The sequence below is a fragment of the Cheilinus undulatus genome, linkage group 2 (genome assembly GCF_018320785.1).
Source record: "Cheilinus undulatus linkage group 2, ASM1832078v1, whole genome shotgun sequence".
In the NCBI taxonomy this organism is placed as follows: Eukaryota; Metazoa; Chordata; class Actinopteri; order Labriformes; family Labridae; genus Cheilinus; species Cheilinus undulatus.
The window spans coordinates 51,472,636-51,544,198 of NC_054866.1; the positions used below are offsets into that span (position 1 = coordinate 51,472,636).

Sequence of the window (71,563 nt, forward strand, 5' to 3'; positions counted from 1 at the left end):
TGAGATCTGACTTTAAACCATAGCAGGGTTCAGAGACGCATGCAGGAACCAGAATTCAGCCTGACAGCACGGGGAAAATCGCACAGCAGATGCTTAAAACACCTCAGATGTGGGGCTTTTTGCTGTGTCTGGATTCCCTTTAAGAGAAATCCCTGTGTTGAGTAATGCTGTTTTATTTGCCAAGGGCAGTTTTTATAGTTTCAATGTCTTAAAAATCCCCTCTGAAGATGAATCCGCTCAGTAGAAATACACAAAAATCTATTTGAAAGATTGAATCTGATGGATTCATGCTGAATATTTCTCCAAAAAGCGACCCAGTTTAAGGCCACAGATTTATATGCTTATACACATTTTAGATGTGTAGGAAATGCAAACAGAGACATGGATAGGGTCATGGAGAGTCCAGTGAAACAGCCATTTTATTGTTTATCTAAAAGACAGGATAATGTCAGTCAGAATCCTGACAGCTCTGTGGTTCTGGTTTAAAGTGATTTTAGAGTCAGCTAACGTTCACAACCAGGAGATGGGGGATCCTGATCTTTACTGAGATTCAGGAAATCAAACAAACGGGTCACCTCAGCTCTCATACAAGTTCTTTTTTATATCATGATATTTTTTAGTTTAAGTTTAGCTTTTATTAGCTTTATAAATGAATTTTCCCCAGGATTAACGAAGTATATCTCTACGGTTTATTCAGAAAGAATTCAGACCCCCTTCATTTCTTTCAGTTTTTCCAGTTGCAGCCGACTAGTACAGTCATTTAAATTAATTTTTATTCTCATTAATCTACACTTAGTTCCCAATCGTGACAAAGTAAAGACATAATGTTAGAAATTTTTGTGAATTTATTAAAAATAAAACTCTGAAATATCACATTGACACAAGTATTTAGACTCTTTGCGCCAACACTTGACATTCAGCTCAGGTTCCTCCCATTTCTTCCAATCTTTGCTGACCTTGATTGGAGTCCACCTGTGGTAAATTAATCTGATTGGACATGATTTGGAAAGAGACACACCTTTCTATAGAAGACCTCACAGCTGACAGTGTTATCAGCACAAAAACCAAGCAATGAGGTCAAAGGAACTGCCTGCAGAGCTCAGAGAGGCACAGATCTTGGCACAACCAGGCCTCTTCCCAGAGCCGGCCAATCTGAGCCATCGGGAGAAGGACCTTTTACTGTACTGGGGGCGAATTCTTTTGTACCATGAATATCTTGAATATATTTAGGAAAAACCTCACTGCGCACTGATTGGTGCATCCTATTTGATTGACAGATAGCTCGACTGGCAGAAGCTACCTCCAGAGGGCTAGCTTTAGTGCTAGCTTAGCTGACAGGAAGTCGAGCTTAGTGGGGTCTTGTCTGTCGTTAGGTTGATCCAAAGTTCAGTTGAGAGAGCAATTTCAATATGGAGGCCACCACTGATTGGCTTCAAAAGCCGTTTTAAGGTCACACAGGCTTTGTCCAATTCTTTATACAGTCTATGTGCAAAATGCATGAAATCCAGTCTGGTGTTTGCAAGGCCATAATAGCCATATTTAACAGAAAACTGAGGTTTTCTTTTCAGTCAACATTTCTCACAATGAGGGAGGAATGGATTTAAACATACACTTCCATGTTCATGCTGGTGGGGATGCACATCCATGAATCACAGTGAACATGTGGGACTGCTTCTACCATGAGGACGAAGCACTTTTTTCAGTGCATTTCTCCCTCATTATGAGAAATTTGGGAATGAAAACACATTGCCTTTCTTTTTAGAAAATTCTCTTAATGAGGTGCCGTTTTTATGGAAGAGAGTACTCAGTTAGAAACCAGAGGTAAACAGTGGAGTTGGGCGGCAATTATTTATTCAAGACCCTGTACAGAGAAATCCAACATTTTTGCCTTAACACTCTAAATATGTAACATCCCACCTCATGAAGGCCCTGGAGCGGCTGGTCCTTGACCACCTGTGCCCCCTGGTGAGCTTGTCCATGGACATGCTGCAGTTCGCGTACCAGCCTGGCATCGGGGTGGACGACGCCATCATCTTCCTCTTCCATCAAGCTCTTTATGAGGTTTGGCGGCAGCCAGCGCTGAAAATAGACCTGCAGCATATCTGAAACGAAGCGGAGCGAAGTGTTGGCCCAGGTAGGAGGCGCTGCCGGTCTGGAGCGCCGGCTATGGAAATGCTCTGATAGACTAGAGAGGGAGTAAAGTGCGCCGCAGTACGATTCGCCGGCGTTCCGCGGCATGCATGCAGTATATGGAAATTGGGTGTCAGCTTACCACACCTGGTCCTAATCAAGACCAATCAGCCACACACACCTGACTCTGCACTGAGTTAATTCCTTCACCTGCCTCTGAGCAGTGAGAGTGAGTACCCTCACATGCAGTCTCCATTTACAGACATCAGTGATCCTAAATGGGTCGTTCAGAAGAGCTCAGTGACTTCATGTGTGGTACTGTGATGAAGGCCACCTCTGCAATAAGACAGCCGGTGAAATTTCATCCCTGTTGCCACAGTCAGCTGTAAGTGATATTGTTAGAAAGTGGAAGTGTTTAGGAACAACAGCAACTCAGCCACTGAGAGAAAGACCATGGAGGATCACAGAGCAATTCAGTGATTAAATTTAAAAATCAAAACAAATTAAAAACAGTTAAATTTTAAAATCCCAAGTATACAAACAACAATGAGGAGCTTCTGTATTTCAATACAAGGAGTAAAAATATGTAACAGACTAAGTGATGATCTAAAACAGAGCTGAAACTTAATTCAGTTTTAAAAGAAATATAATAAAGCTATTTTGGAGAAGTACAGGAATGTGGAGGGGATGCACTGATTCTGGAAAATGTATTAAGTTAAAGCGCCTAAATAATAGTGGTTTAAATAGAAAAAAAGGAATATATGAACTGTTTATTATTATAGATGATCACTTTGTACTTGAGTATTATGTGTGTTAGTGTGTGTGTATGTATATGGACATATTTATGTGTATGTATGGACATGTGAATATGTGTATACCTGTGTATGATTAGAATGTGTGTATTTCTGGGGGCGTTCTTGCTTTGGGGCCGTTCTTCGCACCTGCCTGGAACCTTTGCACAGTGCTCTATATTTGTGATATAATTCTTAAATTCATAAATACAATTTTAATGACAAGCTGATAGTCTGAGATAAAATTGTACTAGAGAATAGAGGGTAGGATCAGAAAAGTTTGACTTCCTCCTACTCCTTTTCGATCATGTAAACTATGATGGACGATGCAATTTTATTATCTTTTCTCCTCTTTTGTTCTTTTCCTCCTTTGTCTTTTTTCTTTTTTTAAATTTATTTTGTTTTGTCTTTTTTAATGCTTTATACTTTGGTTGTTAGCAATCTTTTTTTTTCTTATGTTTTTATTTCAAACATGTTAAGGTATATAGTGTGCAAAAGTTCTTAACTTCCACTAATGTAAGCATAAAAACTGTGCAGCAGGAGCTTCATGATGGTTCCATGGCTGAGCAGCTTCATGCTAGCCTCACATCACCAAGTCCAAGTGGAGTGCTGTAAGGCACACAGACACTGGACGGTGGAGCGGTGGATATTTGCTCTTCTTCTCTGTTTAGCAGTCAGATAGATGAGTCTGGGTTTGGTGGATGTCAGGAGAACTCTACCTGCCTGACTTCACATGCTAATTGTGAAGTTTGGTAGAGGAGGGATAGTAATTTGGGGCTGTTTTTCAGGGTTTAGGCTAGGCCCCTTATCTCCAGCGAAGGCTATTCTTAATGCTTCAGCATACCAACAGTTTGATGAAGGCCGTTTTCTATTCCAACATGACTGTACCCAGTGCACAAAGGAGGACTACAAAGACATGGTTTGATGAGTTCAGTGTGGAAGAAGTTGACTAACCTGACCTCAACCCCACTGAGCACCTTTGTGATGAACTGGGATGGAGATTGGGAGCCAGGCCTTCTCATCCAGTGTCCAAACATTAACTCATAAATGTGGTGCAGACTGAATGGGCACAACTTCCCACATAAACACTCCACAATCTTTTGGAAGTCTTTCCAAGAAGAGTGGAAGCTGTTTTAGCTGCAAAAGGGGCCACCTCTACATTAAAGTACATTTATTTGAATTAAATGTCATTACAGTCCCTGTTAGAATAGCAAGGCGGCTGAAAACTTTTGTCCATATAGTGTATAGCTCTGCTGCATAATTTCCACTCTCCTACTTGTTTGTGTTTCAGATTTAGTTTTCATTATGGCTTTATCCTCCCATCTTTCAGTTTGTCTCCTTTTTTCCAGGGATGTAAAATGTTAAATGGCTTTTTACCGCGTTAGATTTGCTGCATCTTTAAGAAACAATTACCTGTTGTTTTTTATGTGTGTATGCATTTTATCTCCCCTCTTTTTACTCATGCATAAAAAATGTAAATGTTCTTTTAATGCCCTCTCTTTTTCACCACATTTTTATAAAGCATGGGCGGTATTTCAATGTCGAGTAATCTCTCCTGTCTTCACGTTAATGCACTTTTAATGGTTTCCGCGTTTTTTAAATACCTGTAATGTTTTCCATCTTGCTCAAGCTGCTTTCCCATCTTCTGCCCGTCTCCTCCCTTCTTTAATCATCTCCACTCTTCCTCTCCAGTTCTTTACCTTTACTCACCTCATCCCTCCTTGACTCTCATTCATCACCTTCCCCTCAACCTTCAGCCCTCCTCTCTCTTGTCTTATTATCCTCTCCACCTTCCCTCCACATGTAGATTTTTACAGTCTTGTTAATTTCCTCCACTTCCTCTAATCCCTGCGTTCCCTTCCTTCTTTTCCTTCCTTCCTTATCACTCCTCCTACCATCCTTTCTCATCTTCCTTTTCATTGTCTGCATCTTAAACAGAAATAGAGAAGCTGCTGCTGGTTCGATTTCCATTAGAGAGCGTCAGGGTTGCCGTCTCACTTTTTTTGGATCCTCTCTCGCTCTGTGAATCGTTCTGTCCTCTTCCCACTCTTTACATTTTATCCACAGTTAATTGATTGTCACTAATCCAGCTCAGTGTGACCCTTCCCACCTCTTCTTCTGTGGTTCTTTTCCTCCTACAGACACCAGCTGGTCTGTCTCTGCCAGCTCACAGGATGTAGAGAGAAAGAGGAGAAGACTAGACTTCAGCATCCACCTGTAAAAACAAACAAGAACCAGGAGACTTTTGTCTCAAAAATGTTAAAAAATAACATTTACAAACATTAGTTTTTTTTCTGTCAGAGAAGAAGCAAACTTTCATTTTCCTGTGTCAGGGGAGTAAAAATAAATATTGGCTTATATCGAAGGAGGTTAGGGAAGTTGTTGCACCATGACATTTTTCTTTCTTAGCATTTGCTTCCCTGTGTGATATGAGATTGTGCAAGGTTGCTCCTCCTAGCATGATTATTTATGATTCTGTTGTGTCTGATGCACATTATTACCTCCACCAATGAGGTTATGTGATCAGGTGGGTTTGTTCGTTTGTTTGTTTGTTTGTTTGTTAGCAACATAACTCAAAAAGTCATGGACGGATTTTCAGGAACTGTTCAGGAAGTGTCAAAAATGGCATAAAGAAGAACTGATTAGATTTTGGGACTGATCCGGATCACTGTCTGGATCCAGGAATTGGATTCTGTACTATTGGGAGATAGGACTAATGGCGGAGGTCTGCGCTGTTACCACTTTACACCAGAAGATGGCGGACATGAGTAACTTATTCAAAGTTTTGGAGTTTATAGACTTTGAAAGACGCACGCTCGGTTGGAGCGTAATAGCGAGAAAGACAGCGAATTGTAGCGAGAATACTCACAAGGCTGGGAGGAATAGAGGAATATTCACCCTCTGCCATGACTTCCATTAGCAAAGCCAATGCTTTGCCTCACCATGTCTCCACCCCACCAGGGAGGGGGTAATCGGTGAATTAAATTTTGATCCGTATCACTGTCTGGATCTGGGAATGTTTTTAAAGGATTCTTAATATTGGGAGATAGGGCTAATGGTGGAGGTCTGTGCTCTCTGAGTGCTTTTCTAGTTGCACATGTTTTGGATGCATGGTTGACATAACCTTGCAAAGCAGATGGATATGCCTGTTTCTGTGTTTCTCACTGGTGAATCCATCTTGCAAAGCTCCCATCTGAACTGTTTGGACCCCATGAGAAAGTGACAGGACCAATCAGCAACGAGGGGCAATACTTTTGGGCATGGCAGAGTTGTGACGTAAACAAGAAGCAACAAGAGACAGGTGCATTATGGCGGGAGAGATTAGCGTGGATGCTGCTAAAGTGCCAGTTGTATCAGAACTTGACGATGCTTTCTTTGTGGAAAGACGAACAGAGAACAGCAGTGAGTTGTTTTCTTTTCAAAAATGACAAAAGTCGTGTACTGACATGTCTACAGTCGCCATGGTTCGCAGAGTGTACTCCTTCGGTAGGGGCTCAGCTACGTCACGTGTTTTGTTGCTCTGATTGATGTTACAGACAGAAAATTCATCCAATCACCCTCCCAGTTTTTTTCCACGACTCTACCCTTTCCCAAACACTGTATATGAGTTGTTTTCCAGATGTGCCAGGTTAACCTTTTTCTGAAAATGTTAGCAATGTGAATGGACACACTGACTAAAGCGTATGGAAAGTTTGTAAAGAAAACATGATGTGGACAAATATTAGGATGTCAGAGAATGAAGTAGAAGGAAATAAAATAACCTTCAAGGTGAAAAAAAAGTATCTGCAAAATTAGACAAAAAATTACATTGAAAAAAATGATTAAAGTGGTGTAAACTGGCAGAAAAATGGGATAAAGAAGTGGTTATAGAGTGGCAAAAATGGGATAAAAGTGTCATCAAAGGATTAAGAGAAGCAAAAAGCGTCAGATATGTGCAGGGAGATTGTGAGAAGTGGCACAAGGGTGGATGAAACATAGGTGATTAAAAAATAGTGAAAACAGCTGATCAGAACTGCTATGGCGGAAGAACACGTAACTGGTAGACGAAGCTTTGCAAAATAGTACCAAACACAGAGATCTGGGTGAAAAAGAAGGCTTCAAAATCTTGGTATAGCATACAAGTGAGCCAGGAATGTTTTTAGGCCCATTTTACCTTAAAACTCACTAAATTCTGCAGAGCAACCGAACCTTTCTGTCGTACTGCTTGGCCTTTTGCTTCACTAATTGTGTCATTCCTAAAGGCGTGATAATCACTGGAAGATAATGTCTCTACAACCTTGTACCATATAAAACCCATGCAGTTGTCTATGGAGTTAACTCCTTCGGTAGCGGCTACGTCATGTGTTTTGTTGCTCTGATTGGCCCGTAAAGATGTGACAGACAGAATGTTCATCCAATCACCCTTCCAGTTTTTTGTTTGTTTGTTTGTTTTCAAAAGCCCTTTCCCAACAGATTTGGCAAATTTTTCATGGGCACAACCCACATACTCAGCTCTGTTGCTCATCCCACAAATACGTGTTCCTTACAAATGTGGCACCATTTTAAAGGGAAATAAACAGGCTTTCCAATGGTATAAGATTTATTGCCAAGAAGCATTGTTACAACAAAGAAATAATCTAACAAACAAAAATTTCCTTGCTTTTTGTGCTAAGTTTGCTTTCTCCGTCTACACCCAGTACACCATAATGACAAAGTGAAAGTTGTTAAAAATAAAAAAACTGAAATATGCCTGACACAAGTATTCAGAACTTTAATGTAGCTCAGGTTCCTCCCATTTCTCTGGATTTTTGCTGAGATGTTTCTACACCTTGATTGGAGTCCATCTGTGGTAAATTAAGTTGATTAAACAGGATTTGGAAAGGCACACACCTCTCTATGGAAGACCTCACAGCTGACAATGAAATCAGAGCAAAAATCAAGCTCAGATCTGGTGAAGGCCACAACAGCGTTCTGCTGCACTGAAGGTTCCCAAGAGCTCAGTGGGCTCCATGATTCTCATATGGAAGAAGTTTGGCACAACCGGGACCCCCCCCCCAAGAGCTGGTCACCAAACTGAGCAAGCGGGGGAGAAGGGCCTTAGTAATAGCGGTGACCAAGAACCTGATGGTCACTCTGACTGAGCTCCAGAGATCCTGATGAGATGGGACAAAGTTCCAGAAGGACGACCATCACTGGCTTTATGGAAGAGTGGCTAATCAGAAACCTTGGAAGCATGGATTGCTGTACATCCTAGCATCTCTGGCAGTACTCCAAACTTGTCTCTCTTAGGGGGATGACGCTCACTGAAATCAGGGGAGGCTAGTGCCACTACTGTAACCAAGTACCTCATACGACCCATCTAAAAAATACCGAAATATCCCTTTAAAGAATACACCAGGCTTTAGTGGAGGAATACATAAACTAACATCTCTAATGGAGAGCAAAAGATAATGGACAGATGTGAGTCTTTAATGAGGCCTTGATGTGTGGCTCTTTTCTCTCTCCCTGTAATAATGATAATGAGGTTTGTGACCATTAAACCAGGCCAGTGTGGCCCTTTATCAAATATAAAAACAGCCTGAAACATCTGCAGGACTGTCTTGTATTAAGAATATAGGATGCTCCTTGTATCTTTAAACAATCATTCGATAAATGATGAAATGAAACAGACAATAGAAGTCCATGAAACGAAGTAAAGAGGCAGCTCATCAGATACACCAACATGAGAGCAGCTTAATGACTTCTTCGTGAATTTTTCACTTTGTTGAAGAGCATCAAAGAAAACTGAAAGGCAGCCTTTATCAGATAATCTGCATGGATGAAAAGAAATTATGCAAAGTCTTTTGTGTTCTTAAATGTGCTCAGTGATGGATAATAATATGATCACAGTTTGAGCTGATTAATTAGTAACTTATAATCTATCAAGGAAAGTTTTCAGTGCTTCTGTTTTTTTTAAATAAATTTGCAAACTTTTAAGTTGATTAAGGGGAACATTACCTCTGACCTGCACTTTGACGAATTAGACACAAGTGCCCACTTTGGTAGCCTCTAAGTGGACAAATTTGACAAAAGTGCCCAATTTGGTCCTCTCTAAGTGGGCAAATGTGGCAAAAGTGCCCTCTTTGATGCCCTCTTAGTGGACAAATTTGACAAAAGTGCCCTCTTTGATGCCCTCTTAGTGGACAAATTTGATAAAAGTGCCCTCTTTGATGCCCTCTTAGTGGACAAATTTGATAAAAGTACCCTCTTTGATGCCCTCTTAGTGGAAAAAATTTGACAAAAGTGCCCTTTTTGGTAAACTCCAAGTGGGCAAGTCAGGCAAAACTGCCCTCTTTGTGCCCTCTTAGTGGACAAATTGGACAAAAGTGCCCTCTTTGGTACACTCCAAGTAGGCAGGTGTGGCAAAAGTGCCGTCTTTGGTGCCCTTTAAGTGGGCAAATGTGGCAAAAGTGCCCTCTTTGGTAAACTCCAAGAACACAAATGTGGCAAAAAAGTCCTCTTAGGTGTCCTCTAAGTGGACCAACTTGACAAAAATGCCCTCTTTGTTGTCCTCTAAGTGGACAAATGTGACAGCAGTGCCCTCTTTGTTACCATGACATTCCAAACATTGGACTGTCAGAAAAAAACAAATGTGACTGTTGAGCAAGGTTGTTTCATGTTGATCAAACTGGTGATCCGTCATGATGAAATCCATGGTAGTTACAACGTATATTTATGTATATTTGTGATGTGTATGGATTGTGTTAACTTCTGTTGCACACTATATTGGCCCTGGTGGAAACTAAAGACTCATCTAAACATCAGTTATTTTTTTTGTGGATGGGCTAATGAGCACTCAGAGGGTGACCACCAGCCAGTGCTGATGTTAGAGCGATGCATTGGTACATCATTAACCTTTACCTAACATCTATGCTGAACTGGGCCACTGGACCCTGACTGTCTAATGATTCAGGTCCTATGGGTTTTCTCTCAACTTCTGCTTCCAGGCTTTTTACTCACTACTGTGGAATCATTTACAACATGATGACGGACATGGGGTCTGGCCTATCAGTCAGCTTTGCAAAGCTGCAAAGCTACCTACTGCCTGAACTACAAATGAAAGGTCATTAAAGTACAGAGTAACCCATCTAACTATAGTGTTATCATGACAAATAAATGTATTTGATCTAAAAACAGTAATATTGCTAACAATAGTATTAAAAATAATATCAAAAAAGATTTTAATGTCCATGATTGGTTGTTAAAATCAGTAAAGGGTAAAACATCTAAGGGGATGGATACTTTTTGTAGGGACTGTATAATGAAGTGGTTTGGTCCAACCATCATACCTGAAGAACTGAGTAGACTGAAGCATTGTGTGATTCATTGAACATCCGTACAGAGCCAGACTGTGTGTGGGAGACAAATTGTGTCACTCCTGATGTGAATAGAAAGGCATGCGAAAATTAACCTCTGAATATTTGCATTTTTGTGTTGTTTCTTCATGTCACCCTTGGCGTGCAAAGGCCTTAGATTGCTATTTCCTGGCTGAAGCGTTGATGTCGTGTGACTCGTCACTTGGCTTACTAAATTTTTCAGCTAGCTTTATAACCTTGCATTGGGACACATCTTAAGTGTGACTGGGATTCTGCTGGTAGTACTGGGAGTGTTGGTAGCACAGTCCATGACCATCTGTCATCTCCTCCTACGAGTCTTACACATATTTAAAGTAATTAGTGTGGAATTAGCACCTTTAATAACCAATCACACCAAGCCTGTGAACATATTCCTCTCCCAACGTGATCACCTCCTTTATGCATGAATGTGTTGATCGGTTCGAGCCCACACAACGCCTCTGCCTGTGTGTCGAGGCAGGTAATGGGAAGCTAAGCTGCCATTAATTATTCAACTGCAGAAAGAAAGAAGGAAACAAGGACACAAGCCAAGGCCAACTCCTGCTCCTCTCCCTCTGCTCCGCTGCATCCATCTTTCTTTCACCTGCATGGCTTGTTTTTTTCCTCATTCATTTTTCATCTTTCATTCTTGTCTTCACTTCCTCCACACACATCAACTGCTCCTTTTCCAGTTGCTTCTTTGCATGCCAACATTTTTCTTCCTCCTCCTTTGTTACTGTATCCGAGCCCAATCCTCCTCCTCTCTTTCCATTGTTTTATTTGAACTGTTTTCATTTACACTAGAAAGGCCAGAAACCTACTTCTACTAGATTACAAACTCTGCTATGTCTGATAAAACAGAAATAGTTATTGTGCTGGGATATCTTTTTTCTATTTCATATGAAAACACCTGTATTTGGAAAACATCCAACATGATTTGATGATGAAACAGTTGGTTTTGAACCCTTTTTATGGCTGAATTATTTTTGCCGTGATCACTAGAAAGTTTGGCCATGACTTTTCCGATAAATACTAGGTTAACATAAGGGATAAGTACCACCAAATTACCAGAGTTTTAAAACGCATCTTGAGCAGATTTAGTCTGGACCAAAATCTGATTAAGATGCTGTGGTTTGACCTTAAACTGGTCAGTCATGCTTGAAAACCCTCCAAAAGAATTCTTGGCCAAAATTCCTCCACAGTGATGTGAAACCCTCATTGACAGTTATTGCAAATGCTCGTTTGAAGTTTGTTTCCGTCAAGGGTGGAACAGCCACTTATTAGGTTTAGGGGGAAGTGGATGGAAGCCGATTTCTGCCACTTAAAAAAGAAATATGTGAAAGTAAGGCATTTATGAAAAAATAATCTTAAGTCATATTTATGAGATAAAAAGTCAGGATAATAAGATAAAAAAAATATTCATTATTATGACATTTTACTCATAATTTGTCTTATTTATTCCATAATTTCAACTTTTTATGTTATGATATTGACTAGTTCATAATTAAAACTCTGTCAACAGCCGTTGTCTCCCTGCAAGGCGGCGGTAAGACGTGTCACCACTGTCCCGCTGGAGCTACCTGCTGCTCAGGGTCTGCCTCCATGAAACCAGCCGTAAGGTTCTGTGGCTTGCCTGGCAGCCTGTTTCTGACTCGTGGAATTACTAGCTGGGTGTTTGGTGATCGTCCATCCCAATGGGTGCCTACCTGCCCACTGAAAGTGGGGACAGGTTGGTGAATAGTTCACCAGCTGCTGACTGTGACGTATGAGACGTGTGAGATGTAGCAAGCGCGTGGAAATAGACCGCAAAGACACTAGTATTTTAGAGGCAAGATGGACAAAAATAAGATGTGGAAAGAATGTGGAAATGATACCAAAAAACACTGGAACAAACCGTGACTCAGCCGACAATGGCACTTGAAAAATTCAGATCTTATCGGAGCAGGTGCACCCTGGACTACGCAAGTGAATGGTGACATTAATGACCAATCTGCCTCATTGGCGCCTCCTACCACCTGAGAATCGAGGTTAATCCTGGTAGCGACAGCCAATCACCTTGCCCTCAGCTACCACAAATCTACCAAGATTTGACCAATGAAATGCCACCCTGCTACCAAGAATTGAGAGAACCAATCGCCTTTCACAGTGCCCCCCACGATTTGACCAATCAGCATGATGAGAGCTACCAAGATTCAGAAGAAGGCCGCACCCCCTTTAATTAGAAAAAATACAGATCCTATTGAAGCAGGTGCACCCTGAACAACGCCAGTAAATGTTGGAGTTCAAGACCAACATGCCTCGTTGGCGCAGTAGGCAGCGCGTCAGTCTCATAATCTGAAGGCCGTGAGTTCGAACCTCACACGAGGCAGGTGTTTTATGGACAAAAGCACCAACAAGACAATAGACTCAACAAGTTCAAAAGACTGCGACAACACTGGAATCAACTAATGTAAATCAGCTGAGAAAGGAAGTTGGAACAACAATTGATGCAGTTGCAACTGTGGTGACTGGTGCACGCTATGAGTACCGTGATAAGCATATCTTGTTGGACTCTGAGAATTCTCAGTCTCATAATCTTCAGGTTGTGACTTCAAATCTCACATAGGGCAGGAATTGTAGAGGCAAGACGACCAAAAATAAGATGTGGAAAGAATGTGGAAATGACCACAAAGACACATGGACAAACCATGATTCAGGAGACAATGGCACTTGGAAAAAAATACAGATCCTATCCAAGCAGGTGAACCCTGAACTATGCAACTAAATGTTGGAGTTGGAGACCAACATGCCTCGTTGGCGCACTAGACAGCGCGTCAGTCTCATAATCTGAAGGCCGTGAGTTCGAACCTCACACGAGGCAGGTGTTTTACGGACAAAAGCGCCAACGAAACAATGGACTCAACAAGTTCAAAAGACTACTACAACACTGGAAACAACAATATCTAAATCAGCTGAGAAAAGAAGTTGGAAAAACAATTGATGCAGTTGCAACTGTGATGACTGGTGCACACACTATGAATACCAAGATCAGCCGATCTTGTTGGACTCTGAGAAGTCTCAGTCTCATAATCTTAAGGTTGTGACTTCAAATCTCACGTAGGGCAGGAAATGTAGAGGCAAGACGACCAAAAATAAGATGCAGAAAGAATGTGGAAATGACCACAAAGACACATGGACAAACCATGATTCAGGAGACAATGGCACTTGGAAAAAATACAGATCCTATCGAAGCAGGTGCACCCTGGACTACGCGAGTAAATGTTGGAACTCAAGGAAAACATGCCTCGTTGGCGCAGTACGCAGCGCGTCAGTCTCATAATCTGAAGGCCGTGAGTTCGAACCTCACACGAGGCAGGTGTTTTACAGACAAAAGCGCCAACAATACAATAGACTCAACAAGTTCAAAAGACTGCGACAACACTGGAAACAACAATATGTAAATCAGCTGAGAAAGGAAGTTGGAAAAACAATTGATGCAGTTGCAACTGTGACGACTGGTGTGCACTATGAATGCCGTGATAAGCATATCATGTTGACTCTGAGAAGTCTCAGTCTCATAATCTTCAGGTTGTGACTTCAAATCTCACATATGGCAGGAATTTGAGAGGCAAGACGACCAAAAATAAGATGCAGAAAGAATGTGGAAATGATGCCAAAAGACGCTGGTACACACCATGATTCAGGAGACAATGGCACTTGAAAAACAGACAGATCCAATCCAAGCAGGTGCACCCTGGACTACGCGAGTAAATGTTGGAGTTCAATGACAACATGCCTCGTTGGCGCAGTAGGCAGCGCGTCAGTCTCATAATCTGAAGGCCGTGAGTTCGAACCTCACACGAGGCAGGTGTTTTATGGGCAAAAGCGCCTGATTCAAAAAGTTCAAAAGACTGCAACAACACTGGAAAAAAACAATGTGTAAATCAGCTGAGAAAGGAAGTTAAAAAAACAATTGATGCAGTTGCAACTGTGACGACTGGTGTGCACTATGAATGCCGTGATAAGCATATCTTGTTGGACTCTGAGAAGTCTCAGTCTCATAGGTTTTGACTTCAAATCTCACATATGGCAGGTATTTGAGAGGCATGATGACTAAAAATAAGATGTGGAAAGAATGTGGAAATGATGCCAAAAGACGCTGGTACACACCATGATTCAGGAGACAATGGCACTTGAAAAACATACAGATCCAATCCAAGCAGGTGCACCCTGGACTACACAAATAAATGTTGGAGTTCAATGAAAACATGCCTCGTTGGCGCTCCCTGTCACCCGTCAGTCGAGCTCCATAAATCATCTAAGAGCCAATCCAGTTGCTTGATGCTACCAAGAATTCTACCAAGATTTGACCAATGAAATGCCACCCTGTTACCAAGAATTGAGAGAACCAATCACCTTTCACAGCGCTCTCCACGGTTTGACCAATCAGAATGACGAGTGCTACCAAGATTTAGAAGAAGGCCGCGCCCCCTTTGGTCGCCTTCGACAACTTTTCCGAAAGCGGTAAGTACGGGTATCCCTCAGTTATTACGAAGTTTTACTTTTAATACTTAAAATCAAATGATTAAAATTACATATTGCAGATAGCGTGATTCAACCGACATTTTAGCACGCAGTTGAACATTTAATTACGTTGCTTTTCGAGTATATCTGAAATAATTTCTTGAAATCGCCCGGGAGAGTAACAAATCTCCACTCATTCTTATCCATATTTTGAATTTGGCTCACTTTTGGCGGAGAATTATACACGAATTTGATAGCTAGCTAAAAGCACGAAACACTTTTAACTCGTTCATTTGAAACCCGTTTGCAAGTTGCTGTAACACTTTCCACTATGTACTAGTCGGCCATTGTACAAACGATTCTTCATTCATTCTTTTTTTTTTTTTACTGTGAAACATGCATACCCCTCTTCACTACGCTTTTTCAGAATGAAAATCAATGAAACTACATTCTTACGTCCAGTAGCGAACTATTCTCCATTCTCCATTTATTCATTTCTGTTAGACTGTTGCCAGGCTACGCAGAGTCAATGATTAGCCAAAATATTGACTTAGATGCATTCTAAGTTTTTGTGTAGCATCTGATTGAAAATGTACGATCCTTTCGAGTCATTAAGGACAAAAACGTCCACTTCCAAAAATGGCAATACTTTAGCTAATCATTGACATGTCCACGCTGGATTTAGAAATAATGCCCCAGCCATCCAACATTTGGTTTGAGGAAGATAACACATTTTTTGCTTTTATTATTATTATCATTATTTTTTTTCATTTATTTCTTTTTCATAAAAATCAACATTGACATTAAGTAACCAAACTGGCTTTTAAAGGGTTAAAATCCTCAAAATGATTGAATACTTGGTAGTTTTAAGCACAGCTGAAGTTGTTCTAGAGATTTATGTCAAAAGAAAAAAAAAGCAGAAAAAAAAAATAAATCTGTTAAGTTTTTATAGCAGTTTTTTGGAAGTGGACATTTTTGTCCTTAATGGCTTTTATGGGTATTAAATTAAAGTGAGGTCTGAGGGTTAATTGCATTTTGTAATATTTTATTGTGTACATATTATTCTGTTGATTGTATTTTGTAATATTTTATCGTGTACATATTATTCTGCTGATTGTATTTTATAATATTTTATCGTGTACATATTATTCTGCTGATTGTATTTTGTAATATTATATTCTGTATATATTATTCTTTATATAATAAGGTATATTCTGTATATAACTGTACATAATTGTGTATAATACACAAATATCCAAGCTGTGTTCATCTTTCTGTTTTGTAATAAATTGCCATTGTGTTGACTCAATGCAAAAAAAGCTCTTTTATTCAGTTATTTATGTGTGTATTTGTTTATATATATATATATATATTTGTGTGTGTGTGTGTAGATATAGATAAGGATATTTTATTGTCTTATCTAAATGCAACAAGTAATACTAATTTTTACTTAGAAGTGTAAGTACACATTATACCGTTTACATTATTGGTGACAATGTTGCAAATGGCTGTAGTCTACGTGTTTATATCGGTTCTATTGCCTTGCTTGAACGTAGGAAGTCTGGTCATTGATCAATACTGGCATACGGAAATTACGTAGCAGCCTTGTATACGTGGGTTACAGGGTATTCCTACAAATTTGATATCTATCTGACCTCTATTCACCCGTTTTCGGCCCCTACATATGTTTTCATATTGTGAAATAAATTGCCTAACTTGATACAGCCAAAGTGTTGGAAGCGTGGGTGGAAGATGACGGGATTCAAAACCGCATTCCAAGGAGAAAATGCGCTACTTTGTATCCTATTTATAGTATCTATAGCTCGACAAATGAGCTATTCCCTTGGCGCAGTAGGCAGCGCGTCAGTCTCATAATCTGAAGGCCGTGAGTTCGAACCTCACACGAGGCAGGTGTTTTATGGGCAAAAGCGCCTGATTCAAAAAGTTCAAAAGACTGCAACAACACTGGAAAAAAACAATGTGTAAATCAGCTGAGAAAAGAAGTTAAAAAAACAATTGATGCAGTTGCAACTGTGACGACTGGTGTGCACTATGAATGCCGTGATAAGCATATCTTGTTGACTCTGAGAAGTCTCAGTCTCATAGGTTTTGACTTCAAATCTCACATATGGCAGGAATTTGAGAGGCATGATGACCAAAAATAAGATGCAGAAAGAATGTGGAAATGACCACAAAGACACATGGACAAACCATGATTCAGGAGACAATGGCACTTGAAAAACAGACAGATCCAATCCAAGCAGGTGCACCCTGGACTACACGAGTAAATGTTGGAGTTCAATGAAAACATGCCTCGTTGGCGCAGTAGGCAGCGCGTCAGTCTCATAATCTGAAGGCCGTGAGTTCGAACCTCACATGAGGCAGGTGTTTTACGGACAAAAGGGCCAACAAACAACGGACTCAACAAGTTCAAAAGACTACTACAACACTGGAAAAAACAATGTGTACATCAGCTGAGAAAGGAAGTTGGAAAAACAATTGATGCAGTTGCAACTGTGACGACTGGTGTGCACTATGAATACCATGACCAGCGTATCTTGTTGCACTCTGCGAAGAATCAGTCTCATAATCTTCAGGTTGTGACTTCAAATCTCACACAGGGCAGGCATTGTAGAGGCAAGACGACCAAAAATAAGATGTGGAAAGAATGTGGAAATGATGCCAAAAGACACTGGTACACACCATGATTCAGGAGACAATGGCACTTGGAAAAACATACAGATCCTATCCAAGCAGGTGCACCCTGTACTACGCGAGTAAACGTTGAAGCTCAAGACCAACATGTCTCGTTGGCGCAGTAGGCAGCGCGTCAGTCTCATAATCTGAAGGCCGTGAGTTCGAACCTCACACGAGGCAGGTGTTTTACGGACAAAAGAGCCAACAAACAACGAACTCAACAAGTTCAAAAGACTACTACAACACTGGAAAAAACAATGTGTAAATCAGCTGAGAAAAGAAGTTGGAAAAACAATTGATGCAGTTGCAACTGTGACGACTGATGTGCACTATGAATACCGTGACCAGCGTATCTTGATGCACTCTGCGAAGAATCAGTCTCATAATCTTCAGGTTGTGACTTCAAATCTCACACAGGGCAGGCATTGTAGAGGCAAGACGACCAAAAATAAGATGCAGAAAGAATGTGGAAATGATGCCAAAAGACGCTGGTACACACCATGATTTAGGAGACAATGGCACTGGAAAAACAGACAGATCCAATCCAAGCAGGTGCACCCTGGACTACGCGAGTAAATGTTGGAGTTCAATGAAATCATGCCTCGTTGGCGCAGTAGGCAGCGCGTCAGTCTCATAATCTGAAGGCCGTGAGCTCGAACCTCACACGAGGCAGGTGTTTTATGGGCAAAAGCGCCTGATTCAAAAAGTTCAAAAGACTGCAACAACACTGGAAAAAAACAATGTGTAAATCAGCTGAGAAAAGAAGTTAAAAAAACAATTGATGCAGTTGCAACTGTGACGACTGGTGTGCACTATGAATGCCGTGATAAGCATATCTTGTTGACTCTGAGAAGTCTCAGTCTCATAGGTTTTGACTTCAAATCTCACATATGGCAGGAATTTGAGAGGCATGATGACCAAAAATAAGATGCAGAAAGAATGTGGAAATGACCACAAAGACACATGGACAAACCATGATTCAGGAGACAATGGCACTTGAAAAACAGACAGATCCAATCCAAGCAGGTGCACCCTGGACTACACGAGTAAATGTTGGAGTTCAATCAAAACATGCCTCGTTGGCGCTTGGCGCAGTAGGCAGTGCGTCAGTCTCATAATCTGAAGGCCGTGAGTTCGAACCTCACATGAGGCAGGTGTTTTACGGACAAAAGAGCCAACAAAACAATGGACTCAACAAGTTCAAAAGACTACTACAACACTGGAAAAAACAATGTGTACATCAGCTGAGAAAGGAAGTTGGAAAAACAATTGATGCAGTTGCAACTGTGATGACTGGTGCGCGCTATGAATACCGTGACCAGCGTATCTTGTTGCACTCTGCGAAGAATCAGTCTCATAATCTTCAGATTGTGACTTCAAATCTCACATAGGGCAGGAATTGTAGAGGCAAGACGACCAAAAATAAGATGCAGAAAGAATGTGGAAATGACCACAAAGACACATGGACAAACCATGATTCAGGAGACAATGGCACTTGAAAAACAGACAGATCCAATCCAAGCAGTTGCACCCTGGACTACGCGAGTAAATGTTGGAGTTCAATGAAAACATGCCTCGTTGGCGCAGTAGGCAGCGTGACAGTCTCATAATCTGAAGGCCGTGAGTTCGAACCTCACATGAGGCAGGTGTTTTACGGACAAAAGCGCCAACAAAACAATGGACTCAACAAGTTCAAAAGACTACTACAACACTGGAAAAAACAATGTGTACATCAGCTGAGAAAGGAAGTTGGAAAAACAATTGATGCAGTTGCAACTGTGACGACTGGTGTGCACTATGAATACCGTGACCAGCGTATCTTGTTGCACTCTGCGAAGAATCAGTCTCATAATCTTCAGGTTGTGACTTCAAATCTCACACAGGGCAGGCATTGTAGAGGCAAGACGACCAAAAATAAGATGTGGAAAGAATGTGGAAATGATGCCAAAAGACACTGGTACACACCATGATTCAGGAGACAATGGCACTTGGAAAAAATACAGATCCTATCCAAGCAGGTGCACCCTGGACTACGCGAGTAAACGTTGAAGCTCAAGACCAACATGTCTCGTTGGCGCAGTAGGCAGCGCGTCAGTTTCATAATCTGAAGGCCGTGAGTTCGAACCTCACATGAGGCAGGTGTTTTACGGACAAAAGAGCCAACAAAACAATGGACTCAACAAGTTCAAAAGACTACTACAACACTGGAAAAAACAATGTGTACATCAGCTGAGAAAGGAAGTTGGAAAAACAATTGATGCAGTTGCAACTGTGACGACTGGTGTGCACTTTGAATACCATGACCAGCGTATCTTGTTGCACTCTGCGAAGAATCAGTCTCATAGGTTGTGACCTCAAATCTCACATAGGGCAGGAATTGTAGAGGCAAGACGACCAAAAATAAGATGCAGAAAGAATGTGGAAATGATGCCAAAAGACGCTGGTACACACCATGATTCAGGAGACAATGGCACTTGAAAAACAGACAGATCCAATCCAAGCAGGTGCACCCTGGACTACGCGAGTAAATGTTGGAGTGCAAGGAAACATGCCTCGTTGGCGCAGTAGGCAGCGTGTCAGTCTCATAATCTGAAGGCCGTGAGTTCGAACTTCACACGAGGCAGGTTTTTTATGGGCAAAAGCGCCTGATTCAAAAAGTTCAAAAGACTGCAACAACACTGGAAAAAAACAATGTGTAAATCAGCTGAGAAAGGAAGTTAAAAAAACAATTGATGCAGTTGCAACTGTGACGACTGGTGTGCACTATGAATGCCGTGATAAGCATATCTTGTTGGACTCTGAGAAGTCTCAGTCTCATAGGTTTTGACTTCAAATCTCACATATGGCAGGAATTTGAGAGGCATGATGACCAAAAATAAGATGCAGAAAGAATGTGGAAATGACCACAAAGACACATGGACAAACCATGATTCAGGAGACAATGGCACTCGGAAAAAATACAGATCCTATCCAAGCAGGTGCACCCTGAACTACGCCAGTAGATGTTGGAGTTCAAGACCAACATGCCTCGTAGGCGCAGTAGGCAGCGCGTCAGTCTCATAATCTGAAGGCCGTGAATTCGAACCTCACACGAGGCAGGTGTTTTACGGACAAAAGCGCCAACAAAACAATGGACTCAACAAGTTCAAAAGACTACACTGTAAAAAATGTCCGTAGAAAATACGGCAAAAGACTGTCAAATAGCAACAGTAAAAGACCGTAAAACAAATAAACATATATTACTGTATAAAATACACAGAATTGCTGTAAATCAAGCAACAGTATGAAACATAAATTTTTACAATTAAAGTACGTAATAATTACAAAATTGTACCGTTTAAACGAAAGAAGATTGTGAAAATAAAGGAAAAATACTGTAATCTTCAAGACGGGCAATTACTCTAAAAATTACAGTAGTATTTTGTTAAAATTACAGACTTTTCTCTCATGTACATTTAAATTCACAGTAAAAATCTGTGAAAAAAATTGCAATCACATACCGTAATTTTAGCAGGGACAAGAGGTTAAAAATACTGCACGATCAGGAAAGTTCTGTAGAAAATACAGTAAAAACCTGTCAACCTGCAAAACCTGTGAACAAGCACCAATTTGTTGTTATGTTCACATTTGTTTCTCAGTGCTACACCACATGATGCTGCCTTGTGAAATAAAGCGGACAGTTACAGTTAATATGAAAACCTTACTGAAACCAAGAATGGTACCAAAAATCATTTTGTTTGTTCTTAATTTGATGGATGAAAGTGGTCAATTATTTTAGTTTAACTGATTTATTGGAAAAGAATGATGTTAATTGCTCTCACAAAGAATGCCATTGCATTTGTAAAGCCATTCCACTTCCTTTAATGCATCTAACACAAAATACATTGATGTACTTTAATGTTTCAGTCAATCTTTCAGAACTGAAATTGGATGACACATATTACCGATAGGAAATATAACAAGGTAATTGGAAAGAACTATTTTATATATACATAAAGAGAGAGAGAGAGAGAGATACATACTGTATATATAATATGTATATAACACAGTTGAATATATAGTATATACATTATATAAATACAATAGTTATTTTTACTGGTTAAATAACTTAAACATGAATGCAAATAGAATGACAAGAAACCCTCCATAATCAGTTTTAAAAATGAATGGGAACTGTACATATAGTCTATCAAATTGATTTCTAAGGGAAAAAAAATTCTTAAAAAAAAACCAATATGAAACCATGGTTTAGTTTCTGAAATTTTAATTTACTTCTCATACCTTATGTAATTTAATCTAAACTTCTCTTTACCTGTATGTGGGGTTATTTATGTCTAGAAAATACGTTTTGTTTCATGTGCCAGTGCTGTATTAACTATTGGAATCTGTTCAATAAAGTTGTATCAATATAAAAAATAAATATATAAAAATAATTTTGAAAAACTGTTTCCCATCGCCATTCAACCCTGTCTACACAGGAACGTTTTCTATTCTGTCTGTACTAGAACAGCGATTTGGGTGTTTAAAAATGGAACAATTTGGAAACGAGCTACAGAGTGAACAGTTTTCAGTCGCCTCCCTCCATGTACACAAACAGTGCTGCTTTCTCGAAATGCGTTTGCGCACTGTGGTTGCAGTCAATTGCCATGCGCGAATACGGTTTCGCGCAGGCGCGGGGAAAGATGGACCTTATACGCATGCGTGTGTGGTTCGTTGGAAAATCAAACCGCCAACGGCTGCCTGGTAAACTACAGCGTTTTCGTGTCTTCTGTGGTCTCGTGTGCGCGGAAATATTTCATAAAGTTGCTGTCTGCTCGCAGAACGGGCTGCAAACGAAGATGGAATACAAAGCAGGACATTGGCGTGTATTAATTCGACGTCACCCGGAGCATCAGCCTACGAGCTATTGGTAAGGTATGTAGAACTTCTTTTGTCGTAGTGTCAAATATTTCTTGAGTTCTTTTCATTCAGTAACACCACGTGTTTATAGGTAGAAGTTAAATGGGTCAGGAGGCATTTTGTTTCAATTCTAGACCAGCCAACATTGCTGTCTGATTTGTATTTTTTGCTGTCATTTTAGCGTGGAGAACGTTTAACACTTGCTTTGTTGGGGTCCATAAGTGAACCCCAAGCTCAGAGCTAACTCCGCCCACTTCAGACTTTTGAAAAATGCACAAAAAATGGGCGGTTGGATACTGGGAACACTGGGAAGAGGGAAAGAAAAAGGACGGAGTTTTCCAGATGAGGTGGGAGTGACCGTGAGGACCGTGATGTCCCCTAGCCAAAAAGTGAGAGTCCCACCGCAGCACTGATGCTTCAGATGAAGGATTTTTCCCCTTCAGAGTCATATTCATATCTGTGTTCAGAGTCACATTCATATCTGTGTTCAGAGTCACATTCATATCTGTGTTCAGAGTCACATTCATATCTGTGTTCAGAGTCCCCTGAGGCAGGCTTTCCAGCTTATTCCTACCCTTCCATGGATATGGGCGCAACTTCCGCTCCGTTCTATCTAAATGGGACTTTGCATAGAAACCAGATGCTAAACGTGACTATTAAAGCAATTTTAATACCAAACTACATAAACTTAGACTGCTTCACCTCAGACGGGATAATATTATTATTATTTCTCTAGCCTCTACTGGAGAGTTCAAATTGATGACATTACTTTAGATAACCTACAAGGGCATATTTAGCTAACTTTAGTAGCTTTATATCGGTATAAAAAGATACATTTCTAGTTTGTGGAGTTGCTGAAATTCTCATTTTACAAACTAATCCCTCTTAAATATGGGAATTATATTTATAAAATTATCCATGACTCAAGTTGCCAGCTCTTCATTTTGGTAAATGTCAAGTTTTGTATTAAGAATTAATGATAAATTAATACTAAAAGAATCACATCCCTGATGCACTTAGACAGTGGACAGCATGTTGTGAGAGACATATTTAACTTTGTCATAATATTAGTACCATGAACATAGCAACAGGTACTGAGCATTACAGAAAATATGATTAAAACATTTCAGCTCATTGATTTAACAAAAACGAAGCAGTATTTATTACAGCAAATATTTATTTATTTCAGAACAACCACTGTTGACACTAAATCACTTTAGTAAGCCTTTGGAAAAATCATGTTTTTGCTATTATTGTTACTGTACTGGAAGTTCCACTTCCATTCATAGCTACAGTAGACCCCCAGGAATAATGTGGTATCCAACTTATTTACTTATCTACAGCTTATAATACAAACAATGTGAACATGTGATAACAAAAATATAAATATTTACAAATTCCAGAAGAATTCCTATTGAAACAACTGTGGTTCTTTGTTAGCGTCTATAGTTAGCTGCTGTACTAGAATACATGTATTTAATGTAGCCTACTTCCGTTTTGGCACCGGAAGTTTCGCCCATATTCACATTTACAGTAGCGGCCCCAGGAATAAGGGGATAGTGTGGTGGTGGACTGTGGTGGTCCTGGGCACTACCTGTTGGCTCCAGCACCTCCTAAATGCACAATGGGGATATGTGCACGTCAGTGTCATGGCACTAAAGATTTAATAGCTCACTTGATTTTTGCAGGATGCCACAAAGCTCAAGATTCAGAGAGGACAGTTGGAGGGCTGCTCAGAGGACATAAAGGGCTTCTCTCCTGTTTAGACAAAAAGAAGACAACCTCTTTTGCCTTGTTGAAACATTCTTGCCAGATGGGGTACCAGTGGAAAGCCTGCCCCATGTATTGTTTTTGTAGTAAGTGGATCTCAGAAACACTTTAAAGACTCATTTGGATGGTAATGGATGATTTGCTTGTAATTCTTTTCTACTTTTATCATCCTCCCAGGAGCCTCTTGCTAGGCTTCAAGGCAGCTCATGCTATGCATTGACCAGCATTGGGATCCACTCAGGAGTTCCTACAGAGGTAATAATTTTTCCTCTTTAGAGGTAGTTATATGGTATAGTGTAATGCTGGCAAAATGTTTTATTTCCTTCCAGCCGTGTGCATCATATGATACAATATCAGTTATTTTTATAACTGTGTTATCTCACCTGTAACAACTGCTATCCTGAGGAAGACGGTTCAGAACAATAAGAGCCAAAACTAACAGACTGAAAAACAGCACATATCCCAGAGCAGTTGCAATAATAAACTAGAAAAGCACTCAGAGAGCGCAGACCTCCGCCATTAGCCCTATCTCCCAATAGTGAAAAGTCCTTTAAAAATTCCTAGATCCAGACGATGATCTGGATCAGTCCCAAAATCAAATCAGTTCTTCCTTTTGCCATTTCTGACATTCCCTGGAAATTTCATCAGAATCTATCCATATCTTTTTGGGTTATGTTGCCAACAAACAAACTAACAAACCCTGCGATCACATGACCTCCTTGGCAGAGGTAATAATAATTGCACTGAATGGAACTGTGCAAAATTTCGTTGTACTTGTGTACAATGACAATAAAGATTCTGGTTCAGATTTTTAGGTTTGATGGTATCCAAATTTTCAAATTTAAAAAACAAAAAAGAAATAGATGTGCAGCATTTTTTTCTAAACCAAAACTGTTGTGAGCAGAAAAAGCGCAAGGGCAAGCAAGATGACATACAGAGCTGTGGGATCAACACACACTCTAAGTGGAGAGGGTAGCACCAGTCACAGCTTAGTGTTGATTTTAGAAGAACATATAAACACAGCAACACCCGTCTGATAACTGCTTAACAGCTGGATCACTCTACATGTATGTCTGCATTTTGTGTCTGCTGTAGCTTCTGCCACAAAACACAAGGGATGTGACAAGACATTCAGCTCACGGGACAAGAAGAGATTGGGTCCCCTCCTTTTTTGAGTGAATTCAAAATTGGATAGTACTTTGCAATCAGTGCATACATGAGTGTTCAAAACTTCTAAGATGACATGATTTGGTGCTTTACCTTGTCTTTCTATTTTTCCTTACTCTTTTTTAAGGTCCTGTTTCTTCTGCTAGTGGTGACTAGGACTCCATTACTTTATACTGTCTCGGTATTCCACTCTTCTAAAAAGACGCCAGTTATCAAGGAAAAATAATGGTAAGCCTTGCAACATACCTCAATAAATTCTTTAGATTAATCTTTCTTTAAGCAACATGAAGCCATTTTATGTTTATTTTATGTAGTTTACACCAAGCACTGCATTAATCTGGTCATGTAGAAATACCCAGAATACTGCCATGCCACTGCTTTGTCCAGCTTGTTCTCAGTGTTCTGATGATCACACCATATGGGGGCCAATACAGTTTTCTGTGTGAGTCATATGTTTTCATTATGATTGATTTAAAATTCAGCGCCCATCATCTTTGTTACAGCAAAATCCTTTTGTAGCATTTAGGGTAAGTGTACCCATTAGGCCCACCAAAATCTAAGTTCACGTATTTTTCATAGATACTAAGATGGTTTATAAACATGATCATTTGTTAGAATGAAGGATTAATCCCTCATTTGAAGGTATATTTATTTACTTATGCATATTTTAGAGAACAAATTAAAGAAATGTTATGAATAAAGTCAAAAAGTCTGGCATGGGCTTAATTGGTACCTAAGTACCATTTAAGCCCATGTTCCAAATAAGCCCACAACCACGTTTATTGACAGAAATTAAAAAAAATTATTACATTTTTCAAGTAGTAAACATATATTAATTCAGTAACATGTTATACATGTTAAACACAATTTATTTTTTGAACTTGGCTTTAATGTTTGGCTTGTAACAATGGACCACCACAAACATGACTAAGTAGGCCTAAACCTAATTTTCATTGGCTTCAGTATTTAACATTTCATTGAACATTTTATTTAATATTGACAAAATTTGATTCAATATTGACAAAATAAAAAAAATGTGTTTGTTTTTAAAAGTATTAAATGACATTACAGTGAATCAACAATATCTTATTGAACTTGGATTTAATGTTTGGCTGTAACAATGATGATTTTAGGACAGTTGCTGTAATTCCTCTTTTTTGTTGGCATTTTTCTCACTATAAACAAATGATTATGCAAAATTAACTGACATAACAATTCTTCTGGTCAGTGTGTGATCTGTGATGTACTCATGTTAATGAAGTTAGTATAACAACATCCAACACAGGATTACAGCAAAAAGCTATCAAACCTCAAAATTTCATTTTTTTCTATTGAAACACATAAGATGGGCTTAAATGGAACACACTGGGCTTAAATGGTTCTACAGTGACTACCAGGGAAATGAAGATAATATGTTCTCACCAAAATGAAACAAATGTTTAAAGAAATGCCTGTAGCCTAAATATGCTGCAAAACTTGCCATCACAGTTATTCCTCTTCTGCCAAACTTTCTGAATTATCAAGGAATTCTTGTTCAAAGTTTTATGTAAGATTTATGTAAAATGAATCAGAAAACACTTAGTTTGTGTACTTATCATTTTTAATCATTAAGCAGTCTATCTATCAGTAGGGCTACATGTATTGACTAGTGATTAGCTCGCTACGCTAGCTAGCATGACTCATCTTTTCACATAAAACTAAATAGTAAGAAATTACAAAAAACTACCTGTTTATACACAAAAAAAAAAACAAATCAATAATCTCTCAAATTACATAATATGAATGTACTTAACAAGTCAGTGGCTGAAAATGGTTGAAAAGAGGTTCTTTCTGAGGGTCCCAAAACACCAAAGTTTTGAGGCGACTTTATCTGAGCCTCCTTGAGACTGCACAAATGTAGGCGGGCCTTTTTCAATATCTACAAATGTGATTGTGTCAAACAAAAACTGACATATAATTAAGAAATTGTGTGATTGGACAAAATAATGTATAGCATAAGACAGGGCCCTCTTTTTTTTTTTTTTAAATTGACTTCAAAGTCGCAAGTGGGCTTAAATGGTGCCTGGGCTTAATGGGAAGGCTTACCCTAATACAATACAATAATAACTTTATTCATCCCCGAAGGGAAATTATATAGAAATTATATATAAAACTATATATTATATTTACATGTAAAAGCAAATTCTATATTTATTTGGGTGGTCTTACAAGTAAATATATAAATAAAGAGCATAGTTTGCAAATATTTATCTTGTGGTTCAACTACCTAAAATCACAATATAACCCTTATGAATGGTTCATACCAAGGTCTTTTGCTAACACTTGTGGTTTGGGCTATGGTGTGTAGCTTTAAACCAGTGTTAATTTCGTCGACTAAAACTATGACTAAAAATGTTCATCGACAGCTTTGTTTTCCATGACAAAAACTAGACTAAGACTAACAAAAATAGATCTGTGATGACTAAAACTGACAAAAACTAAGTTTAGTTTTTGACTAGAATGTATTGTAGTTTTCGTCGGACATTCAAAATCCATGATATCTCTCCACTGTGGGTAATTCTGTCAAAAAACAATGCAGCTGTAGCTCTTCTGTCTCTCAGCTGTAGAAAGCAGGGACCCCAGGTTTGGCAGGGTGCAGAGAACATCCCACTATGACTTGGTACCAGATTTCAGTAAGACAATAAATGCTTGGACTAAAAGTAAAACCTAAAATGTGAGGACTTTTATGGACTAAAACTAAATGTACAGAAATTACTAAAATGTGACTGAAACTAAAATTCATTTCACTTAAAGACTAAAACTAAGACTAAAATTAAAAATATCTGCCAAAATTAAAACTGCTTTAAATAATGACATCAATTCAAATTTATGTTTAGTTTTACAGCAATAGCTATGTCACTTTTTGTGTGGGTCCATATCTTCTTGGATATGTGAAGGAGGGGGGAGCTCAGTGGATACAAGCCTGGGCACCACAGCTCTAAACTATAAAGGAAAAGCAAATTGCAATTAATATGTCATAACTGTCTCATTATAATCAATAACGGAAAAAGTAATTGGCTGTTGTTAGGTGATTGCTGACTTAATAGCTGGCACTTGTGGGTACATTTGCGTTTCTTCACCATATTCTATTATAGAAGCGATCTGTATGTACTGTACACACTGTTTATTTTATTCTGTTGTGCTGATTGTAAGCATGGCTTATTAGAGCCTAGTTTTTTCAAATTTACATCTGTGTAGGCATTAAACTGAAGCACTGAATCACTCTAACTTTGTTTTGTATATGTACTTCCTGCAGAGAGGATGGAGCCAGTCCAAAGTAGAACACCTGATGAACTGTGCTCGAGTCTTCAAGAAGATGAAGTTTCTTGGCCATGTGAAGCTTCCCAAGTGGAAGGCCTTCTTCAGTCAAGACTGGACTCATTACTCTTGAATCATTTACAAGTGACTTTGTTTCATCTTCATGCATTACACCAAGGACTACCTGTCATACATATGGACACAAGCTTTTTTTTCCAAGATCTAAACTGCTTTGTGAGTTTACAGACAAGTTATCAGATGTGTTGAAAGGTTTTTTATAGCAAACATATAACTGCAGAGTTTCTTATTGTTTATCAGAGAGCTTGAATCTTTTGTTAAAAGTAGGAGTATTAGGGCACTACTACAAAAATCTAGCAAATTAACTGAAATTTCACATGTTTTGTACTGTATTTTTTACAGTAAATTTCTGGCAACCACAGCTGCTGGTAATTTACCGTAAAATTTAAAGTAAGGCAGTATTAAGCTACTACTGTAAAATCTGCAAACATCAGCTGTAATTTCTCATGTTTTGTACTGTATTTTTTACAGTAAATTTCTGGTAACCACAGCTGCCAGTAATTTACTGTAAAATTTAAAGTTGGGCAGTATTTTGCTACTACCGTAAAATCTGCAAACATCAGCTGTAATTTCTCATGTTTTGTACTGTATTTTTTACGGTAAATTTCTGGTAACCACAGCTGCCAGTAATTTACTGTAAAATTTAAAGTTGGGCAGTATTTTGCTACTACCGTAAAATCTGCAAACATCAGCTGTAATTTCTCATGTTTTGTACTGTATTTTTTACGGTAAATTTCTGGTAACCACAGCTGCCAGTAATTTACTGTAAAATTTAAGTAGTTATAATAAAATACCGTTTAACATTATACGGGTCTACTGTTTTTATTACTGAGATAGATTGTATTTAGGTTTACAGGATTTCTGGTGTTTTTACAGTAATTTACCGTAAACAGGTTTGTTTCATTATCGTTATTTTTACAGCCAATCCCTGTAGAAAATGTTGTAATAGAGCTGTAACTTCTACATCAAATTACAGTAAGTTGTACAGCAAATTACCGTAAATATGGTTACAGTATAACTGTTATTTTTACAGCAAATCCTTGTATAAACGGTTACAATATTGTATTTTTTTAACAGAAATTTACAGTTAAAAAAAAACAGGTTTGAACTGTAATATTTACAGTTGTAGAATGAAAACACCGTTTTTTCTCATACATTCTCACCGTAATTTTTACAGTAAATCTCTGGTAACCACAGCTGCCAGCGTTTTACCGTAAATTTAACGGAATTTTTTTTACAGTGTACTACAATACTGGAAAAAACAATGTGTACATCAGCTGAGAAAGGAAGTTGGAAAAACAGTTGATGCAGTTGCAACTGTGACGACTGGTGTGCACTATGAATACCATGACCAGCGTATCTTGTTGCACTCTGCGAAGTCTCAGTCTCATAGGTTGTGACCTCAAATCTCACATATGGCAGGAATTTGAGAGGCATGATGACCAAAAATAAGATGCAGAAAGAATGTGGAAATGACCACAAAGACACATGGACAAACCATGATTCAGGAGACAATGGCACTCGGAAAAAATACAGATCCTATCCAAGCAGGTGCACCCTGAACTACGCGAGTAAATGTTGCAGTTCAATGAAAACATGCCTCGTTGTCGCAGTAGGCAGCGTGTCAGTCTCATAATCTGAAGGCCGTGAGTTCGAACCTCACATGAGGCAGGTGTTTTACGGACAAAAGAGCCAACAAAACAATGGACTCAACAAGTTCAAAAGACTACTACAACACTGGAAAAAACAATGTGTACATCAGCTGAGAAAGGAAGTTGGAAAAACAATTGATGCAGTTGCAACTGTGATGACTGGTGCGCGCTATGAATGCCGTGATCAGATTATCTTGTTGCACTCTGAGAAGTCTCAGTCTCATAATCTTCAGATTGTGACTTCAAATCTCACATAGGGCAGGAATTGTAGAGGCAAGACGACCAAAAATAAGATGCAGAAAGAATGTGGAAATGACCACAAAGACACATGGACAAACCATGATTCAGGAGACAATGGCACTTGAAAAACAGACAGATCCAATCCAAGTAGGTGCACCCTGGACTACGCGAGTAAATGTTGGAGTTCAATGAAAACATGCCTCGTTGGCGCAGTAGGCAGCGCGTCAGTCTCATAATCTGAAGGCCGTGAGTTCGAACCTCACACGAGGCAGGTGTTTTACGGGCAAAAGCGCCTGATTCAACAAGTTCAAAAGACTGCGAAAACACTGGAAACAACGATATGTAAATCAGCTGAGAAAGGAAGTTGGAAAAACAATTGATGCAGTTGCAACTGTGACGACTGGTGTGCACTATGAATGCCGTGATAAGCATATCATGTTGACTCTGAGAAGTCTCAGTCTCATAATCTTCAGGTTGTGACTTCAAATCTCACATAGGGCAGGAATTGTAGCGGCAAGACGACCAAAAATAAGATGCAGAAAGAATGTGGAAATGACCACAAAGACACATGGACAAACCATGATTCAGGAGACAATGGCACTTGGAAAAACATACAGATCCTATCCAAGCAGGTGCACCCTGTACTACGCGAGTAAACGTTGAAGCTCAAGACCAACATGTCTCGTTGGTGCAGTAGGCAGCGCGTCAGTCTCATAATCTGAAGGCCGTGAGTTCAAACCTCACACGAGGCAGGTGTTTTACGGACAAAAGAGCCAACAAACAACGGACTCAACAAGTTCAAAAGACTGCAACAACACTGGAAAAAACAATGTGTAAATCAGCTGAGAAAAGAAGTTAAAAAAACAATTGATGCAGTTGCAACTGTGACGACTGGTGTGCACTATGAATGCCGTGATAAGCATATCTTGTTGACTCTGAGAAGTCTCAGTCTCATAGGTTTTGACTTCAAATCTCACATATGGCAGGAATTTGAGAGGCATGATGACCAAAAATAAGATGCAGAAAGAATGTGGAAATGACCACAAAGACACATGGACAAACCATGATTCAGGAGACAATGGCACTTGAAAAACAGACAGATCCAATCCAAGCAGGTGCACCCTGGACTACACGAGTAAATGTTGGAGTTCAATGAAAACATGCCTCGTTGGCGCTCCCTGTCACCCGTCAGTCGAGCTCCATAAATCATCTAAGAGCCAATCCGGTTGCTTGATGCTACCAAGAATTCTACCAAGATTTGACCAATGAAATGCCACCCTGCTACCAAGAATTGAGAGAACCAATCACCTTTCACAGCGCTCTCCACGATTTGACCAATCAGAATGACGAGTGCTACCAAGATTTAGAAGAAGGCCGCGCCCCCTTTGGTCGCCTTCGACAACTTTTCCGAAAGCGGTAAGTACGGGTATCCCTCAGTTATTACGAAGTTTTACTTTTAATACTTAAAATCAAATGATTAAAATTACATATTGCAGATAGCGTGATTCAACCGACATTTTAGCACGCAGTTGAACATTTAATTACGTTGCTTTTCGAGTATATCTGAAATAATTTCTTGAAATCGCCCGGGAGAGTAACAAATCTCCACTCATTCTTATCCATATTTTGAATTTGGCTCACTTTTGGCGGAGAATTATACACGAATTTGATAGCTAGCTGAAAGCACGAAACACTTTTAACTCGTTCATTTGAAACCCGTTTTGCAAGTTGCTGTAACACTTTCCACTATGTACTAGTCGGCCATTGTACAAACGATTCTTCATTCATTCATTTTTTTTTTTTACTGTGAAACATGCATACCCCTCTTCACTACGCTTTTTCAGAATGAAAATCAATGAAACTACATTCTTACGTCCAGTAGCGAACTATTCTCCATTTATTCATTTTGAATTTCATGTCGGTTGATCACACATCGTTTTTCGTGCCTTAATGAGCGTGGCGAAGCACGAAAAAGTCTAAATTTACATGAAAAACTAAGTGGATGACACCTCCTTTTAGTTAATGTAAGAAATTAATTAAAGTTACAGCAGATGGAGGGCAGGTATTGCAGTTCTACACAGTGGCCATACTGTGTTATGGTAATGTTACAATGCAATCATGCACTAGACAGTCAAATCGCTTTCTTCTTTATTTAATAAATAAATTGCTGGAATATGATTATGAATGTACTTTTACATTGTATGTATGGTTGTATAATGTGTAGTTGTGACAATAGCTAAATAAAGTACAGTAGTGGTGTTAACCAATGACATAGTATTGATATTGATATAAAGTATCTTTACAATAAGAACAAATATGCTGTCTTTTTTGCTGTTGTAAAACATAACATCACCTGAGTAGTTAAAAATAAAGAATAAACAAAAAAAAAAAAAATAAACCAAATAATGTATTTTTATTTTGAGCTAAAGCAAAACATAAAATACATATTAAAGAAAAGCCCACAGACACACTTGCCTCTGCTTGATACTTAAACCCATGTATGCACACATAAGTGGACTAAAAGTAAAAATAAGCTTACTTATTTGTAACCTATGTCTAATATGGCATGTTCTTAAGCAGCCTTGATCTCACCTTTGTGATGTGTTTGTTTATGTTTTTTTGAATACAGAATGGATCCTAAATTTCGAAAGAATGCGAATGGCCTCCCCTGTCTCTACGATTCAGAGGAGGCACTGAAGGTGAAGGCTGAGAAGAGGCCATGGGTCTTACCTCAACCACCAGACAAGGTCAGGGAGTCTGCAAGACTCTCAGTCCTTCGTCTTGGTGGAGATGTTGACAATGAGCTAGATCTTCTTGGCCAACATGAGCTCCAGTTTGGCATCTACAGAGGCCAAACATTCAAGTGGGTGGCAGAGAATGCCCTAGGGTATGGTGGGTACCTTACTGCGACGGTGTCTCTTGAGTCAGGAAAGTCTGACTCACACAACAACCTGGTCAATAAGGTGGCCTTCCAAAAGTACCTCTGCCACTACCCTGAGGGTCAGTACGCCTATGAAGTGAAGAAGGAGAAGATATTGAAGGCTAGAGAAGCAGCTTCAACATCTTTACAACCTGCCACATCCTCAAATCCCTCCACTTCTGGACAGCTATCACAGCCCAGCACCCCAGCACAGCGTACCTCACAGCCCAGCACCCCAGCACAACACACCTCAGAGCCCAGCACCCCAGCACAACCCACCTCAGGCCCCAGCACCTCAGCACGACTCACCTCACAGTCCTCCACGTCCAGACAACAACCCTCAGTGCCCATATCCTCTTTACGGTCCTTGTTGATAGGAAAGGGAAGGTCACAGCAAACTCTTGACAAGTCTGTCAAAAGGCTGTTTTCACCTCAGAAATTTCAACCATGTATGTATGCAACTAAAATATGGTATTTTCTAATATTTAGGTTTAGATATTTATATATAGTAATTTACTCTATTCTCTATTAATTTTCTAGCTGTCCCTACTGTGTCATCTGCGAGACCGACCCCAGCTCCTTCAAACCAGCCTGAACCCACTGACAGTGAGCTTTTGGAGGCAGCCCAACAAATGGAGCCAGACTTGGCTGGTATGTATTCAATGAAATCTGTACTACATCATAATCTCTTTCTTTCTCTTGCTTTGTCCCTCACACAATCTTTTTCTCAGAAAAGTTTCTCTCTGTCACTCCGTCTCACTGCTCTCCAATATCATTCCAGGTTTTCATTTTTGTTAATTCATTTGATGTATTCAAATACATGAGTAATATGGTAAGAATTTTCTGAATGCACCTAAATAGCAACTGTACAATCTCAAAAAAATTCACAGAAGTCAATATTAAGTACACACCTATTTGCATTTTTGCATCTTGGATAGAATATTGTAAATTTCCTACAAAGGTAATACTTTTAACAGGACTTAAACTAAGGCTAAAATCACAATAGCAGAACTCTTGTCAATAGCCTGACTGTTTTTTTGTTTGTTCATATTGCCTCTTGTGTATTTTGTTGTTATTTCTGCCTACGAAGGAGAGTGTAATTTTATCTACATATTGATTAAGAATTTAATTCTGTCAACTTTTCTTAAATAGAGAGCAGAATTTGCCTGCCTGCTGGTTGGATCCCTGCCCTGCCAGAAGTTGACCAGCGCTGGATCTCAAAGGCCCTGTTCCGGTTGTCACATACAAATCAACCAGAACTGGACCAAGCAAAGGTGGACAAGATGTGGTGGTACCCCCCCCAACCTTCTCTGACCTCCAGCGCCATGCCAGCTCTGGAGCAGTACTTTGGTCACCCCCTGGTCCTGTGGATGCCTCGTAAGCTCTGGCGTGTTAAACTCCTCTGTCCTCATGCAGACTGTGGCAAGTCAGAGTTAACCTCTGCTGGACTACACCAGAGAGTCAGGCATGTGGTCACCGTCAGCACCTCTTATTATTTGGCTTCAGAATATCTTGCCTGTAAGAGCTGCAAAAGGAAAGTCATCGGCTGGAGCCATTCCATCGTCTCCCAGCTTGACATTGGCCACCGCATTGAGTTCCCATGTCTGCTGACACAAAAGCTTGGGTGTGACATGGAGGTTGTTCGCCTTATGCGTCAGAGAGGCTTGGGAAACAGCAGCAGCCAGCTTCAAAAGCAGTTGGAGGAGCAGCATGCTGAGACGTGGCTGGGGAAACAGATTCGGTTCTTGACTGCTTCCAGAGGAATTGCACGGGCTGTCTCGTCTGGTTTGATTTCCCCAGTCACCTTGGAGGACTTGCCAGCTATGCCTGCAGTGCCAAAACATCGCTGGCTTATGCAGGTGTACGCCCAGGATGTCCTCAGCAGGGTTGACGAAGTGAAGGCCTCCATCACCTCACTTTTTGGCCAGGTGCTTAAGCTGGACTCCACCAAAAAGATTGTGAGGAAGCTGGCTGGTCAGGCTAGGGCAACTGCTTCTTGGGCCACCAACATTGGCAACGAGCATGGGCAAGTCATTATGTCCGTGCTCACAGCAAGTGAGGGCTGGGGCCTGATGAAGATGGCTGAGGGACTTGTTCGGCGTTACAGAGAGGCTGGTGTGCCGCCACCAGAGATCCTGTATGTAGATAGAGACTGCTGTGGGAAGTCTCACCTACAGAAGATTTTTGCAGCGTGGCCTGGCATGAAGATCCGGTTGGATGTCTGGCATTTTATGAGGAGGATTGCCACTGGATGCTCCACTGATTCCCATCCGCTTTACACCAGCTTCATGGCTCAGCTTACCCGCTGCATCTTTGTGTGGGATGAAGGTGACCTGCAGCAGCTCAGGGCTGTGCAGAGCTGGAAAGGCTGAACATGCGTCCCACAGAGGAAGATGTCACTCGGCACATCACTAAGGCCGAGATGATGCTTCACTGTAGGAGGGCTGTCCGAGACTCTGCAGAGATGGGGGTCATGCTCTCTGAATTAATCAGGGCATATGACGGAGAGAAGGGCTGTGACACTCTCGGAGTTCCTCTTATTAATTCTGCAAGGATGGCAGAAATCTGGAAGGCCCAGCAAAAACATCTGCCATGCCTCCAGGACCCTCCAGGTTTCCAGCTCTACACGCAGACAGGAACACTAAAAAAGGCTGGACATGACCTCCCAACCTACCGCTGTGCAAGGGGTTCTACATCACTGGAGAACTTCCACTTGCACATGAACAGGTTCATCCCAGGTAAATGAAAATAATCACACTTTAGGTTGGCCAAATAAATAATAATAGAATGCTAAATACTGTTATTTCTGACATGAAATGGACATTCTTCCAAGTCTAACGATGCATGCAAATGTGTAATGTTTTTCAGGAACGCTGGCAAGTGATGTCTTTTTCCAGGCATACCTGGTGGACGGTCTTGCCAGGTGGAATGAGGACAGGACTGTGGCAGTAGAGGGGAAAGAAGGGCCGCATTCTTACAGTGGCCTTCTCAGATATGCAGCCAACAAGCTGTCTATGGAGGTGCTTGGGAGACAGCTGGTGGACTACACACCCCCACGGAAATACACTGGTACAAAATTAATAAACTATATTAAATGGGATTAACGCACATATTTAGTATTGTTAATGATGTGTGAAACTTTGTTTTGTTTCAGGAGAGCTTATCGGTGTGGAGTATCTTTACAGCCAAAACAATGCTGTAATGGAGGACTATAAGCTGGCATTGGTGGCAATGGAGACAGAGGACATTGTGGTTGCAGAAGAGGAGACACGTTCAGGGCCTTCTGAGGCAGATGACCTTACTGTCCCCAACATGATGACAATTTGGCCCCCACAACTCTGCCAGCAGCCATCAGGCCCTACTCCACCTAGTAGACCTCCCACTTCAGCAGCTCACGTTTCCCACAGCACTCCACCAGCACATGTGACATCTCCTGCTTTGCCAGCTGCACTACACCCACAGCCCTCTACAAGTTTCAGCTTGTGTAGTGGTGAGTTTTAATAAACTGTTTCAACGCATATAACTTTTATAAATTGTACACAAAAATGCTCTCTTTTTGTTTGCTTTCTTTCAACTAAACTACCCTGCAGGAAGCACTTAGACAGCCTTAGAATATTCTTTTGTTTATATATGTAAAGGTGAAACACATATGTAACAAGAGCCCTGTGAATAAAGTCTATTAATGTAAAAACAAATCATTAAAAAAAAGGGAACCTGAAACCTAAATTTATAATAAAGGATTTTTGCTACAGAGGCAGATCTTGTGGCTTCATTTGCTGACTTTTGCCTTATGTCTTTCCAATAGCCCCTGTGACTGTTCACCATCCAACTCCTGAGGGTAGTTGGAGACCAGCGGGATCTGGTCACAGCCTTGACCCCCAGCTTCAACCGTCCACTCAGGGGCAGACATCCAGGGATGTGCCACTTTCTCATCAAGGTCAGGAGATGCAAAAAAAGGGGGATTAAAACTAAGCACAGTTTACAGAGTTTAATGGTATTTTGAGCATTGGCCTAAGTCAGGGTTATTCAATTACAAATTCACCTTGGCCAAATTTTAAAATCAGAAATGTAGCTGGGCCAAACATGTTCGCCACCTAGTAAGAAGGTGGTATTGTCAAACTTGGAACCAATACAGATTAGTTGAATACAAATATGCACTTTTTATTCAAAGTCTCCCTTTTAAATTTGGCAACATGAAAGACGCACATCAAAAAGTGCTTAAAAACACAACAACAGAGCTGTATTTGAACATAACTTGTAATAGAAATGTTTCTTGCTTTTGATTTGAATAAAAACAAAATAAATAGAATAAAAATTCTGTAAATAAAAATGTTGTTCACATCTTACCCAGGCATATCTTAAAGTGCATAAAAACTAAATTTGCACAGTTGTGGCTACAGTTGAAAAGGACATATTTTATACTCAGTACTTGGGGCTACTTCTGTCAGCATTGCTAGCCATGCTTCAAAACAACACAGTGCATTGTAGGTAGACTGTTGCCAGGCTACGCAGAGTCAATGATTAGCCAAAATATTGACTTAGATGCATTCTAAGTTTTTGTGTAGCATCTGATTGAAAATGTACGATCCTTTCGAGTCATTAAGGACAAAAACGTCCACTTCCAAAAATGGCAATACTTTAGCTAATCATTGACATGTCCACGCTGGATTTAGAAATAATGCCCCAGCCATCCAACATTTGGTTTGAGGAAGATAACACATTTTTTGCTTTTATTATTATTATCATTATTTTTTTTCATTTATTTCATAAAAATCAACATTGACATTAAGTAACCAAACTGGCTTTTAAAGGGTTAAAATCCTCAAAATGATTGAATACTTGGTAGTTTTAAGCACAGCTGAAGTTGTTCTAGAGATTTATGTCAAAAGAAAAAAAAAGCAGAAAAAAAAAATAAATCTGTTAAGTTTTTATAGCAGTTTTTTGGAAGTGGACATTTTTGTCCTTAATGGCTTTTATGGGTATTAAATTAAAGTGAGGTCTGAGGGTTAATTGCATTTTGTAATATTTTATTGTGTACATATTATTCTGTTGATTGTATTTTGTAATATTTTATCGTGTACATATTATTCTGCTGATTGTATTTTATAATATTTTATCGTGTACATATTATTCTGCTGATTGTATTTTGTAATATTATATTCTGTATATATTATTCTTTATATAATAAGGTATATTCTGTATATAACTGTACATAATTGTGTATAATACACAAATATCCAAGCTGTGTTCATCTTTCTGTTTTGTAATAAATTGCCATTGTGTTGACTCAATGCAAAAAAAGCTCTTTTATTCAGTTATTTATGTGTGTATTTGTTTATATATATATATATATATATTTGTGTGTGTGTGTGTGTGTAGATATAGATAAGGATATTTTATTGTCTTATCTAAATGCAACAAGTAATACTAATTTTTACTTAGAAGTGTAAGTACACATTATACCGTTTACATTATTGGTGACAATGTTGCAAATGGCTGTAGTCTACGTGTTTATATCGGTTCTATTGCCTTGCTTGAACGTAGGAAGTCTGGTCATTGATCAATACTGGCATACGGAAATTACGTAGCAGCCTTGTATACGTGGGTTACAGGGTATTCCTACAAATTTGATATCTATCTGACCTCTATTCACCCGTTTTCAGCCCCTACATATGTTTTCATATTGTGAAATAAATTGCCTAACTTGATACAGCCAAAGTGTTGGAAGCGTGGGTGGAAGATGACGGGATTCAAAACCGCATTCCAAGGAGAAAATGCGCTACTTTGTATCCTCTTTATGGTATCTATGGCTCGACAAACGCGCCAAGATGACGGGATTCGAAACCGCGTTCCCAGGAGAAAATGCGCTACTTTGTATCCTATTTATAGTATCTATAGCTCGACAAATGAGCTATTCCCTTGGCGCAGTAGGCAGCGCATCAGTCTCATAATCTGAAGGCCGTGAGTTCGAACCTCACATGAGGCAGGTGTTTTACGGACAAAAGAGCCAACAAAACAATGGACTCAACAAGTTCAAAAGACTACTACAACACTGGAAAAAACAATGTGTACATCAGCTGAGAAAGGAAGTTGGAAAAACAATTGATGCAGTTGCAACTGTGATGACTGGTGCGCGCTATGAATACCGTGACCAGCGTATCTTGTTGCACTCTGCGAAGAATCAGTCTCATAATCTTCAGATTGTGACTTCAAATCTCACATAGGGCAGGAATTGTAGAGGCAAGACGACCAAAAATAAGATGCAGAAAGAATGTGGAAATGACCACAAAGACACATGGACAAACCATGATTCAGGAGACAATGGCACTTGAAAAACAGACAGATCCAATCCAAGCAGTTGCACCCTGGACTACGCGAGTAAATGTTGGAGTTCAATGAAAACATGCCTCGTTGGCGCAGTAGGCAGCGCGTCAGTCTCATAATCTGAAGGCCGTGAGTTCGAACCTCACACGAGGCAGGTATTTTACGGACAAAAGCGCCAACAAAACAATGGACTCAACAAGTTCAAAAGACTACTACAACACTGGAAAAAACAATGTGTACATCAGCTGAGAAAGGAAGTTGGAAAAACAATTGATGCAGTTGCAACTGTGACGACTGGTGTGCACTATGAATACCGTGACCAGCGTATCTTGTTGCACTCTGCGAAGAATCAGTCTCATAATCTTCAGGTTGTGACTTCAAATCTCACACAGGGCAGGCATTGTAGAGGCAAGACGACCAAAAATAAGATGTGGAAAGAATGTGGAAATGATGCCAAAAGACACTGGTACACACCATGATTCAGGAGACAATGGCACTTGGAAAAACATACAGATCCTATCCAAGCAGGTGCACCCTGGACTACGCGAGTAAACGTTGAAGCTCAAGACCAACATGTCTCGTTGGCGCAGTAGGCAGCGCGTCAGTCTCATAATCTGAAGGCCGTGAGTTCGAACCTCACACGAGGCAGGTGTTTTACGGACAAAAGAGCCAACAAACAACGGACTCAACAAGTTCAAAAGACTACTACAACACTGGAAAAAACAATGTGTAAATCAGCTGAGAAAAGAAGTTGGAAAAACAATTGATGCAGTTGCAACTGTGACGACTGGTGTGCACTATGAATACCGTAACCAGCGTATCTTGTTGCACTCTGCGAAGAATCAGTCTCATAATCTTCAGGTTGTGACTTCAAATCTCACACAGGGCAGGCATTGTAGAGGCAAGACGACCAAAAATAAGATGCAGAAAGAATGTGGAAATGATGCCAAAAGACGCTGGTACACACCATGATTTAGGAGACAATGGCACTTGAAAAACAGACAGATCCAATCCAAGCAGGTGCACCCTGGACTACGCGAGTAAATGTTGGAGTTCAATGAAAACATGCCTCGTTGGCACAGTAGGCAGCGCGTCAGTCTCATAATCTGAAGGCCGTGAGTTCGAACCTCACACGAGGCAGGTGTTTTATGGGCAAAAGCGCCTGATTCAAAAAGTTCAAAAGACTGCAACAACACTGGAAAAAAACAATGTGTAAATCAGCTGAGAAAAGAAGTTAAAAAAACAATTGATGCAGTTGCAACTGTGACGACTGGTGTGCACTATGAATGCCGTGATAAGCATATCATGTTGACTCTGAGAAGTCTCAGTCTCATAGGTTTTGACTTCAAATCTCACATATGGCAGGAATTTGAGAGGCATGATGACCAAAAATAAGATGCAGAAAGAATGTGGAAATGACCACAAAGACACATGGACAAACCATGATTCAGGAGACAATGGCACTTGAAAAACAGACAGATCCAATCCAAGCAGGTGCACCCTGGACTACACGAGTAAATGTTGGAGTTCAATGAAAACATGCCTCGTTGGCGCAGTAGGCAGCGCGTCAGTCTCATAATCTGAAGGCCGTGAGTTTGAACCTCACACGAGGCAGGTGTTTTACGGACAAAAGAGCCAACAAACAACGGACTCAACAAGTTCAAAAGACTACTACAACACTGGAAAAAACAATGTGTAAATCAGCTGAGAAAAGAAGTTGGAAAAACAATTGATGCAGTTGCAACTGTGACGACTGGTGTGCACTATGAATACCGTGACCAGCGTATCTTGTTGCACTCTGCGAAGAATCAGTCTCATAATCTTCAGATTGTGACTTCAAATCTCACATAGGGCAGGAATTGTAGAGGCAAGACGACCAAAAATAAGATGCAGAAAGAATGTGGAAATGACCACAAAGACACATGGACAAACCATGATTCAGGAGACAATGGCACTTGAAAAACAGACAGATCCAATCCAAGCAGTTGCACCCTGGACTACGCGAGTAAATGTTGGAGTTCAATGAAAACATGCCTCGTTGGCTCCCTGTCACCCGTCAGTCTCATAATCTGAAGGCCGTGAGTTCGAACCTCACACGAGGCAGGTATTTTACGGACAAAAGCGCCAACAAAACAATGGACTCAACAAGTTCAAAAGACTACTACAACACTGGAAAAAACAATGTGTACATCAGCTGAGAAAGGAAGTTGGAAAAACAATTGATGCAGTTGCAACTGTGACGACTGGTGTGCACTATGAATACCGTGACCAGCGTATCTTGTTGCACTCTGCGAAGAATCAGTCTCATAATCTTCAGGTTGTGACTTCAAATCTCACACAGGGCAGGCATTGTAGAGGCAAGACGACCAAAAATAAGATGTGGAAAGAATGTGGAAATGATGCCAAAAGACACTGGTACACACCATGATTCAGGAGACAATGGCACTTGGAAAAACATACAGATCCAATCCAAGCAGGTGCACCCTGGACTACACGAGTAAATGTTGGAGTTCAATGAAAACATGCCTCGTTGGCGCAGTAGGCAGCGCATCAGTCTCATAATCTGAAGGCCGTGAGTTCGAACCTCACACGAGGCAGGTGTTTTACGGACAAAAGAGCCAACAAACAACGGACTCAACAAGTTCAAAAGACTACTACAACACTGGAAAAAACAATGTGTAAATCAGCTGAGAAAAGAAGTTGGAAAAACAATTGATGCAGTTGCAACTGTGACGACTGGTGTGCACTATGAATACCGTGACCAGCGTATCTTGTTGCACTCTGAGAAGAATCAGTCTCATAATCTTCAGATTGTGACTTCAAATCTCACATAGGGCAGGAATTGTGGAGGCAAGACGACCAAAAATAAGATGCAGAAAGAATGTGGAAATGACCACAAAGACACATGGACAAACCATGATTCAGGAGACAATGGCACTTGAAAAACAGACAGATCCAATCCAAGCAGTTGCACCCTGGACTACGCGAGTAAATGTTGGAGTTCAATGAAAACATGCCTCGTTGGCGCTCCCTGTTACCCGTCAGTCGAGCTCCATAAATCATCTAAGAGCCAATCCGGTTGCTTGATGCTACCAAGAATTCTACCAAGATTTGACCAATGAAATGCCACCCTGCTACCAAGAATTGAGAGAACCAATCACCTTTCACAGCGCTCTCCACGATTTGACCAATCAGAATGACGAGTGCTACCAAGATTTAGAAGAAGGCCGCGCCCCCATTGGTCGCCTTCGACAACTTTTCCGAAAGCGGTAAGTACGGGTATCCCTCAGTTATTACGAAGTTTTACTTTTAATACTTAAAATCAAATGATTAAAATTACATATTGCAGATAGAGTGATTCAACCGACATTTTAGCACGCAGTTGAACATTTAATTACGTTGCTTTTCGAGTATATCTGAAATAATTTCTTGAAATCGCCCGGGAGAGTAACAAATCTCCACTCATTCTTATCCATATTTTGAATTTGGCTCACTTTTGGCGGAGAATTATACACGAATTTGATAGCTAGCTGAAAGCACGAAACACTTTTAACTCGTTCATTTGAAACCCGTTTTGCAAGTTGCTGTAACACTTTCCACTATGTACTAGTCGGCCATTGTACAAACGATTCTTCATTCATTCATTTTTTTTTTTTACTGTGAAACATGCATACCCCTCTTCACTACGCTTTTTCAGAATGAAAATCAATGAAACTACATTCTTACGTCCAGTAGCGAACTATTCTCCATTTATTCATTTTGAATTTCATGTCGGTTGATCACACATCGTTTTTCGTGCCTTAATGAGCGTGGCGAAGCACGAAAAAGTCTAAATTTACATGAAAAACTAAGTGGATGACACCTCCTTTTAGTTAATGTAAGAAATTAATTAAAGTTACAGCAGATGGAGGGCAGGTATTGCAGTTCTACACAGTGGCCATACTGTGTTATGGTAATGTTACAATGCAATCATGCACTAGACAGTCAAATCGCTTTCTTCTTTATTTAATAAATAAATTGCTGGAATATGATTATGAATGTACTTTTACATTGTATGTATGGTTGTATAATGTGTAGTTGTGACAATAGCTAAATAAAGTACAGTAGTGGTGTTAACCAATGACATAGTATTGATATTGATATAAAGTATCTTTACAATAAGAACAAATATGCTGTCTTTTTTGCTGTTGTAAAACATAACATCACCTGAGTAGTTAAAAATAAAGAATAAACAAAAAAAAAAAAAATAAACCAAATAATGTATTTTTATTTTGAGCTAAAGCAAAACATAAAATACATATTAAAGAAAAGCCCACAGACACACTTGCCTCTGCTTGATACTTAAACCCATGTATGCACACATAAGTGGACTAAAAGTAAAAATAAGCTTACTTATTTGTAACCTATGTCTAATATGGCATGTTCTTAAGCAGCCTTGATCTCACCTTTGTGATGTGTTTGTTTATGTTTTTTTGAATACAGAATGGATCCTAAATTTCGAAAGAATGCGAATGGCCTCCCCTGTCTCTACGATTCAGAGGAGGCACTGAAGGTGAAGGCTGAGAAGAGGCCATGGGTCTTACCTCAACCACCAGACAAGGTCAGGGAGTCTGCAAGACTCTCAGTCCTTCGTCTTGGTGGAGATGTTGACAATGAGCTAGATCTTCTTGGCCAACATGAGCTCCAGTTTGGCATCTACAGAGGCCAAACATTCAAGTGGGTGGCAGAGAATGCCCTAGGGTATGGTGGGTACCTTACTGCGACGGTGTCTCTTGAGTCAGGAAAGTCTGACTCACACAACAACCTGGTCAATAAGGTGGCCTTCCAAAAGTACCTCTGCCACTACCCTGAGGGTCAGTACGCCTATGAAGTGAAGAAGGAGAAGATATTGAAGGCTAGAGAAGCAGCTTCAACATCTTTACAACCTGCCACATCCTCAAATCCCTCCACTTCTGGACAGCTATCACAGCCCAGCACCCCAGCACAACCCACCTCAGGCCCCAGCACCTCAGCACGACTCACCTCACAGTCCTCCACGTCCAGACAACAACCCTCAGTGCCCATATCCTCTTTACGGTCCTTGTTGATAGGAAAGGGAAGGTCACAGCAAACTCTTGACAAGTCTGTCAAAAGGCTGTTTTCACCTCAGAAATTTCAACCATGTATGTATGCAACTAAAATATGGTATTTTCTAATATTTAGGTTTAGATATTTATATATAGTAATTTACTCTATTCTCTATTAATTTTCTAGCTGTCCCTACTGTGTCATCTGCGAGACCGACCCCAGCTCCTTCAAACCAGCCTGAACCCACTGACAGTGAGCTTTTGGAGGCAGCCCAACAAATGGAGCCAGACTTGGCTGGTATGTATTCAATGAAATCTGTACTACATCATAATCTCTTTCTTTCTCTTGCTTTGTCCCTCACACAATCTTTTTCTCAGAAAAGTTTCTCTCTGTCACTCCGTCTCACTGCTCTCCAATATCATTCCAGGTTTTCATTTTTGTTAATTCATTTGATGTATTCAAATACATGAGTAATATGGTAAGAATTTTCTGAATGCACCTAAATAGCAACTGTACAATCTCAAAAAAATTCACAGAAGTCAATATTAAGTACACACCTATTTGCATTTTTGCATCTTGGATAGAATATTGTAAATTTCCTACAAAGGTAATACTTTTAACAGGACTTAAACTAAGGCTAAAATCACAATAGCAGAACTCTTGTCAATAGCCTGACTGTTTTTTTGTTTGTTCATATTGCCTCTTGTGTATTTTGTTGTTATTTCTGCCTACGAAGGAGAGTGTAATTTTATCTACATATTGATTAAGAATTTAATTCTGTCAACTTTTCTTAAATAGAGAGCAGAATTTGCCTGCCTGCTGGTTGGATCCCTGCCCTGCCAGAAGTTGACCAGCGCTGGATCTCAAAGGCCCTGTTCCGGTTGTCACATACAAATCAACCAGAACTGGACCAAGCAAAGGTGGACAAGATGTGGTGGTACCCCCCCCAACCTTCTCTGACCTCCAGCGCCATGCCAGCTCTGGAGCAGTACTTTGGTCACCCCCTGGTCCTGTGGATGCCTCGTAAGCTCTGGCGTGTTAAACTCCTCTGTCCTCATGCAGACTGTGGCAAGTCAGAGTTAACCTCTGCTGGACTACACCAGAGAGTCAGGCATGTGGTCGCCGTCAGCACCTCTTATTATTTGGCTTCAGAATATCTTGCCTGTAAGAGCTGCAAAAGGAAAGTCATCGGCTGGAGCCATTCCATCGTCTCCCAGCTTGACATTGGCCACCGCATTGAGTTCCCATGTCTGCTGACACAAAAGCTTGGGTGTGACATGGAGGTTGTTCGCCTTATGCGTCAGAGAGGCTTGGGAAACAGCAGCAGCCAGCTTCAAAAGCAGTTGGAGGAGCAGCATGCTGAGACGTGGCTGGGGAAACAGATTCGGTTCTTGACTGCTTCCAGAGGAATTGCACGGGCTGTCTCGTCTGGTTTGATTTCCCCAGTCACCTTGGAGGACTTGCCAGCTATGCCTGCAGTGCCAAAACATCGCTGGCTTATGCAGGTGTACGCCCAGGATGTCCTCAGCAGGGTTGACGAAGTGAAGGCCTCCATCACCTCACTTTTTGGCCAGGTGCTTAAGCTGGACTCCACCAAAAAGATTGTGAGGAAGCTGGCTGGTCAGGCTAGGGCAACTGCTTCTTGGGCCACCAACATTGGCAACGAGCATGGGCAAGTCATTATGTCCGTGCTCACAGCAAGTGAGGGCTGGGGCCTGATGAAGATGGCTGAGGGACTTGTTCGGCGTTACAGAGAGGCTGGTGTGCCGCCACCAGAGATCCTGTATGTAGATAGAGACTGCTGTGGGAAGTCTCACCTACAGAAGATTTTTGCAGCGTGGCCTGGCATGAAGATCCGGTTGGATGTCTGGCATTTTATGAGGAGGATTGCCACTGGATGCTCCACTGATTCCCATCCGCTTTACACCAGCTTCATGGCTCAGCTTACCCGCTGCATCTTTGTGTGGGATGAAGGTGACCTGCAGCAGCTCAGGGCTGCCAAGCGTGCAGAGCTGGAAAGGCTGAACATGCGTCCCACAGAGGAAGATGTCACTCGGCACATCACTAAGGCCGAGATGATGCTTCACTGTAGGAGGGCTGTCCGAGACTCTGCAGAGATGGGGGTCATGCTCTCTGAATTAATCAGGGCATATGACGGAGAGAAGGGCTGTGACACTCTCGGAGTTCCTCTTATTAATTCTGCAAGGATGGCAGAAATCTGGAAGGCCCAGCAAAAACATCTGCCATGCCTCCAGGACCCTCCAGGTTTCCAGCTCTACACGCAGACAGGAACACTAAAAAAGGCTGGACATGACCTCCCAACCTACCGCTGTGCAAGGGGTTCTACATCACTGGAGAACTTCCACTTGCACATGAACAGGTTCATCCCAGGTAAATGAAAATAATCACACTTTAGGTTGGCCAAATAAATAATAATAGAATGCTAAATACTGTTATTTCTGACATGAAATGGACATTCTTCCAAGTCTAACGATGCATGCAAATGTGTAATGTTTTTCAGGAACGCTGGCAAGTGATGTCTTTTTCCAGGCATACCTGGTGGACGGTCTTGCCAGGTGGAATGAGGACAGGACTGTGGCAGTAGAGGGGAAAGAAGGGCCGCATTCTTACAGTGGCCTTCTCAGATATGCAGCCAACAAGCTGTCTATGGAGGTGCTTGGGAGACAGCTGGTGGACTACACACCCCCACGGAAATACACTGGTACAAAATTAATAAACTATATTAAATGGGATTAACGCACATATTTAGTATTGTTAATGATGTGTGAAACTTTGTTTTGTTTCAGGAGAGCTTATCGGTGTGGAGTATCTTTACAGCCAAAACAATGCTGTAATGGAGGACTATAAGCTGGCATTGGTGGCAATGGAGACAGAGGACATTGTGGTTGCAGAAGAGGAGACACGTTCAGGGCCTTCTGAGGCAGATGACCTTACTGTCCCCAACATGATGACAATTTGGCCCCCACAACTCTGCCAGCAGCCATCAGGCCCTACTCCACCTAGTAGACCTCCCACTTCAGCAGCTCCCGTTTCCCACAGCACTCCACCAGCACATGTGACATCTCCTGCTTTGCCAGCTGCACTACACCCACAGCCCTCTACAAGTTTCAGCTTGTGTAGTGGTGAGTTTTAATAAACTGTTTCAACGCATATAACTTTTATAAATTGTACACAAAAATGCTCTCTTTTTGTTTGCTTTCTTTCAACTAAACTACCCTGCAGGAAGCACTTAGACAGCCTTAGAATATTCTTTTGTTTATATATGTAAAGGTGAAACACATATGTAACAAGAGCCCTGTGAATAAAGTCTATTAATGTAAAAACAAATCATTAAAAAAAAGGGAACCTGAAACCTAAATTTATAATAAAGGATTTTTGCTACAGAGGCAGATCTTGTGGCTTCATTTGCTGACTTTTGCCTTATGTCTTTCCAATAGCCCCTGTGACTGTTCACCATCCAACTCCTGAGGGTAGTTGGAGACCAGCGGGATCTGGTCACAGCCTTGACCCCCAGCTTCAACCGTCCACTCAGGGGCAGACATCCAGGGATGTGCCACTTTCTCATCAAGGTCAGGAGATGCAGCAGTGCTCAGAGTTAAAGCTTAAATGTGTTTGGTCATAACTTGTTCTCTGAATAAAATAAAGTTTTCTTCTGTCAAAACACAAGCATTGCCTTGATATGCCTTATGTTTCTCTCTTTGCTTTCATTTGGGATGGTTTAGGCTCCCAACAGCCACCCAGGTCATCAGAAGAAGAGCCCTCAACATCATCAGGCTCCACTCATCATGATGTAAGGTTTACATGTCTGATCATTTTCTGTCTTTCAGAGTTGCTTCTGTAATCGCTTACAGTTAATTTGATATGAGCACATTCTGAAGAATATTTCTGATTTTAATCTCTGTATTATGATTAATGTAGGACTCGGTTGGCCCGGACAATGTTGAGGGCTTTCAGGCAGTCCAGGACTTGGCTGATTGCTTGTTTGGCCTCAAAGACCACAGTCTTGCCCTATCTAGGGAGGAGGCTGCAGGAATCATAGCCCTTTGGGATTGTTTGTCAGAGTACGATAAAGGTCGCACTATTTACCCTGAACGACACCAGCAAACAATCCCAAAGGGAAGATTCAGGGCGACTAAAAAGATCGTTTCACCTGGTGTGGAGAGTACCAAGAGGTATGTATGTTTGTTCGGCATTCATGACAAATAAGCAAGTTATTGTGCAACTGTTACTGTTTTACTTTAAACTCCTGCTGTTGAATATTTTTGTAGGTGCTTTGCAGGAGGTCGAAGCCCAGCCCAGTGGCCTGACTGTAATCGAGTGTGCGAGGCACTTTTTATGAAGCTGTGTGCTGAGTACAGTGGACCAAGGCGCATAGATGGGGTCAGGCACGAGCGCTGGAGTCTGGTAACCAGAGCGTACCTCCATGTCCGTCAAGTTATTTTAAATAACGCTACGGTCATGGAGAGAACAACTATTCAGCTCCCTGTTATGAACACTGCGACCATTGCAAGTTGGTAAGTTAATAGAACAGCAATCAGTAATCCAGTTTGGTATTGACCTAACATTTTTGCTCTGTCAGTGTTGAGATATTTTTCAACCCATAGCTTTACTATATAAAAAAAAAAATCATTCTGGAAATATTTTAGGTACTGCAAAAAGAGGAGACAGCAGGAGAAGGTTGTACTGCAGCAAGGCATCCCTGCACCAAAGCCCACCTTCACAAGCCCAGAGAGCCTTCCTCCTGCAGTTAAGAGGAAAGGGACAACCTGTATGCCTTACCCCAGTGAGGACAATCCTCACATCTTTGTTCTGCCTCCAAACACTGCAGGGATGGCCCAGCTGAAAAAGAGGCAGTGCTTGCCATTGGCTCCCTCTGCAGGCCTTGGTGTGCCTTTTCTGGCAGCTCTTGAGCCACCTGTTCAGGCAACCATGCCAACTGTGCCACATCTCCCACCTGCCCCTCGGCCCCTGCTACCTGCTTCTCAGCTGCTGCAGCCTTCTCCTAGGCCCTTGCAGCCTGCCTCTCAGCCGCTGCAGCCTTCTCCTCCACCCCTGCAGCCTGCCCCTCGGCCCCTGCTACCTGCTTCTCAGCTGCTGCAGCCTTCTCCTAGGCCCTTGCAGCCTGCCTCTCAGCCGCTGCAGCCATCTCCTCAGCCCCTGCAGCCTGCCTTTCAGCTGCTGCAGCCTTCTCCTCGGCCACTGCTGCCTGCCTCTCAGCCGCTGCAGCCATCTCCTCAGCCCCTGCAGACTGCCTTTCAGCTGCTGCAGCTTGCTCCTCGGCCACTGCTGCCTGCCTCTCAGCCGCTGCAGCCATCTCCTCAGCCCCTGCAGCCTGCCTCTCAGCCGCTGCAGCCCCCTCCTCAGCTGCTTCAGTCTGACCCTCGTCCCCTGCTACCTGCTTCTCAGCCCCTGCCGCCTTGTAAACCTCTGCAGCCTCCTCCTCAGCTGCTGCAACTTGCCGCTCGGCCCCTGCTACCTGCTTCTCAGCTTTTGCAGCCTCCTCCTCAGCTGCTGCAGCCTGCTCCTCAGCCACTTCAGCCTGCTCCTCTCCTTCAAGGTTCCCTACCTCTTGCTTCTGCTGTGTGTGATGTGCCCTACACAACACAGTACTACCACAAGAGGAAAAAACAGGAGGAGGAGCAGAGTGGTAAAACCAAACGAAAATACACCAGGAAGACCGACAACATTAAATGTAAGCAGTGTCAGAGAGAGCGAGATCCCCCACCCACCAGCAATACTTTGGGAATTGGTACTGCCAAGCCACAGCCACTGTGACTCTGGCTGAGTGGAGGGCTGCCCTTGAAGAGCGTGGGTATGGCAAAAAAAGGGGGATTAAAACTAAGCACAGTTTACAGAGTTTAATGGTATTTTGAGCATTGGCCTAAGTCAGGGTTATTCAATTACAAATTCACCTTGGCCAAATTTTAAAATCAGAAATGTAGCTGGGCCAAACATGTTCGCCACCTAGTAAGAAGGTGGTATTGTCAAACTTGGAACCAATACAGATTAGTTGAATACAAATATGCACTTTTTATTCAAAGTCTCCCTTTTAAATTTGGCAACATGAAAGACGCACATCAAAAAGTGCTTAAAAACACAACAACAGAGCTGTATTTGAACATAACTTGTAATAGAAATGTTTCTTGCTTTTGATTTGAATAAAAACAAAATAAATAGAATAAAAATTCTGTAAATAAAAATGTTGTTCACATCTTACCCAGGCATATCTTAAAGTGCATAAAAACTAAATTTGCACAGTTGTGGCTACAGTTGAAAAGGACATATTTTATACTCAGTACTTGGGGCTACTTCTGTCAGCATTGCTAGCCATGCTTCAAAACAACACAGTGCATTGTAGGTAGACTGTTGCCAGGCTACGCAGAGTCAATGATTAGCCAAAATATTGACTTAGATGCATTCTAAGTTTTTGTGTAGCATCTGATTGAAAATGTACGATCCTTTCGAGTCATTAAGGACAAAAACGTCCACTTCCAAAAATGGCAATACTTTAGCTAATCATTGACATGTCCACGCTGGATTTAGAAATAATGCCCCAGCCATCCAACATTTGGTTTGAGGAAGATAACACATTTTTTGCTTTTATTATTATTATCATTATTTTTTTTCATTTATTTCTTTTTCATAAAAATCAACATTGACATTAAGTAACCAAACTGGCTTTTAAAGGGTTAAAATCCTCAAAATGATTGAATACTTGGTAGTTTTAAGCACAGCTGAAGTTGTTCTAGAGATTTATGTCAAAAGAAAAAAAAAGCAGAAAAAAAAAATAAATCTGTTAAGTTTTTATAGCAGTTTTTTGGAAGTGGACATTTTTGTCCTTAATGGCTTTTATGGGTATTAAATTAAAGTGAGGTCTGAGGGTTAATTGCATTTTGTAATATTTTATTGTGTACATATTATTCTGTTGATTGTATTTTGTAATATTTTATCGTGTACATATTATTCTGCTGATTGTATTTTATAATATTTTATCGTGTACATATTATTCTGCTGATTGTATTTTGTAATATTATATTCTGTATATATTATTCTTTATATAATAAGGTATATTCTGTATATAACTGTACATAATTGTGTATAATACACAAATATCCAAGCTGTGTTCATCTTTCTGTTTTGTAATAAATTGCCATTGTGTTGACTCAATGCAAAAAAAGCTCTTTTATTCAGTTATTTATGTGTGTATTTGTTTATATATATATATATATATATTTGTGTGTGTGTGTGTGTAGATATAGATAAGGATATTTTATTGTCTTATCTAAATGCAACAAGTAATACTAATTTTTACTTAGAAGTGTAAGTACACATTATACCGTTTACATTATTGGTGACAATGTTGCAAATGGCTGTAGTCTACGTGTTTATATCGGTTCTATTGCCTTGCTTGAACGTAGGAAGTCTGGTCATTGATCAATACTGGCATACGGAAATTACGTAGCAGCCTTGTATACGTGGGTTACAGGGTATTCCTACAAATTTGATATCTATCTGACCTCTATTCACCCGTTTTCGGCCCCTACATATGTTTTCATATTGTGAAATAAATTGCCTAACTTGATACAGCCAAAGTGTTGGAAGCGTGGGTGGAAGATGACGGGATTCAAAACCGCATTCCAAGGAGAAAATGCGCTACTTTGTATCCTCTTTATGGTATCTATGGCTCGACAAACGCGCCAAGATGACGGGATTCGAAACCGCGTTCCCAGGAGAAAATGCGCTACTTTGTATCCTATTTATAGTATCTATAGCTCGACAAATGAGCTATTCCCTTGGCGCAGTAGGCAGCGCGTCAGTCTCATAATCTGAAGGCCGTGAGTTCAAACCTCACACGAGGCAGGTGTTTTACGGACAAAAGAGCCAACAAACAACGGACTCAACAAGTTCAAAAGACTACTACAACACTGGAAAAAACAATGTGTAAATCAGCTGAGAAAAGAAGTTGGAAAAACAATTGATGCAGTTGCAACTGTGACGACTGGTGCGCACTATGAATACCGTGACCAGCGTATCTTGTTGCACTCTGCGAAGAATCAGTCTCATAATCTTCAGGTTGTGACTTCAAATCTCACACAGGGCAGGAATTGTAGAGGCAAGACGACCAAAAATAAGATGTGGAAAGAATGTGGAAATGATGCCAAAAGACGCTGGTACACACCATGATTCAGGAGACAATGGCACTTGAAAAACAGACAGATCCTATCCAAGCAGGTGCACCCTGGACTACGCGAGTAAATGTTGGAGTTCAATGAAAACATGCCTCGTTGGCGCAGTAGGCAGCGCGTCAGTCTCATAATCTGAAGGCCGTGAGTTCGAACCTCACACGAGGCAGGTGTTTTATGGGCAAAAGCGCCTGATTCAAAAAGTTCAAAAGACTGCAACAACACTGGAAAAAAACAATGTGTAAATCAGTTGAGAAAGGAAGTTAAAAAAACAATTGATGCAGTTGCAACTGTGACGACTGGTGTGCACTATGAATGCCGTGATAAGCATATCTTGTTGACTCTGAGAAGTCTCATAGGTTTTGACTTCAAATCTCACATATGGCAGGAATTTGAGAGGCATGATGACCAAAAATAAGATGCAGAAAGAATGTGGAAATGACCACAAAGACACATGGACAAACCATGATTCAGGAGACAATGGCACTTGGAAAAAATACAGATCCTATCCAAGCAGGTGCACCCTGAACTACGCGAGTAAATGTTGGAGTTCAATGAAAACATGCCTCGTTGGCGCAGTAGGCAGCGCGTCAGTCTCATAATCTGAAGGCTGTGTGTTCGAACCTCACACGAGGCAGGTGTTTTACGGGCAAAAGCGCCTGATTCAACAAACAACGGACTCAACAAGTTCAAAAGACTACTACAACACTGGAAACAACAATGTGTAAATCAGCTGAGAAAGAAGTTGGAAAAACAATTGATGCAGTTGCAACTGTGACGACTGGTGTGCACTATGAATGCCGTGAAAAGCATATCATGTTGACTCTGAGAAGTCTCAGTCTCATAATCTTCAGGTTGTGACTTCAAATCTCACATAGGGCAGGAATTGTAGAGGCAAGACGACCAAAAATAAGATGCAGAAAGAATGTGGAAATGACCACAAAGACACATGGACAAACCATGATTCAGGAGACAATGGCACTTGGAAAAACTTCCAGATCCTATCCAAGCAGTTCCACCCTGACTACGCGAGTAAATGTTGAGTTCAATGAAAACATGTCTCGTTGGCGCAGTAGGCAGCGCGTTAGTCTCATAATCTGAAGGCCATGTGTTCAAACCTCACACGAGGCAGGTGATTTACGGGCAAAAGCGCCTGATTCAACAAGTTCAAAAGACTGCAACAACACTGGAAAAAAACAATGTGTAAATCAGCTGAGAAAAGAAGTTAAAAAAACAATTGATGCAGTTGCAACTGTGATGACTGGTGTGCACTATGAATGCCGTGATAAGCATATCTTGTTGACTCTGAGAAGTCTCAGTCTCATAGGTTTTGACTTCAAATCTCACATATGGCAGGAATTTGAGAGGCATGATGACCAAAAATAAGATGCAGAAAGAATGTGGAAATGACCACAAAGACACATGGACAAACCATGATTCAGGAGACAATGGCACTTGGAAAAAATACAGATCCAATCCAAGCAGGTGCACCCTGGACTACGCGAGTAAATGTTGGAGTTCAATGAAAACATGCCTGGTTGGTGCAGTAGGCAGCGCGTTAGTCTCATAATCTGAAGGCCATGTGTTCAAACCTCACACGAGGCAGGTGATTTACGGGCAAAAGCGCCTGATTCAACAAGTTCAAAAGACTGCGACAACACTGGAAAAAACAATGTGTAAATCAGCTGAGAAAGGAAGTTGGAAAAACAATTGATGCAGTTGCAACTGTGACGACTGGTGTGCACTATGAATACCGTGACCAGCATATCTTGTTGCACTCTGAGAAGAATCAGTCTCATAATCTTCAGGTTGTGACTTCAAATCTCACATAGGTCAGGTATTTTAGAGGCAAGAATTAAGACATAGTTTGCATATGGATAAAGATAATATAGTCTTGACACCAATACTACTTGAGTGCATGGAGAATTTCAGGAACGTAATGCCTAGTTAAGATAAACTTTTATTGTTCCTATTACAACAGCTCAACACGAGAGAAGTAGAAAATGAATTGAGCAAAACAATACCTAAATACAATCTAACCAAAATTAGCGAGACTAAAAAAAACTGTAATAATATATGTACAAATTAACATGTGTACAACTTAACTTGTGGAAGGACAAGAGCAGTTTGTAAATAGAAACACACACAGTGTGTATTGCACTGATGTGAAAGAGGGACTACAAATTCCAGCTTTAGTAAATTGCACAATAGGCAGCACAGACACACGTCTGCTTTACCCACTGAGCTAAACCAGTGTCAACTGTAATAATGTCATAATTGTGTTTTTGTATTTCTATTTTTTTTTTTTTTTTAATCAACTGGTTGTTTTTGTCAATGCTAATGTTGTATGTTTGGTTGCACGTCTCTATACTGAAATAATGAGCTTTCATTTGTGAATAATGAAGCAGATTTGATGAAAATGTTTTGATGACAGCTGAAACAGTGTTTTCTGATGTGTCTCTCCATAACAGCTGATAGATCTGATGTCTCAATATGGTCACCCCTGATTTGTCATTCAAACCAGCCCTTTATCAGCACCACACAGCAGCATAGTTATCTTAAAAAAAAAGCTGTAAACCACCTCAGCCTGGTTTCATTAAAATGACAGACATCTAAAATTGCAGGCAACATATTCTGCCAAGCAACCAATATGCTGCTATAAGAAAGATTACCAATTTAAGCACACCAAAACCTGTGCAATCAAATTGACTTCTTGGTAGAAGCGATCTTGACAAATTAAAATACACTTTTAGGGAAGTCAAGAACTTGCAGCTTTGCAACTGTAAATTCACCAAATTTATGCATGTAATAAATGTAGAAAAAAACATTGAACCTTTTTCATTTTGTTAACTTTCACTTCCTCTTTTCCATATCATGCACCATTCCTCCCTTTCTGATAGATCTCTATTTCCTATCCATCCTCTCCTTTCTTTATTCTTTATGATTGTGCTCTTCTCCTTCCCGCTTTTAGCAGAGATTTTATCATTAATCCTCTTTTCAACTATCTTTTGGAACAGTTTTTCTCCTCATCTTGTCTCCTCTCCTCTCCGTTCATTATGCCTGCAAATAACCACGAGTTTCATTATATTTGTTCGTACTTGCACTGTTGTGGAAGGAGCGGAATATCAATGAGCTTCCAGAAGAAGTTGCAGTAATGTGAAGCGTCAGCCATGAGCCTGCAGAGGGAAAAATATTTTCCTGAGCTGCCTCTCCTGGAGCTCTGCAAACACGAGCCGAGGAATCCTGCAGATCGGGTTTTGATAAAATGTCACCACAGCCTCGTCAGGGAAAATAATAGGCTGGTTCTTCGCTCTCAGCTCAGAAAACAATGCATGATTTATTTCTTTTTAAATGAGGTGTTTCCAGAGAGAGTTTTGATTTAGATTTTGTTATTCTAAACTGATACACACTGTCTGGATTTACTGAAAGTCGGATCATATTTTCCAGCCTCCAACACCTGCAGTAAAGCATTCTCTCCAGTGTTCTTTTCTAATAATCAAGTTACACGTTTCTTTGTATCGACACTGAAGTGTTATAGAGCTGGTTTTTAAATGTGTGCATGGTTATTTTTGAAGATACTGACTAGTTTCCTGCTCCGTTACAAACACGGTAACATTGGTAAGAAAGCATTTGTGAAAGTTTGTGGGCTACATGACCACCCATTGTTAAAAGGATCTACCTGGGAGGGCTGAGAACTGAGGGAATGAGATGAAGATTTTTAAGATCCTGTGATTTTAACCCTCAGGCTCTCCTTAAAAAAATCACACTCTCCCTCTTAAAGCCTTTTTAAGACATTGGATATATTTAGAAATATTAAACATGAAAGCAAAAACTTTTTTTTTTAATTTTTGGTCCTTAACTCCAGTCCTCATCATGTATAGTCAGTGTGAATATTTTCATAATTTTAATTTTTCAACACACTCTGACATTCATAGAAAATGCCCAAAGTAGTTTTAGTTGAAATAATTAATTCCACTGGCCTACAGTCACTGATATATCCTATCAGTTCAAACAAGGTAATTATCTCCCACGATGCCTCTCTGCAAATATTGAAAAATGGTGAAATTTTGGGGCATTTTTTTTTTTTTATGTGAAAATATTTTTACCTCTGAATGACTGGACTATAGAGGAATTAACAGGATTTCTTATTTCTGTATTGCAGTAGCAGTAGAATGAAAATAAGTGGTTTTAATGGTAGTCAATGAGGCCTAAAAGGACTTTAGGAGGAGGAGTTTGAGTTTTTTGTCTACACAGGGGGAAAATTCTGTCAACACAGTGTGGGTCATAAAATTTAAAAAAAATTCTGTAAAAAATGAACATCTTTGTCAATAATCATCTTAGTATGATAACTGCCAAAGTAAGGGTAAAAAATACAATCAAAAAGCCCTAAAAGGGTTCTAGGAGGGTCTGAGAGTTGAAAGGTTTACTTGTTTCGTGGTGCAGTTTCTGCACCTGTCCCCTGCTCCATGTCCAGGAATTCCTACAATGCATTATCTATAGAGCACCTACCTCCATCACAGTTAATCCATGCAAAACAAGAGAAAAAAGCTGAGATCCTGAGAGAACAACGTAACAGCAAAATATAATCATTGGATGTATAGTGCATTCAGACACCCTGCACATTTTTTAAATTTTTACTAGTGCTGTTACTAAATTTAAAAAAAATTATTTAAGTTAATCACATCACTACGCTGTGATTAATCATGATTAATCACAAAATTTTTAAACAGTTTAAGTATATTTTTATGTTTTCAGTTTTTAAAAGGTTGTTATTGTTAAGTGCTTTATTTATATTCTTTTAATTCTATGTACAGCACATTGAACGTGCTGTTCTGAGTCCTTATTGATACCACTATCAATAGTTTCTATAGTTTGGTGGAAAGACAAAATAAGGGCAAATATTTAAACTACAAGTGTTCTTAGCTGAGTAGTGCTTGAATTAAAATGCTGTGATTCAGTCTGTCACATCTATTGTGTATCCCTCAAATATAAACACATTCACAACTGTATTTATTGATGTTTCTCATCAAAAACTAAAATTTTCCCATTTTTATGTGATATTTGAACACATCGTAACTTAGAATACAGTCATCTAATTTACTGAGGTTACCTGAACTTATCATATGTTCCGGCTTCAGCTCGTTAAGTTTGCTAATTACTTCAATTTTGCCGATTCTACTGCGGATTTCTACACTGGATTAATATTGTTAACAAACAGGACTTTCTCAAAGTTCTGGAGCATTTTTCAGCATTTATCTGAGCAGCTGAAGAAGACAACTGTCCTGAAGCAGCTGAAGGGGGTGGTCTGACCATGGCTCGATTCCGGGTTGTTGTTAGCGTCTTTGTTATCATTAGCAAAGATGTGCTTTGCCTGAAGGTGGAACTTAGGACTCATTGTGCTTCAGTGTAAAGACAGTTCATCACTGCAGCATGTACTCAGTTTAGGTTTTATCTTCACTAACATTCTCCAGCTGTTAAAAAGAAAACTGCCATTAAGCAGACCTGGGTCTGTCTCCTGACTCATCACTGCTGGCTGTGTCTGACCCTCTCACCTCTTCACCCCCAGGCACGTAAACATCCGCGCTGGAGGGCTACGGGAGCAAGTTGTGGTCAAACCTAGTCATACGATTAAATTGTGTTAATATTTTTTCAGTGCATTAAGGATTCAAGATTAATCACAAGCGTGAGGGTGTTCATTTTAACAGCCCTAATATTTACATAATTAAAAATAAAAGAACACTTAAAACTAATAGCTTCTTCTGATCCCTTGAGTAAAGTTCCAACATGCTACAAAGATGATAATTAAAGGCAGAACATTTCACTATTTTCTAATACTTCCAATGTCAAAAAATAACTATCTGCAGAGCAAAAATGCTGTGACCTCTGGAAAATAAATTACAGAATGAAATGGCAAATTTACAAATGAATTTAGACATGTTGTTGTTTGTGTGCATCACACAGATATGTCTAATGAAGTGGCCAGTAAGTGTATTCATTTATTAGGTCATTGGTAAAAACATGATTTGAAATGTGCCTTTCTGATGTGGTCTAAATGTGCATTCACCTTTTCTCTTTTTAAATTTTCTAAACCACAAAGTCATTATGAATCAATCTCTGCCTCGCTCTCTTATCAGCCCTGTAACAACGGCTGTGAATCACGTGAAAGATGAGATTCTCCCATTAACTGAAGTGTTTGAACCGCATTTCTATGATGTAAAGTGTCAAAGATGTTCATAAACACACATCGGCAAGCACACCAGCCTCAGAGGGTTAAAGGAGCTCAGCTAGCTTCTTGGCTCTGTACAAGACTCTAGAGGCTCTAAGGAGAGGTGTATGAAAGTAGCTTCACCATTGAAATTTTCTGTATATGGCCCTCAGCTGAAAAACCCTAACCCTAACCCTGGCTCAAAGTGAACCATGACGTCTCCACCACACCCCTCTAGCTGAGGATAAGTGTAAGACATGAAAAGACAGAAAACTAATTTGCTTGGCAAACAGAAATCCATCCAGTGCAGATATTGTGACTAAAGAAGCGTTAGTGTTTTTTAGCAGTGATGAACAGAGCGAGTTGTGTAAGTCTGTCTGTGTTTGGCTGTGTGAGAGTGAGCGCTGGGACACACCAGCTGTTAAGGCGGACAGCTGCTGGATGTCCGAGCGTGAGATGGAATTCAAATCAATAATTTAAAACAAAAGTAAATTCAACTCAGCTGAACTTATCTCATTTCTACAGCCCCAGATTTTAAAGAGTTTCTGCAGGAGCACAATGGGATAATTAAAAGTTTCTACAATAGTCTTTTCTTCTGTGAATAATTGAGTTATTTACTTAGTTTATTGGTATAGACAGTGTTGGAATACAGTCAGTGTTTGTGCACAACAGGAAATTAGGTTCTCATGCAAATACTCTGCAGAGGATTTTCACATCCAGATCCAGGATTGTCTGTTTACCAGTAGGTTTCAGTGGGTTCTTCTCATTTCATAACCTTGCATATCTTTGTGTCCTCTCCCCTCAAATGACCTGGAACTTATTCTGATGAAGGATTGTCTTCTCTAAATGCACCAGGAGGAGACAAAGAGATTTAGTAACTCAGTTTTAGGGAGAGAATGCTTAGGAGGGTGATTGATGGTATTCTTACATGAAGATGAGTACTGGCAAAACCAATCAGGATATGGGTGGACGATCTTGACCTTTAACCTCCAAAATCGACTCACTTCACCTGTGAGTCATGGTGGACATTTGTGCAACATTTTAAGAAAATCCTTCAGAGTTTTCTTGAGTTATAACAAGAATGACCTGTGAGTGTTACTCAACCCTGCTTAACCAAAGAGCCAAACTGTTGAAAAATACCTTTGCAAGAGCCAAAATCTAAGTAGTGAAAAGTGGGTGAAAGTGGCAATAAAAATGAATTAAAACTGGCAAAATAGGTGAAAAAGCTGCAAAAAAAGTGGCCAAAAATGGGTGAACAGGGGTAAAATAGCCAGAAAATCTTAAAGACTGGGTGAAAAGTGAATACAAATGTGGAGGAAGAAGTGGCAGAAACAGGTGAGACGTGACAAAAAAAAAGGCTTACAGGTGGCAATTATGGTAAAAAAGCGGCAAAAGTGTGGAAAAAAAACATGTGAAAAGTGACTAAAATTGTCAATAAGCAGCAAAAAGGTGGAGGAAAATGAGTGAAAACTGACCAAAATTGGCAAAGAGCAGCAAAAAGGTGGGGGGAGATGAGTAAAAAGTAGGGATGGGTACCGAATTCGGTACTTTTATAGGCACCAACCGAATTCTGGTGGTACTACCGAGTACCGATTCACGTAAAATCAAACGGTACCATGTTTCGGTACCTAAACGCATCCTTGTGACTGCAAGGGAGTGGAAGAGTAGTCAATTTTCCATGCCAGACATGAACGCAGCATTGCAAGCACGTGAGTAATGACATCAGTAGCAGCGCACTGAATCAACAAAACAAGCATGGCTGATCGGCTCCCGCTGTTTCCTGCTCGTTCACCTCCTTACCTCTCGCTCTCTCGTAACGAATCCTCACTTTAAGCACCGCAATTTACCTGTTTATCTTGTGGACATCAACCACGGAAATATAGTAGATAAAAGGATACATTTGTTCGCTCAGTCACCTCACAGAGACTGAATTAAGGCACGGTGAGGACTGCCTAGTGTGACCGTGTCCTTAAAGTTGCGCTCCATCTCTCTAACTTGACGCAGCTGGCGCCATATAAAGCACTCTGTCAGGATGGATTCAGGGTGATCTTAAAGGAGTGACAGAGCCACAGGTTATAGTAGTTTAGGTTTTCCATGTTGCAGTTATTTTTTAAAAACACTTTTTTTAAACACTGATATTTGATAGTGTTTTGATATTGAAAATTCAGAAGTTTTGAGGTTATATAACATTTATTATTGCATATTATTCACACTCAAAAGTACCGAAAATGGGTACCATTGTGTACCGGTATTGGTTCACAGATACCAGGAATTGGTACTGTACCGGTTCAAAGGCGAAAGGTACCCATCCCTTGTGAAAAGTTAACAAAAATTTGCAAAAAGCAGCCAAAAAGTGGGGGAAAATGGGTGAAAGGGACCTAAATTGGCAGAGAGCAGCAAAAAGGTGGGGGAAAATGGGTGAAAAGTGACCTAAATTGGCAAAAAGCAGCAAAAACATGGGGGATAATGAGCTGAAAGTGACCTAAATTGGCAAAAAGCAGCAAAAAGGTGAGGGAAATAAGTAAAAAGTGACCTAAATTGGCAAAAAGCAGCCAAAAAGTGGGGGAAATGGGAAAAGTGACTAAAATTGGCAAAAAGCAGCAAAAAGGTAGGGGATTATGAGCTGAAAGTAACTAAAATTGGCAAAAAGCAGCAAAAAGGTGAGGGAAATAAGTTAAAAGTGACTAAAATTGGCATAGAGCAGCAAAGGGTAGGGGAAAGTGAGTGAAAACTGACATATAATGGCAAGAGGCACCTTTAATGGGCAAAAATTGGCAACAAAGGGAAAAATGGGCAACAAATTGCAAATAAGGGCTTTGAAAATATACAGACAAGAGTGAAGGGTTGATGATTGAATATGACAATTAAAGCCTGCTGTTTAAGTGTGGGAAACAAATTGCAATAGATAATTCTGAGGTCAAAAGTTCCCTTTGTAATGGTTTTTACAGGGAATAATATTTCAAATTTAGACATTAAAGAGCCACAAATCCTCACAAAAGCGCCACATGTGGCTCTAGAGCCATGCGTTGAGTACCACTGGTCTAGACAAACCGACAACATAATGCTCCTGTCTGTCGTCAACCCAGGATCCTCATAAATCTGATGATTCTGCTTCCTAATTAATGTAATTGCTGCAGGAAGCCATTGGTTTTGATAGGATCTGAATTTGGTGATGTTTGTCTCCATCTGTCTGTCTCTTTGCAGAAAAACATGCAGCGATAGCCATCCAGCTACAGTCTCTTAACATCCCTTCGTGTCTTCATCTCCTTCCTTTCAGCAGTGCAGTATGAAGATGAGTCTGTGTACAGTATTAAATCTATCACTCAGCACCATTTGGTCCATTAAGGACCTCATGAAGCCTGCAGACACCGCTCTGTTTCCGACTGTGCTCCTCACTATACTTTAACTTTCCTTTCTTTCTCTGAGCTTTCCTGCTGATGTTATCTGTTCCCGTACCTCTCGCCTCTGTAGAAACAAAGATCTCTTTCTCTCTGTCTCTCTTTCTCTCTGTCTCTCTTTCTCTCTCAGCAGGGGGGCTTTTAATAAGGTCAGATCTGAAAAAGCTGCACAGCTCAAAGGAAGAAATAAATATTTCCTCTGAACACAAACCCACACAGCCTCAGTCTGTCAGATATGCAAATGTAGAGTTCTTATACAAACCCACAAAAACATGAGCAAAGTTTCTACTTTTAATTTATCCACTGTGCTCTACACATACACGTTTTGTTTCAGATATTTAACTATGATTAAACGTTTTGCATCAGGTGCTGCACATCGGGATTTTGACTTTAACTACCCTAACCTTACCTTAACCCTTACCCTTAATGTATCTTATTTGATTTTATTTTGAAAATTTTAGCATGTATTTCCATCCTGACACAGGGTCATCTGAGAGCCTGACTTTCTTGTAAAAAAAATCCCAGATTAATGTCTAAGTGAACAGCAAATCAACTTCCTAAAGGCAAAGTAATCTGTTGTTTTCGTGCTACTCCTGTGCAAACTTGTATACCTCCCCTGATCTTGTTGCCTCTTGCCTCCAGCTGCCCAAACCCTCCCCCTTCCCCATGGGTTTTTCTCTGCAGTAACAAATTCATGAGAGATATTTACAATACATCAAAAAAATAAGATAAAAAACAAATTAATAACTCCATATTTCAAGTGCATATCAAGGACGAAGAGAGAAAAAAATATATAATTTATTTTATTGCTAGTAAAGATAGCAATATAACAGTTGCATCATAGATCTTACAGCATTCAGTGCTCCAACTCTATTTTCAATCACATTACTACCTGCCTGATTTATCCTAGCAACTGAAAGCTCATTATCAAAATATCTATCAATGAATTAATCTATTGCTGTATGGAGAGAGTGTGTGGTGGTTTCCACCTAACTGCTAACGTCTTTTTAGCTGCAGTGCATGCTGACAGCCACAACAACACTGCAAAAAGAGATGTGTTAAAATTGACACATGTTGTGCAGTTTTTTAACACACGTGTCGAGTGTGCTCAGGGACGACACATGTTGTGTTAAATTCAACACAACAGATGTGTGAACTATTTTAACACAAAAATTGTGTCACGTAATTTAACACAGAAATGTGTTGTTCAAACACACAATTTACACAAGCATTGTGTAAGCCATTTTAACACACTCAGATGTGTCATTTATATATATATTTTACACAATCACTGTGTAAGCTATTTTAACACACTCAGATGTGCCGTTTTAACACAATAATTGTTGATTATGTGTCATTGAAAATTACCAGAAAGTACTAGATTACAACCTAAACTGTTAAACATATTACCAGGAATGTGTAATAACAATAAAAGCAAGAAACAGACGGATATAAAAATGTTAACCATTTTAATCAATGGTTAAATGTTGACAGGGTACAGAATACATCAACACAAAAAACTTCATAAACTCCACTTCCTTCTGGCCTACATGTTCAGGCAACAAGAACAAAGGAGAAATGAGCAAGGATTTCTCTTTGTGTGTTTCTATCAGAACCATCAGTGCTTGGAATGCCAGAAAATAGCATGTCCAGTTAACCATTTTTAACACTGAAAAAGTTTTTTAAAAAACCAATATCAATACATTCTTATGGTCATATAAATCATAAACAGCTGGGATAAGTGACTAATATTTAACAAGATACAAACACTATCATAACAAAAAAAGGTGATAAACCTTCATATTCTGGCTTTCTGCATTCTTGAGAACTAAAAAATCTTGTACCTTGGGTTTATGTATAGTTCATCTGTAGCAAAACCCAACATTATGTCCAAGGGCCTGGCATCTGCAACATTGCTCAGGCTGATCATTTCATACTCTTTAGTTGGTTGAACAGCATAAGCATAAAAATGCTCAGCAAAGTACTTCACTGTAAGAAGTCTTACAAGTATCAGAATGGATACATTATCAGCCTTTGGTATAATATGAACAATTTCACCAAACAAAGGCTCACCTTTATCGTCTACTTTAAGTGCCAGTACAGAGCCACTTCTGTAAGTTTGGCCTAGTACACTAACAGTGTGGGCAACATAGACAGTGCTGTTCAAAGTTAAGTTGTCATTATGGGTTGATCTAATATTGTCCAATACAAAATCTGATTTCTTCAGGGAGCTGATGGCAACAGGGTATGCATTTGAAACACTCATTTTCTCAGAAAATGGGTCACCTAACTTGAAGTTATACATTTGCTGAACTTGATGTTTGTAACTCAGTGTTTTAGAAATATTTCTGAAATTTCCAACCACATGGGCATGTCTTTTTATAGGATTGTGCTTTGCCTCAAATCTCATACACCAAAGCTGGGAAAGAGGTCCAAACATAACCATCATCCTTGGATAATGAATCATAAAATGGTGTTTCGGTATCAGGTTTCGGTCATAGAGCTTCTTGAATAATGTGTGGTGCTCTATAATGAGTTGTTTCAAAAATACAGCAAGCCCGTAGGTGACAACAGGTGCAAAGACAATGCTGCATATTTCCTTCAGCAAAATGAATAAATGCCAATGTTTACTCCCCATATCAATAAGATCACCAACTAAAAATGGTAACACCTGCAAAAGGCACCACATTTGTGATGCAGTCTGTTTCACTGCATTGTCAGAGGTTCTCAGATTGAGAATAACACTTGGCTTATTTTTTTCATTTCCGTACCCATAGTGAAAACTGGAAATTCTATGATTCAACAGTTCTAGGGTAAAAAGCTTTTCCTCGAAAATGAAATGGTATAACATTAATCTCACCTCTAAAGGGGCTACACCCTCAAGGATATCATGCATAATGTCAACGCATGTGTTCTCTGTCACATGAAAATACTTTAGTTTATTCAAACAGGAGTCCCCTTTAATTCCAGTTGAGCTTGGATCATTTAGTAAGACATGCTGCTGATAATTTTCTCTGTTGCGTTTCTCAAGTTTATCTTCATCAAAAACAGACTGAGCAACAGTTTTATCAACCGTACAAAAGTGACAAAACCTGTTCGCAGAAAAGCTTTCTACATATCCACATAAGGAATGGATACCTAAATTATCTGCAGTCAAGACACATATCGTTCCATACATTTGATGATTTTGTCCTTGTATCTCCACCTGTACACCTGAACTTTCAAGGAGTCTAATGTCCTCTATCAGTGGTTCCAGAATCTTACTAAACCCATATACCTCTCTGTCCATAGAATTAAACAGAAGACATAAGTGAATATTTGAGAGTGATGAATTAAGTTCAGGTGGCAGATTCTTCAAGGCAAAATAAATGGCACCCATTTTATGAATTTTTGTTTTGGACCCCAAAGGGTTAGTTGTTTCTAAGTCATCAAAATACAACTGTATTTGGAGGGCTTGAGGACATGTTCCGAATAATGGGTGAGATGAAAACTGAGAGCCATCACAGTAGTTGTGCATTTTCCCTTCAGTTTGCCTCTTACTCTGAAGGTAAACATTTTGCATCTGGTCATTACTGAACAAAAATTTAACAGTCTCAATTATTGATATATAATGGCATGTGTCTGCCGCCAGCACTTGTTTCACTTGTCCCTGTTTCCTTGCAGTGTCTGCCCTGTGACCAAGAAATATTTCTTTTGGCTTCACAAGACCAAATTTCTCAGAAAAGTATTTGTTCATTTTGAAGGGTGTGTCTACATCTTTAAACATATGTTTGGCATTTTCAAATTCACTCATCAATGACTGGACAGATTCATTGTCTAGTGGCACCTGCAGGCTATTAAGCAATTCAGTTGTTGAATGTTTCAGACTTTCTACAGTCCTCTCTAACACCTCTTGTACGCAGGTAACACTTTTTGTAACATCCATTAAAGTTGTATTTGAGGATGAGTACATTTGCGCCACAAAGGAGGCAACACAGTCACTTGGAACGGCAGTTTTAAGTGAAACAGAGTCAGGTGTTCCCTCAGCATTAGATGTCCCAGGTTCAGAAGTATCTGACGAACTGTGGTTATTAGTTTGAAATGAGACATTGTCCATGAATGTTGTTGTGGACTGGTGGTCTCTATGAAGATGTTTGGAAAATGAATTGAAGTTACAGTATGTCCTCGGGCAACCATCTTGGCTGCAGATAATGTCCATCTGATAAGGCATGTATTTCACGTAAATGCCAAATTAATTTCTTTACTTCTGTTGATATTAATTGTCTGCACGTTGGACACGTGTACATTATTTTGGGATTTACTGTGAAGCCTGAAGTTTTGAAATAAGCTCCAGTACCTTGGCTCTCCTGTTGGTTGAGATGGTCACATCATAGATGTATTCAAAGAAGGTGAACACAGAGCTGAGCTGTGGTGGATAGGCCAAGTTGCAAACCCAGTACAGCTTGAATAGCTTGTCCAGGGCGCATGTCAGGCCACCATCTACCGGAACGGTCACCTTGTCATTTCTTGCAATGATGATGTACTGTCGTGTTGTGCTCTTCAGATTGCCCATGCAGATCAGCAGTGGCTGGGTCTTTGATGCCATCTCTGGGTTGCTGAAGAGGGATGCAATGCTGGTTCCAGGCTTAGGGAAAGAAAAAAATATACATTTCTTATAGATTTCAGGATATATGTCTAAATTGGCATGAAATGCATTATTACATAAAATGTGTACAACATAGTTACAATTAACAGTCCTTGGAAATCTTACCGGTGCAAAATCAAGTAGGAATGATATTGCCGATTTCACACTGCAGCGACTCCCAGGCAGTGGTGGAAGAAGATGTGTGAGAACAACCAGCATTGTGTAGCACTTTCCATCTGAAAAGTGAAAACAGTTAGGAGGTACAATTAAAGTTTTCAAATGTAGGGTTAAAAGCAGCTCAAAAAAAGCAGACCCTTTGAGTCAAAACATTCTTTTCGCCCTGAATGGATGTTCACTTTGAATATTAACTCAGTGAGTGCCATTGACGTATATATTCGTCATTTCAAAACCAACGCTTGAGTGCCATTGATGTATATATACGTCAAAGTGTTTTTTTGGCGGCTGGCACAAGGGGGTGCTCTCACATTCCCTGTGAGTAATGTTGGGGCTTCTGGGATACGTAGTCGGAACACTACTGTCGAAAGTGACGGTAGATCAAAACATCAGAGGTGGAGACCCTGGGGTCAAAGGGCAGAGGAATCATTGTGGAGGAAATCTAAGCTAAAATTTATAAAATAGACTCTGGAAGAAACTTTAAACTTTAGCCCGAAATATCGCTTACTCACTGAAACCGACACTGAACCTAACGGCGCTGATCGGCGCTTTCATTGATCTGCCTTTGCGGCCAAGAAGCTAAAGAATGCCGCAAGGTCTCCCCCGTTTGTCGGAGAAATAAGGCAGCCTCTCGCCAGCTGGATGTATACAGCGGCAAGCAGGAGAGAACGTGGGCGTATAGGGAGGTCCCGTGGAGGCTGTCCAGTTCCAGAGTTTGAATGGAATGACAGTGAGTGGAAGCAATGTTATTTATTTTACAATAAAATTACATTTGTAATAGAATTTTCAGATGTCTTTTATGTCATTGAGGGCAAAATTATAACATTCAAATCACTGTTTTTCTTGACAGACTCTCTTTCACAAAAATGCATTTTTCTCAGCTTTCTAGAAAAAAGTGGTCTTTTTGGTGAAACTAGCCTCTAGTCAACTTAAGGTAAATCAAGAATGGAACAAGCTACAAACAAACGTTTTTTTCCATGATGAAATAGAGTTTCTTCTTTCATTTGAGCTATTTGGTGTTTTCAAAGTCATAGTACAAAATATTCTGTGGGTCTTGAAATATGACTCAAAATGGCCAAAAACACTGGCACAAGCCACTTTCCATTTTATAAAAGGGCTGGCACTCAATGAGTTAATATTTAAAAATTGAGTTGGAAATAAGTTTAAAGGGTAAAGCTCTGAATGTAGGAGCCTTAAAGGATAACTTTGAGATTTCTGAACCTGGGCTGTATTTAGGGTTATCCAGTCGTGCAATAGGTTGATAGGAACCACAATCAGGACGATCGGCACTGTGTTCTGTAACTTTGGTTTTTGCCTGAAACCGAAACTAAGTTAGAACGGCCAGTGTGAGGGCACACTGTTTGCTTCCAAAGTATGTCAATCAAAGTTCTTATTCTGCTACTAACAGGCTCAGATTGTTAATTGTTTGTGTGAAAATGTAGCAACTCTGTGTTTTTGTATGATCAAATACAAGCAGGCACTGAACAGGACAGCCTTTGAAATAAAGTTGTTAATATGGAGGAATAAGGCGCTGCCATGCAAATAAAAAGGTAGGAATGGTTTCTATAATGTTGTCGTTACAATCTGAGCCTGTTAGTAGCAGAATAAGAACTTTGATTGACATACTTTGGAAGTAAACAGTGTGCCCTCACACTGGCCGCCTAAAGTTACAGAATACAGTGCCAATCATCCTGATTATGGTTCCTAAATACAGCCCAGGTCCAGAAATCCAGAAGTTATCCTTTAACCTCATTTCTGACTTACAAACTGGTTTTGATCGGTAGAGTCTTTTTTTTTAATTTATCATAAGCTATGCTCGCTCTTACCTACCCACACCTCTGCCTAGATTGCCAATAACTGATGTAAAAGCAATGGAGCTACCTTCTACTCTGTACAAGCCCTGAAATACTGAAACCTATTCCTTGCTGCAACCAAAGACAACACAGGCAAGTGGCCCCACTGAAATGACTCTACTGATCAACACCATTGGCAACTACAAAATAAGACCAGGGTTCCTACATTCTGTACTTACCCTTTAAAATATTTTATAATTGTATTTAGCCCATGACTCACCACTAATGGCCCTTCATATCAAAAACTGTTTGGTTAACATTGTTATCGTTAATGAATTATACATAAGAAACATGTACATGGAAAGACAAGATATATATATATAAACGCACATACCATCTGTCTGGTCTTCCATTCCCGCTGTAAGAGCTGCAACATCACTTTTTTCCATGGCAGCAACTGCTTTCAGCTTTGGTATGATGCTGGCTTCCCATCTTCTGATGAACAGATCTGTCTTTCCATCTGTCATTTTGCCAAACTCGAGATCCATCTTACAAAAAGAGGAGACATTTTTAGGATATACTATAAATTAACAGTGTTACTAACAATATAAAAACATGTTAATTGTTCATTGTGAGAGACCTACCAGACTTGGCATATCCAAGAAGCGTGGGTATTCGTTGAAGATTTCAGCCACTGTGGGAGACTCCTTTGATATCCATGATCTACGCATGGCGTACGTCTTCTCCATTGCTGATTTGATTGACGGAGTGTTCTCTGCAGAGGGCCTGAGCCGTTTCATGAGGGTGATCCACTCACTGGTCACACTGCTGTCCCCCTGGTCCTGTTCTAACCCTGGTTCAGTATTGCAGCTTATCTTACGCTTCGTGTAACGGCGCTGACCTGCCTCTAGCTTCCGGCGGATGTTACGCAGTCTCATTTCCAAGAATCCACAATGTGATGATGGATCATAAAAATGCTCCTAAAAAACAAAAAAACAATGATCTCAAAAATACTCTCCTTATCGTGTAAATGTTGAAAATGCATTCTTTATAAAATACAAGTTAAACTTGAGCTGCTAATTTTATTTTTTAAATCCTACACAGTCAGCAAATGATTTACACATTACATAGTACTTACAAAACCATCTCCTTTTCCTTCGATCTGAACCCTCAAGGATGGGAAAGCGGCGATGATATTCTTTGCAAGAACAACTTTTTCAGCACTTGGTGGGTAACTGGGTGGAGGTAGAGAAGAGCAAAATCCAGACATTGAACTCCAATCAGGCCTAACATTTTCCCATTTTACATTCATCAAAACATCTTTCAGGACAAAGATTCACCAGAGCAAGGACCATTCATTAAAAGCCAAGGTGGTCTTTTTTAGTTTTCATACTTACAAGCCATGCTTCTCTACCAGATGACTGATGCATACTTTGACAAGGAGCCTTCTTGACTCCATTTTAAGTGTTCCTGTTTTCTTGTGTTCTTCAAGTATTTCTGGTGCTTTGCTTTGAAGTAGTGACTGCAAGCCTGCCAGTTCATCTGGCACTGGTACATGCTACATTGATGGAGGTATAGGGAAATAATTGTCAACATGATAGAAAACTGTGTTTATTTATATATTTATTGCTGTCTGGTACATCGGACAATATACTGTATACTAATATGGATGTTATCTAGTATTGCCCAGCCCTAATAAAGCCCTAGAATTCGCCCACATTAACAATGCATATATACATACTAGTATATAGTACAAAAACAAAATACCTGGATTTGGCAGGCCTCTCCTGCAGTTGGTTGGGGTAATACATCTGTGCTCGACAAGAAGACCTGAAATTTGTCAAAGTTCTTGACTTCTATGTTTTTGTCAACATCAATGAATTCTTGGAAATCTGTGTGGTATTTCAGAACACGGTCAAATGTAAAACCTAGTTGCTCTGTTTGATTTGTGAGATGTTCAGTACTGTGAACACTATAAATCTTCCTTGAGCACTCCTTTCCATTTTTAAAGACAGTAGCAAGAACTTTGACAAGGCTTTCAGGTTCAGCATCCTAGAAAAAAGAGAAGAGATTGGAAAATGCTATTTTACACCCACTGTATAGTGCAAATAAATTTCAATCCAAAGCTAAGCAAAAGCTACAGAACCTCACCAAATATTATAACACCTTGCCTTCCTGTGTGAAGATGTGCCATCAAAGAGCACAATCACATGACTCACCATCACTTTCACCATCAATACAATAATAATGCCTTTACAAGCATATTTAAATGTACCAC

General features: G+C 40.1%; 1 protein-coding gene and 21 non-coding genes across 22 annotated transcripts; 21 read left to right on the forward strand and 1 right to left on the reverse strand.

Annotated features, from left to right (window-relative positions):
* The first annotated feature begins 12,568 nt into the window (after positions 1-12,568).
* Positions 12,569-12,641, forward strand: trnam-cau. Its single transcript has one exon. It is a non-coding gene; the product is annotated as a tRNA-Met (tRNA).
* A 419-nt stretch (positions 12,642-13,060) lies between these two features.
* trnam-cau lies at positions 13,061-13,133 on the forward strand. Its single transcript has one exon. It is a non-coding gene; the product is annotated as a tRNA-Met (tRNA).
* A 421-nt stretch (positions 13,134-13,554) lies between these two features.
* trnam-cau lies at positions 13,555-13,627 on the forward strand. Its single transcript has one exon. It is a non-coding gene; the product is annotated as a tRNA-Met (tRNA).
* Positions 13,628-14,046: 419 nt separating this feature from the next.
* On the forward strand, positions 14,047-14,119 carry trnam-cau. The gene has a single exon. It is a non-coding gene; the product is annotated as a tRNA-Met (tRNA).
* A 2,968-nt stretch (positions 14,120-17,087) lies between these two features.
* trnam-cau lies at positions 17,088-17,160 on the forward strand. The gene has a single exon. It is a non-coding gene; the product is annotated as a tRNA-Met (tRNA).
* Positions 17,161-17,580: 420 nt separating this feature from the next.
* trnam-cau lies at positions 17,581-17,653 on the forward strand. The gene has a single exon. It is a non-coding gene; the product is annotated as a tRNA-Met (tRNA).
* A 419-nt stretch (positions 17,654-18,072) lies between these two features.
* trnam-cau lies at positions 18,073-18,145 on the forward strand. Its single transcript has one exon. It is a non-coding gene; the product is annotated as a tRNA-Met (tRNA).
* Positions 18,146-19,045: 900 nt separating this feature from the next.
* On the forward strand, positions 19,046-19,118 carry trnam-cau. The gene has a single exon. It is a non-coding gene; the product is annotated as a tRNA-Met (tRNA).
* A 420-nt stretch (positions 19,119-19,538) lies between these two features.
* On the forward strand, positions 19,539-19,611 carry trnam-cau. Its single transcript has one exon. It is a non-coding gene; the product is annotated as a tRNA-Met (tRNA).
* A 412-nt stretch (positions 19,612-20,023) lies between these two features.
* trnam-cau lies at positions 20,024-20,096 on the forward strand. The gene has a single exon. It is a non-coding gene; the product is annotated as a tRNA-Met (tRNA).
* A 402-nt stretch (positions 20,097-20,498) lies between these two features.
* trnam-cau lies at positions 20,499-20,571 on the forward strand. Its single transcript has one exon. It is a non-coding gene; the product is annotated as a tRNA-Met (tRNA).
* A 9,711-nt stretch (positions 20,572-30,282) lies between these two features.
* Positions 30,283-30,355, forward strand: trnam-cau. The gene has a single exon. It is a non-coding gene; the product is annotated as a tRNA-Met (tRNA).
* Positions 30,356-30,774: 419 nt separating this feature from the next.
* On the forward strand, positions 30,775-30,847 carry trnam-cau. The gene has a single exon. It is a non-coding gene; the product is annotated as a tRNA-Met (tRNA).
* Positions 30,848-31,255: 408 nt separating this feature from the next.
* Positions 31,256-31,328, forward strand: trnam-cau. The gene has a single exon. It is a non-coding gene; the product is annotated as a tRNA-Met (tRNA).
* An 8,573-nt stretch (positions 31,329-39,901) lies between these two features.
* Positions 39,902-39,974, forward strand: trnam-cau. Its single transcript has one exon. It is a non-coding gene; the product is annotated as a tRNA-Met (tRNA).
* A 421-nt stretch (positions 39,975-40,395) lies between these two features.
* Positions 40,396-40,468, forward strand: trnam-cau. The gene has a single exon. It is a non-coding gene; the product is annotated as a tRNA-Met (tRNA).
* Positions 40,469-40,887: 419 nt separating this feature from the next.
* Positions 40,888-40,960, forward strand: trnam-cau. Its single transcript has one exon. It is a non-coding gene; the product is annotated as a tRNA-Met (tRNA).
* A 401-nt stretch (positions 40,961-41,361) lies between these two features.
* Positions 41,362-41,434, forward strand: trnam-cau. Its single transcript has one exon. It is a non-coding gene; the product is annotated as a tRNA-Met (tRNA).
* A 910-nt stretch (positions 41,435-42,344) lies between these two features.
* trnam-cau lies at positions 42,345-42,417 on the forward strand. The gene has a single exon. It is a non-coding gene; the product is annotated as a tRNA-Met (tRNA).
* A 10,770-nt stretch (positions 42,418-53,187) lies between these two features.
* Positions 53,188-53,260, forward strand: trnam-cau. Its single transcript has one exon. It is a non-coding gene; the product is annotated as a tRNA-Met (tRNA).
* A 395-nt stretch (positions 53,261-53,655) lies between these two features.
* Positions 53,656-53,728, forward strand: trnam-cau. Its single transcript has one exon. It is a non-coding gene; the product is annotated as a tRNA-Met (tRNA).
* A 13,263-nt stretch (positions 53,729-66,991) lies between these two features.
* On the reverse strand, positions 66,992-70,223 carry LOC121517115. The gene is made up of 4 exons (XM_041798649.1): positions 69,930-70,223; positions 69,680-69,833; positions 67,445-67,554; positions 66,992-67,318 (listed from the first exon to the last, which is right to left on the reverse strand). The coding sequence occupies exons 1-4, from the start codon at positions 70,221-70,223 to the stop codon at positions 66,992-66,994; spliced, it is 885 nt and encodes a 294-aa protein (XP_041654583.1).
* Positions 70,224-71,563: the final 1,340 nt, after the last annotated feature.

Bases quoted from the DNA above. Each gene is read 5' to 3' on its own strand.
- LOC121517115 (XM_041798649.1), bottom strand. From the start codon at position 70,223: ATGAGACTGCGTAACATCCGCCGGAAGCTAGAGGCAGGTCAGCGCCGT. The intron at 69,834-69,929 runs GTAGGTCTCTCA...TCTTTTTGTAAG, and splicing joins TCTTGGATATGCCAAGTCTG to ATGGATCTCGAGTTTGGCAA. The intron at 67,319-67,444 runs GTAAGATTTCCA...TCTTTCCCTAAG, and splicing joins TCCTACTTGATTTTGCACCG to CCTGGAACCAGCATTGCATC.